Here is a 72,089-nt window from a genome sequence, read left to right on the forward strand (position 1 = left end):
CCATCGGAGAAATCCCGGAACATTTTCCAGTCTGAGCTAGCAAAGCAGTCCTGTAGCTTAGCATCTGCTACATTTGATCACATTTTTATTGATCTAGGCACTGGTGCTTCCTTCTTAAAAAAAATCTTATTAGCAGGAATCAAGAGAAAATAATTTTGGTCAGATTTGCCAAATGGAGGGCGAGGGAGAGCTTTGTACGTGTCTCTGTGTGAGGAGTAAAGGTGGTCCAGGGTTTTTTCCCCTCTGGTTGCACATATAACATGCTGATAGAAATTTGGTAAAACTAATTTAAGTTTCCCTGCATTAAAGTCCCCGGCTACTAGGAGCGCCACCTCTGGGTGAGTGTTTTCTTGTTTGCTTATGGCGGAACACAGCTGATTCAATGCTGTATTAGTACCAGCCTCTGACTGTGGTGGTATGTCAACAGCTACAAAAAATACAGATGAAAACTCTCTAGGTAGATAGTGTGGTCTACAGCTTATCATAAGATACTCTACCTCAGGCGAGCAATAGCTCGAGACTTCCTTAAATATCGTGCACCAGCTGTTATTTACCAAAATACAGTCCGCCACCCCTTGTTTTACCAGATACCACTGTTCTGTCCTGCCGGTACAGGATATAACCCGCAAGCTGGATGTTAAATTGTCATCATTCAGCCATAACTCTAAGATAAGTATAAGATATTACAGTTTTGAATGTCCCGTTGCTAGTTTAATCTTCCGCGTAGGCCATCGATGTTATTTTCTAAAGATTGCACATTTGCTTGCAGAATGGAAGGAAATTGGGGGTTTATTTGATCGACTACCAATTCTCAGAAGGCAGCCCGCCGTCTGGCCCCTTTTTCTCCGCCTCCTCTTCACGCAAATCACGGGGATCTGGGCCTGTTCCCGAGAAAGCAGTATATTGTTTGCGTCGGGCTCGTCAGACTCATTAAAGGGGGGGAAAAGGATTCTGCCAGTCCGTGGTGAGTAACAGCAGTCCTGATGTCCAGAGGTTATGTCTGGTCGGAAGAGACGGTAGCGGTAACATTATGTACAAAATAAGTAAAAAATAAGTAAAAAATAAGTTTAAAAATAAGTTACAAAAAAAAAAACACAATCGGATGGGGACATGTAAAACATCTGCCTTCTTCTCCGGCACCATCTTTACTGCATAACTAAAGATGATAATAATAATATATAAAAATATAATAATATATGCCATTTAGCAGACGCTTTTATCCAAAGCGACTTACAGTCATGTGTGCATACATTCTACGTATGGGTGGTCCCGGGGATCGAACCCACTACCCTGGCGTTACAAGCACCATGCTCTACCAACTGAGCTACAGAAGGATAATACAGTAAATATAACTAACAGCATGTGCTGTATACAGCCTGTTTTCAGTTTGGTTTTTATCAAGCACATGGCAGACTAGAACCAGGAAGTGGTTTGTATTCCACCCCCATAGGGGACTTCCTGGTCTTAGTTTTACTTTCTCTTCTTCTGCTGACTCGAGGTGAGTCTTCTTTTCTGTTTTCAGGATTTCTTACTATTATTACGTGCTTTGCTAACCTGTGATTTTAAACTGATCTTATGTGATATTTAGTATGCTTGTCTTAAACCAATTATTTAAATGTTTAAAAATATATATAGTTTGATAGAATAACAGCCATAACAATGATTTAATGGACATCCAATGGGAGCATTCTGTAATGCCCTTTGTACTTGTGTGTCGACCATATAAAAGAAAGATACGACATTGATGTAAACCTTACCTCATCAACATTATCTAAAGAGGTGTAGGTTATTATATTTGATTAATACCTGTGTAAAATGCTGAAATATAGTCAACATCTTTCCTTGTTAAGTAATGGAATGTATGTAATTTCCTTATGGATTTGTTTATATTTATTTCTCTCAATTGAATGTACATTTCATGCTAGGTTGATACAGTGTTCCACTATGGAGTGAATGGATGCATTCCTTTTAAGCGGTTGAGGATTTAAACAACATATATCTAAATAAACTATCATTTAACAAGGCAAGTCAGTTAAAGAACAAATTATTAACTACAACGACGGCCTAGGGACAGTGCGTTAACTGCCTTGTTCAGGGACAGAACGACAGATTGTTACCTTGTCAGCTCGGGGATTCGATCTAGCAACATTTACGGGTTACTGGCCCAACGCTCTAACCACCAGGCTACCTGCCGCCTGAAATGACCCTATGTGGAAATAAAATGTGTTTTTATCAAGTGACCAATTCAGAGCGGAGGTAATATTACCACCAACAAACTAAGGCGTTTTCTTTTTGATACGTTGTTTTCACTTAGACATAATGCACAGTTCTCCCCAGGTTAAGAGGGACAGGGGGAGTTAGGCGGGGGGGGCAATGAGGCCTGAGTAAGGAGGAGGAGCAGGGGTTGGGGTCAATGAGGCCTGAGCAAGGAGGAGGAGCAGGGGTTGGGGTCAATGTGGCCTGAGGGAGGAGGAGCAGGGGTTGGGGTCAATGAGGCCTGAGCAAGGAGGAGGAGCAGGGGTTTGGGGTCTTGAGCCTGAGTAAGGAGTAGGTGCAGGAGGTTGGGGTCAATGAGGCCTGAGTAAGGAGGAGGTGCAGGGGTTTGGGGTCAATGAGGCCTGGGTAAGGAGGAGGTGCAGGGGTTTGGGGTCAATGAGGCCTGAGTAAGGAGGAGGAGCAGGGGGTTGGGGTCAATGAGGCCTGAGTAAGGAGGAGGAGCAGGGGGTTGGGGTCAATAAGGCCTGAGTAAGCAGGAGGTGCAGGGGTTTTGGGTCAATGAGGCCTGAGTAAGGAGGAGGTGCAGGGGTTTGGGGTCAATGAGGCCTGAGTAAGGAGGAGGTGCAGGGGGTGTTGGGGTCAATGAGGCCTGAGTAAGCAGCAGAATTACCCTCAAACTTGTCTTTCTGCACAACTAGAGCCACATAGGTTGCGTCACAAATGTCACCCTGTTTTCCTACATAGTGCCCTATGGGCCCTGGTCCAAAGTAGTGAACTATATAAGGAATAGGGTTCTATTGTGGACAGCTCTCAGCCAGGAGGAGCAGGAAATGGGTCACAGCACAACATGGTTCACGTCAGCACTGCAGCAGCAGCCGTTCTGTTCCTACAGGATATCTACAGTACCTCCGGTCTCCTATGGAAGTAAAGGGCAATGATCAAGACTTGAACATAGAGACAGGGACTGACTAAACATGTGGTTCTTTTTCAGTGTTGTTTAAGGTTATGGTGGCCAGCCAGCCACTCACTGCTCTTAAAATGACATTCCTTCAATGGGAATGCAGTAAACTGGGAATCACACTGATGAAACCACACGAGTGTTTCATTTGATAAAAAGTCTAATTAAACCCTTGAATTGATTTTATTTTATTATTTGTATTATTATTTGTTGTTTCCTGATCTTTCCTTCATTGTGTCTATCTTTCCTTCATTGTGTCTATCTTTCCTTCATTGTGTCTATCTTTCCTTCATTGTGTCTATCTTTCCTTCATTGTGTCTATCTTTCCTTCATTGTGTCTATCTTTCCTTCATTGTGTCTATCTTTCCTTCATTGTGTCTATCTTTCCTTCATTGTGTCTATCTTTCCTTCATTGTGTCTATCTTTCCTTCATTGTGTCTATCTTTCCTTCATTGTGTCTATCTTTCCTTCATTGTGTCTATCTTTCCTTCATTGTGTCTATCTTTCCTTCATTGTGTCTATCTTTCCTTCATTGTGTCTATCTTTCCTTCATTGTGTCTATCTTTCCTTCATTGTGTCTATCTTTCCTTCATTGTGTCTATCTTTCCTTCATTGTGTCTATCTTTCCTTCATTGTGTCTATCTTTCCTTCATTGTGCCTATCTTTCCTTCATTGTGCCTATCTTTCCTTCATTGTGTCTATCTTTCCTTCATTGTGTCTATCTTTCCTTCATTGTGTCTATCTTTCCTTCATTGTGTCTATCTTTCCTTCATTGTGTCTATCTTTCCTTCATTGTGTCTATCTTTCCTTCATTGTGTCTATCTTTCCTTCATTGTGTCTATCTTTCCTTCATTGTGTCTATCTTTCCTTCATTGTGTCTATCTTTCCTTCATTGTGCCTATATCTTTCCTTCATTGTGTCTATCTTTCCTTCATTGTGTCTATCTTTCCTTCATTGTGTCTATCTTTCCTTCATTGTGTCTATCTTTCCTTCATTGTGTCTATCTTTCCTTCATTGTGTCTATCTTTCCTTCATTGTGTCTATCTTTCCTTCATTGTGTCTATCTTTCCTTCATTGTGCCTATCTTTCCTTCATTGTGCCTATCTTTCCTTCATTGTGTCTATCTTTCCTTCATTGTGTCTATCTTTCCTTCATTGTGTCTATCTTTCCTTCATTGTGTCTATCTTTCCTTCATTGTGTCTATCTTTCCTTCATTGTGTCTATCTTTCCTTCATTGTGCCTATATCTTTCCTTCATTGTGTCTATCTTTCCTTCATTGTGTCTATCTTTCCTTCATTGTGTCTATCTTTCCTTCATTGTGTCTATCTTTCCTTCATTGTGTCTATCTTTCCTTCATTGTGTCTATCTTTCCTTCATTGTGTCTATCTTTCCTTCATTGTGTCTATCTTTCCTTCATTGTGTCTATCTTTCCTTCATTGTGCCTACCTTTCCTTCATTGTGTCTATCGGTCCTTCATTGTGTCTATCTGTCCTTCATTGTGTCTATCTTTCCTTCATTGTGTCTATCTTTCCTTCATTGTGTCTATCGGTCCTTCATTGTGTCTATCTTTCCTTCATTGTGTCTATCTGTCCTTCATTGTGTCTATCTTTCCTTCATTGTGTCTATCTTTCCTTCATTGTGTCTATCTTTCCTTCATTGTGTCTATCTTTCCTTCATTGTGTCTATCTTTCCTTCATTGTGTCTATCGGTCCTTCATTGTGTCTATCTTTCCTTCATTGTGTCTACCTTTCCTTCATTGTGTCTATCTTTCCTTCATTGTGTCTATCTTTCCTTCATTGTGCCTATCTTTCCTTCATTGTGCCTACCTTTCCTTCATTGTGTCTATCTTTCCTTCATTGTGTCTATCTTTCCTTCATTGTGTCTATCTTTCCTTCATTGTGTCTATCTTTCCTTCATTGTGCCTATCTTTCCTTCATTGTGCCTACCTTTCCTTCATTGTGCCTACCTTTCCTTCATTGTGTCTATCTTTCCTTCATTGTGTCTATCTTTCCTTCATTGTGCCTATCTTTCCTTCATTGTGCCTATCTTTCCTTCATTGTGCCTACCTTTCCTTCATTGTGCCTACCTTTCCTTCATTGTGTCTATCTTTCCTTCATTGTGTCTACCTTTCCTTCATTGTGTCTATCTTTCCTTCATTGTGTCTATCTTTCCTTCATTGTGCCTATCTTTCCTTCATTGTGCCTACCTTTCCTTCATTGTGTCTATCTTTCCTTCATTGTGCCTATCTTTCCTTCATTGTGCCTACCTTTCCTTCATTGTGTCTATCTTTCCTTCATTGTGTCTATCTTTCCTTCATTGTGTCTATCTTTCCTTCATTGTGTCTACCTTTCCTTCATTGTGTCTATCTTTCCTTCATTGTGCCTACCTTTCCTTCATTGTGCCTACCTTTCCTTCATTGTGTCTATCTTTCCTTCATTGTGCCTACCTTTCCTTCATTGTGTCTATCTTTCCTTCATTGTGTCTATCTTTCCTTCATTGTGCCTACCTTTCCTTCATTGTGTCTATCTTTCCTTCATTGTGCCTACCTTTCCTTCATTGTGTCTATCTTTCCTTCATTGTGTCTATCTTTCCTTCATTGTGTCTATCTTTCCTTCATTGTGTCTATCTTTCCTTCATTGTGTCTTTCCTTCATTGTGTCTATCTTTCCTTCATTGTGTCTATCTTTCCTTCATTGTGTCTATCTTTCCTTCATTGTGTCTATCTTTCCTTCATTGTGCCTATCTTTCCTTCATTGTGCCTACCTTTCCTTCATTGTGTCTATCTTTCCTTCATTGTGTCTATCTTTCCTTCATTGTGTCTATCTTTCCTTCATTGTGTCTATCTTTCCTTCATTGTGTCTATCTTTCCTTCATTGTGCCTATCTTTCCTTCATTGTGTCTACCTTTCCTTCATTGTGTCTATCTTTCCTTCATTGTGCCTACCTTTCCTTCATTGTGCCTATCTTTCCTTCATTGTGTCTATCTTTCCTTCATTGTGCCTATCTTTCCTTCATTGTGTCTATCTTTCCTTCATTGTGTCTATCTTTCCTTCATTGTGCCTACTTTCCTTCATTGTGTCTACCTTTCCTTCATTGTGCCTATCTTTCCTTCATTGTGTCTATCTTTCCTTCATTGTGTCTATCTTTCCTTCATTGTGCCTACCTTTCCTTCATTGTGTCTATCTTTCCTTCATTGTGTCTATCTTTCCTTCATTGTGTCTATCTTTCCTTCATTGTGCCTACCTTTCCTTCATTGTGTCTATCTTTCCTTCATTGTGTCTATCTTTCCTTCATTGTGTCTATCTTTCCTTCATTGTGTCTATCTTTCCTTCATTGTGTCTATCTTTCCTTCATTGTGCCTACCTTTCCTTCATTGTGTCTATCTTTCCTTCATTGTGCCTACCTTTCCTTCATTGTGCCTACCTTTCCTTCATTGTGTCTATCTTTCCTTCATTGTGCCTACCTTTCCTTCATTGTGTCTATCTTTCCTTCATTGTGTCTATCTTTCCTTCATTGTGCCTATCTTTCCTTCATTGTGCCTATCTTTCCTTCATTGTGTCTATCTTTCCTTCATTGTGCCTACCTTTCCTTCATTGTGTCTATCTTTCCTTCATTGTGCCTACCTTTCCTTCATTGTGCCTACCTTTCCTTCATTGTGCCTACCTTTCCTTCATTGTGCCTACCTTTCCTTCATTGTGTCTATCTTTCCTTCATTGTGCCTACCTTTCCTTCATTGTGTCTATCTTTCCTTCATTGTGTCTATCTTTCCTTCATTGTGTCTATCTTTCCTTCATTGTGTCTATCTTTCCTTCATTGTGCCTATCTTTCCTTCATTGTGCCTACCTTTCCTTCATTGTGTCTATCTTTCCTTCATTGTGTCTATCTTTCCTTCATTGTGTCTATCTTTCCTTCATTGTGCCTATCTTTCCTTCATTGTGCCTATCTTTCCTTCATTGTGCCTACCTTTCCTTCATTGTGTCTATCTTTCCTTCATTGTGTCTATCTTTCCTTCATTGTGTCTACCTTTCCTTCATTGTGTCTATCTTTCCTTCATTGTGCCTACCTTTCCTTCATTGTGCCTACCTTTCCTTCATTGTGTCTATCTTTCCTTCATTGTGCCTACCTTTCCTTCATTGTGTCTATCTTTCCTTCATTGTGTCTATCTTTCCTTCATTGTGCCTACCTTTCCTTCATTGTGTCTATCTTTCCTTCATTGTGCCTACCTTTCCTTCATTGTGTCTATCTTTCCTTCATTGTGCCTACCTTTCCTTCATTGTGTCTATCTTTCCTTCATTGTGTCTATCTTTCCTTCATTGTGTCTATCTTTCCTTCATTGTGCCTACCTTTCCTTCATTGTGTCTATCTTTCCTTCATTGTGTCTATCTTTCCTTCATTGTGTCTATCTTTCCTTCATTGTGCCTACCTTTCCTTCATTGTGCCTATCTTTCCTTCATTGTGTCTATCTTTCCTTCATTGTGTCTACCTTTCCTTCATTGTGCCTACCTTTCCTTCATTGTGTCTATCTTTCCTTCATTGTGTCTATCTTTCCTTCATTGTGTCTATCTTTCCTTCATTGTGCCTACCTTTCCTTCATTGTGCCTATCTTTCCTTCATTGTGTCTATCTTTCCTTCATTGTGTCTACCTTTCCTTCATTGTGTCTATCTTTCCTTCATTGTGCCTACCTTTCCTTCATTGTGCCTACCTTTCCTTCATTGTGTCTATCTTTCCTTCATTGTGTCTATCTTTCCTTCATTGTGCCTACCTTTCCTTCATTGTGTCTATCTTTCCTTCATTGTGTCTATCTTTCCTTCATTGTGCCTATCTTTCCTTCATTGTGTCTATCTTTCCTTCATTGTGTGTCTATCTTTCCTTCATTGTGTCTATCTTTCCTTCATTGTGTCTATCTTTCCTTCATTGTGCCTATCTTTCCTTCATTGTGTCTATCTTTCCTTCATTGTGTCTATCTTTCCTTCATTGTGTCTATCTTTCCTTCATTGTGCCTACCTTTCCTTCATTGTGTCTATCTTTCCTTCATTGTGTCTATCTTTCCTTCATTGTGTCTATCTTTCCTTCATTGTGTCTATCTTTCCTTCATTGTGTCTATCTTTCCTTCATTGTGTCTATCTTTCCTTCATTGTGTCTATCTTTCCTTCATTGTGCCTATCGCTCCTTCATTGTGCCTATCTTTCCTTCATTGTGTCTATCTTTCCTTCATTGTGCCTACCTCCTTCATTGTGTCTTTTCCTTCATTGTGTCTATCTTTCCTTCATTGTGCTATCTTTCCTTCATTGTGCCTATCTTTCCTTCATTGTGCCTATCTTTCCTTCATTGTGCCTATCTTTCCTTCATTGTGTCTATCTTTCCTTCATTGTGCCTACCTTTCCTTCATTGTGCCTATCTTTCCTTCATTGTGCCTACCTTTCCTTCATTGTGCCTACCTTTCCTTCATTGTGTCTATCTTTCCTTCATTGTGCCTACCTTTCCTTCATTGTGTCTATCTTTCCTTCATTGTGCCTATCTTTCCTTCATTGTGTCTATCTTTCCTTCATTGTGTCTATCTTTCCTTCATTGTGCCTATCTTTCCTTCATTGTGCCTACCTTTCCTTCATTGTGTCTATCTTTCCTTCATTGTGCCTTTCCTTCCTTCATTGTGCCTATCTTTCCTTCATTGTGCCTATCTTTCCTTCATTGTGCCTTTTCCTTCATTGTGTCTATCTTTCCTTCATTGTGCTATCTTTCCTTCATTGTGTCTACCTTTCCTTCATTGTGTCTATCTTTCCTTCATTGTGCCTACCTTTCCTTCATTGTGCCTACCTTTCCTTCATTGTGTCTATCTTTCCTTCATTGTGCCTACCTTTCCTTCATTGTGCCTATCTTTCCTTCATTGTGTCTATCTTTCCTTCATTGTGCCTACCTTTCCTTCATTGTGTCTATCTTTCCTTCATTGTGCCTACCTTTCCTTCATTGTGTCTATCTTTCCTTCATTGTTACCCTTCATTGTGCCTATCTTTCCTTCATTGTGTCTATCTTTCCTTCATTGTGCCTACCTTTCCTTCATTGTGTCTATCTTTCCTTCATTGTGTCTATCTTTCCTTCATTGTGTCTATCTTTCCTTCATTGTGCCTACCTTTCCTTCATTGTGTCTATCTTTCCTTCATTGTGTCTATCTTTCCTTCATTGTGTCTACCTTTCCTTCATTGTGTCTATCTTTCCTTCATTGTGTCTACCTTTCCTTCATTGTGCCTACCTTTCCTTCATTGTGTCTATCTTTCCTTCATTTCCTTCATTGTGTCTATCTTTCCTTCATTGTGTCTATCTTTCCTTCATTGTGCCTACCTTTCCTTCATTGTGCCTACCTTTCCTTCATTGTGCCTACCTTTCCTTCATTGTGCCTATCTTTCCTTCATTGTGTCTATCTTTCCTTCATTGTGTCTACCTTTCCTTCATTGTGCCTACCTTTCGGTCCTTTCCTTCATTGTGCCTACCTTTCCTTCATTGTGCCTACCTTTCCTTCATTGTGCCTACCTTTCCTTCATTGTGCCTATCGGTCCTTCATTGTGTCTATCTTTCCTTCATTGTGCCTATCTTTCCTTCATTGTGTCTATCTTTCCTTCATTGTGCCTACCTTTCCTTCATTGTGCCTACCTTTCCTTCATTGTGTCTATCTTTCCTTCATTGTGTCATGGGCTTAGTGTTGTCATGTGTTGATTTTTGCAGGATGAGTTCAGGACTGCAAGTATACTCATCTGGAGAGCCTATGACTAAATGACTCAAGTTCTGGCATAACAACTTTACCCATTTATTTTTATGCTTGCAATTATGTGGTGTGTAACAATTTCCTAAACATAAAGGGAGAAGGAGGATCCCTGAAGGATTTTGCATTTGAAGCACGGCACGAAGATTGTTTCACATAGGCCCCAAACCTCAGTTGACTGGCTGTTGGACTACAGTCATAAAAACTCAAGACCTTAGACAAATGAAACTTTAGTAGCTGGTAAATGAGTTGTAGAAGGGATTTTACAGCAGACATAGCCACATATCCTCAGGTTTTAAACAATCCTTGCCATATATTCGCCCTGTCGGTTAATACTTTTACAGGGTCAAAACCTTGGTGACAACAATATTCATCGTCAGCCTCCTTTTACCTGTTTAGTTCCATAGCTATTGGAATGTAAGCCCAAAGTGAGACCATAAACAGCCTATAATAGTGATTGACAGGTCTAGGAGGCATGTGGGCTACACAATGTGAATGAATTGCGCAGGGCTACTTTTAACCTTGGCACCACCAGCTCTTGAGACACCTGCTGTCCAGAAACGACCGAAGGGAAGGGAGAGGGGCAAAAAAAGGATTTGTATCACTGTCTAAGGTCAAAAGAGGGACGAATTTACTACCGCAGACAAGGGAATGATATGATGATATGGAGGCAATGAGGTCTTGGAGCTGGCAGTGGCTAGTTATGATGAGATGTTATACAGTAGAGTATATGGGAGTAGAGAGTGCACCATATAGGGAATATGGTGCCATTTGGAACACATAAAGAGTCTACTGTCCCTCCTATGGGCAGTCCCTCTCCTTGAGATGGCTTTAGAGCACAGCTGGGTTTGTCTCCTCTCTACAATCATAATGATGATATCCTGTAGGTCTGTGGTGGACAGACAGATGGTAATTTAGATCATATCCTGTAGGTCTGTGGTGGACAGACACACTGTTATTTTAATGATATCCTGTAGGTCTGTGGTGGTCAGACAGATGGTAATTTAGATCTAGGTTTCTGAAACTCGGTCCTGGGGCCCACACTTGGTGCACGTTTAGCTTTTTATCCTAGAACTACACAGCTGATTCAAATAACCAACTCATTATCAATCTTAGATTATTTGAATCAGCTGTGTAGTGGATTTGCCCCAGCCAAGTAAAAAACAATTGTGCCTTAATTTTCCTTCATCTGAATGGAAAATATCTGTTTTCTCATGTAACACATCTCAGTTTGTACTGAATTGGCTGACTCCTCCTTGGCTATGGATGCAGATTGGCACGGTATAATATCCCATTGAAAACAAAGATGAAAAAACGCTTTGGGGGGGGGGACCATGTCCAACGAGCCAACAGTGAAATGACTCCAGATTCCCACAATGCATTCTCTCTGTAAATGGATAATGACTATACAAATCTTTTGCATTGGCTAATATAATCCCCTACATGAGTTTAAATACATACACATACCATTTAAACCCACACATGGGATATTATAGACTGCTAATTAGGCTATAAGAGCCTAAAATGTCAAAGGAACAAATATATTTTTCTGACTCAAGACGTTTTGCAATCACTGGATGCTCTGCCTCATAGGAGAAGACATCGAATGAATTTACTCTCCAGTCCCAGCCTAAACTAGTCCCGAGGCTCAATTTCTACCGCATTTAAAGAGAGAACCAGCTGGTGGAGGAGATGAATCCCAGCCTTACATCACAACAACAATATAATGTAAAGACTGTAGTTAAAAGATTTTGGTAAATTATACAGGCATGCACGGTGTCTCTTGTCTAACACCAAATGGTGTCAGGGAGCAGAATTACCCAACAGGTTGCCCGGAGGCTTTGTCTTCTCTTCCACCCCACACACAAATTGGGTTGAGGGGTATTATGTCAGCTGCTCTGACTAAAATAGTGTGTTGCTACGTGCAAGTTATTTAAAGTTATGTACCGGACACAAATCAAGTTAAGCTTCCTGTTGGCCTCATCGATGTGCAGTACGTTTTCAGTCTAGTTTTCGGGTTTACAGAACATTTCTCCAGTCCTCACAGTGGTATGTGAAGTTGTTCCATTTGTTCAGATTGGATGGGAGCTATTGTGTGACACTGACAAACTAAAGAACCTATTGAATAACCAGTAATAGAAAAGTTATAAATGTTTTGGAAGAGAACCGGTTATTGTTTCTAGTTGGCTAATTGGATGGTATCTATTGCCTACCCACTTATCCTGAAAACTTGCCAACTTTTTATTTATTTATGGAACCATACTAAGTGATGACAGGTTCAAGGGCATTGGAATGTGTGAATGGAATGTGGATGTCCATGTTTGTCTTGTTGGAATGTTTACATCCTCAGCTGGAAATCTGACCCCCTTTAGTAGGCTTGTTGTTGGGTTGATAGAGTAAATATATTAAGTGATTTGCACGAGCAAACAAATAAAATTAAACCAAATGGTATTTATATATATATATATATAGGGCATGGTATGTAATATTGATTTAATATTTATGACTGTTACCACTGTTATTTAACAATATGTAAATTAGAGGATGGTCAATTAAGTCATGCTTTATTTTTCTTTAGGGACAGATCATTCGGACAGGTAATGTTAGCTAGCTAACTGATTGCAACATGTTCAAGTAGGAAGCAGAAGGGGGTTGGACGCATGTTCATTCAGATTACTGGTAAAGTGAACAGTGCAGACTGACTGTAGGCTATTTCGCGCCCAAGAAACTGCTTCCTACCAGGTAAGAACATGCCATAACAGCTTTTCAGTTAGTATATTTCACAGGTGTAGCCTACAATAGTTCCTGTCTGATTAGTAGCGTGCTTTTAACTAATACTATGCCCTTTTAAATCAATTGAGGTGGGCGCAATCCTCAAGATTGGACAAATCCAGGAAGGAAATTTGACCTCGATAGCCACTGCTGCGTAGTAAAGGCGACCAAAATGTGGCTCACATTTGGCAGCTAACGTTAGTGGTGGATATCGTTTTTACATTACGATATCTCAAATGTATTTTACATCAAATAAAAGACATGTCGTCGTGTAGTTTAGGTAAAATATGCGGTGTCCTTGTCCTTAGCAACTCGCTATTCGGTGTTTTTTCGGGGGGTTGGTTTGGCTAGCAGAGCAAGCCAGTCAGCTTGCTAACTGTTGTTAGCTTTGTTTGTTGTTGTTGCAAACATTACTTGGTTAGATTTATAAATAAACTAGCTAGTTTCGTGTCAAACAAGTCTGAGCTAAGTGAAAATGCTTTTTTGCTTTTACAAACCAATATTTTTGCTATTGCCGTTTTTTAATGGTCAGTCAAGGAAGCTAACTAATGTTACCCAGTTACCCTCACCCTGCTCCACTGATAAAATACCAAAATATGACTTCTTGTCTGTCTACTCTCATTATAGAGCTCAGTGTTGGGCCAGAACTGTTTTGTTAGAGAAATAGGCAGGCATTAGGCCCAGTGCAACATTTACTGTGAGATCCAAGTGAATCCTGTTTAGTAAGTTGGTTTGCAGCGCAACATAATTGTTGTTCCTTGGACAGGAAATACCACTTTTATAACTGAACAGACCATGAGACTACCTACATTAGGCTACATTCCTATTTCATAAAGGTGCTTCTCTCTGTGCTATGAACAAGTACAAAGATTGATTAATGCCCCTTGACATAGTCCACATTTTGTTTGTAGATTATTTAATACATTTTTGTACTCTGGCTGTATTCAAAATGTGTTAAATATTCTACACACAATACCCCATGATGACAAAGTGAAAACATGTCTAAAAAAAACATTTTTGCTCATTTCTTAAATGAAATACAGAAATGTCTCATTTACATAAGTATTCACACCCCTGAGTCAATACTTTGTAGAAGCAAGCACCTTTGGCGTCGATTACAGCTGAGTCTTTTTGGGTAAGTCTCTAAGAGCTTTACACATCTGGATTGTACGTTATTTGCATTATTCTTTAAAAAAAAATATTCAAGCTCTCTCAAATTGATTTGTTGATCACTGCTAGACAGCCATTTTCAAATATTGCCATAGATTCCCAAGCTGATTTTTAAATCAAAACTGTAACTAGGACACTCCTGAACATTCAATGTCGTCTTGGCTTGGTAAGCAGCTCCAGTGTTGAGTTGGCCTTGTATTTTAGGTTATAGTCCTGCTAAAGGTGAATTCGTCTCCCAGTGTCTGTTGGAAACCTGGTTCAGTCGGCTTTTTATCAAGGGTTTTTCCTGTAGCTGTATTCCATGGAATTTTATCCTAAAAAACTCCATAATCCTTACCGATGACAAGCATACTTATAACATGATGCGGCCCACACAAATCGCCCACTTATCAGGAGAACATCCCTGGTCATCCTGATCTGGCGGACTCACTAAACACAAATGTTTTGCTTAGAAAGGATGTGTTGGAGTGTGACCCTGGCTATCCGTAAAAATAAATAAATAATTGTGCCGTCTGGAATTTTTTATCATTCATACTTTTGATACTAAAGTACATTTAAAACCAAATACTTTTACTTTTTTACTGGGTGACTTTTACTCAAGTATGAAAATGTAGTAGTTTTTCCACCACTGGCCACCAACATACTTGTGTTGGATTTGACCAAAACATAACTCTTTGTATGTCTTTGCCACATTGTTTGCAGTATTAAAAGTGCAATATATGTAGAAATCTCTCCGCCATTTCCTAGTTGCTACATTTCTAACAGTAAAGTTTGACAAACACTACACAATGATTGCTGGTTATCATTGTAACATCAGAACTGTGGATTTTTCTCTTTTTTTTTTTTTGCCGTTTGAAGCTAGTGTACAAAACAGAAAGTAAAAGATGCAATAACAAATCTTAAGCACAGGAAGCATAGAAATAGTGTATATAGAACAGATCTACCGCTTCCTAGACTTGCTTTTTAATGAGAGTGACAGGTGTACAACTCAAATTTCTATGTGAATTTGGTTGGGTCACCCAAAAAGTTAAATATTGTAGCTTTAAGTGCTTTGTTGCAAACAGGATGCATGTTTTGGAATATTTTTATTCTGTACAGACTTCTTTCTTTTCACTCGGTCATTTAGGTTAGTATTGTGGCATAATTGCAATGTTGTTTATCCATCCTAAGTTTTCTCATATCAGAACCATTAAACTGTTTTAAAATGACTGAGTAGTTTCCTTCCTCTCTGGCAACTGAGTTGGAAAGGACTACTGTATCTTTGTAGGATTTGGGTGTATTGATACACCTTGCAAAGACTAATAACTTTACCATGCTCAAAGGAATATTCAGCATCAAGCTTTTTATTTTATTTACACATCTACCAATAGATGCCTTTCTTTGCGAGGCACTGGAAAACCTCCCTAGTCTGTGGTTGAGTCTGTGCTTGAAATATGCTACTCTATTGAGAGACCTTACAATTATCTGTATTTGTGGGGTACAGAGATGGGGTAGTTATTCAAATATCATGTAAACTTCTATTGTTGTCTATACAACTTATAATGTGATTTGTTAAACACATTTTTACTCTTGAACTTATTTAGGCTTGCCATAACAAAGGGGTTGACTACTTATTGACTCAAGAAATTTCAGCTTTACATTTAAAAAAATAATTTTCTACAAGTGAAATTCCGCTTTGACATTATGGGATATTGTCTGTAGATCAGTGACACAGAATCTCAATTTAATAATCAGGCTGTAACCCAAGTAAATGTGGAAAGTAAAGGGGTGTGAATACGTTCTGAAGACACTACTACCTTACAGTTAACCCCTCTCAAATATTTGAAAGGATCTTGTTTTCTTAGCAATAAAATAGAAAACGCAGAGCACTTGACCCCTGACCCCTGACACTCTCTCTTGGACCCATTTGGGCATAGCGGTCTCTACTGGTAATGGATACATTTTGCTAAGTCTTTGGAAACCAGTGCTAGCAATGCTGGTGTTATTGGAAAAAAATATTGTATTTCTTCATTCAACATTTTGTTTTGAGTGGTCCGGAGTTTTAGATGAGTTGCTTTAGAGTTTAAGAAATGCACTTAAAAAAAATATATATATATATATGATCTGCAGAGAATGCGAGAAACTCCCCAAATACAGGTGTGCCAAGCTTGTAGCATCATACCCAAGAAGGCTCTAGGCTGTAATCGCTGCCAAAGGTGCTTCAACAAAGTACTGAGTAAAGGGTCTGAATACTTATGTAAATGTGATATTTCATGTTTTATATATATATATCCATTTCTAAACCTGTTTTTGCCATGCCATTATGGGGTATTGTGTGTGTGTAGATGGATGAGAAGGATAAAAAAATATTTAATCCATTTTAGATTAAGGATTCAACGTAACAATGTGGAAAAGGTTAAGGGGTCTGAAGCAGAGCCAGACATTACCCCCCCCCATGGAGTTTCCACAGGCTGTGTGTCTTGGTTCTATAGTCTCTCTTCACTCCCCACCCACACTACCATGCATTATGGTTATGGCTGCAAAATATAGACAAGCTGTTGCTAAAAGGCATTCTAAGCCATTCTCTCAACTGTCTTGTTATAGATTCTGACATTGTGTAGCTTCTATTTTTTTAGCCATGTTTTGACTTTTTTTCTCCACAGGCACTGTGAAGGTCATTTGGTGGGGGGGGGGGCTTTTGGGGATACTGGCGACTGCCAGGGGGTCAAGCAGGCGAGGGCAGTGGGTCTTGTTGACAGGGGACAAGTTGTCAAGTCACTGTTCCAGACCTGAGGTCTCAACCGTTCTAGAAATAGCCTGTGTCCCAAACGGAACCCATTTCTCTATATAGTGCACTACTTTAGGCCAGGGCCCATAGGACATAGGTTGAGAATAGGGTGCCATTTGGGATATAGTCAGTCAGTGATGATGAGGTCTCCAGAGGACAAGCCAACAGAGCAGCAGGACCTTCTGGCTTCTGGTTGCTGATAGGCTCCAATAAATCTCTGGGGGCCACGATTGTGACTGTGTAGAGATGATTTTTCCTCATTGTGTCGGACATTTTGTCGTGAGGTTTTTTTATTTGACAGTGTGAAATTGTGTTGTAATGCATTTGTTTATTTGCTAAATAACTTTTTCTCACCAGCTAGTTTTATTGTAGATTTGTGTGTAGGCTAATAACTTCCTCATTCTAGGCTCGTCTACTTTTATCTGCATGCATGAATTTGGAGCACTATATAAAACACAAACGTTTATACTTAAATCACCCCATCCCTCCTGTTGTTGGACAGGTACATCTAGTTGTATATTTAGTTGTCTTTATTTCAAGGATGTCCACTTCCTTGTTCTACCTCACATCATACCCAAACCGAACGCGCGTAATTTGATATGTCCCCCCCCCCCCCCCACACACACACCAAATGCGATCACGACACGCCGGTTGAAATATCAAAACAAACTCTGAACCAATTATATTAATTTGGGGACAGGTCGAAAAGCATTAAACATTTATGGCAATTTAGCTAGCTAGCTTGCAGTTGCAAGCTAATTTGTCCTGTGATATAAACATTGAGTTGTTATTTTACCTGAAATGCACAAGGTCCTCTACTCCGAAAATTAATCTACATATAAAAGCTCAACTGACTCGTTTCTAGTCATCTCACCTCCTTTTTTTCTTTGGATTGGCATCTAACTTACATAGTATTACCACGACGACGAGCGACCTCCATCTTTCAATCACCCGTGTGGGTATACCCACGTGCCATCTCATTGATTATCTGCTTCAATAAACCAATGAGGAGATGGGAGAGGCAGGACTTGCACCGCGTTCAGCGTCACAAATAGAACTGACTTCTATTTTTGCGCTTGGCAACGCAGACGCTCGTTGGCGCGCGCAATGATTGAATAACATGTATGTGTAAATGTATTTTGCAACACGCACATGACGCGAGAGGTGTGGTCAGCATGTCAGGACCTTATATGGTGTCTGGTTCTACTTCTTGGTTCTACCTAAGAGTAGTCTGGGTAGCTGCTAATGGGCTCATGACTAAGGAGATGATTGTGGACTACAGGAAAAAGAGGACCGAGCACGCCCCCATTCTCATCGACGGGGCTGCATTAGAGCAGGTTGAGAGCTTCAAGTTCATTGACATCCACATCACCAACAAACTAACATGGTCCAATCACACCATGACAGTCTCGAAGCAGGCATGACAAAACCTGTTCCCCCTCAGGAGACTGAAAAGATTTGGCATGAGTCCTCAGATTCTCAAAAGGTTCTACAGCTGCACCATCGAAAGCATCCTGACTGGTTGCATCGCTGCCTGGTATGGCAGCTGCTCGGCCTCCAACCGCAAGGCATTACAGAGGGTAGTGCGTACTGCCCAGTACATCACCGGGGCCAAGCTTCCTGCCACCCAGGATCTATATACCAGGCGGTGTCAGAGGAAGGCCCTGAAAATTGTCAAAGACTCCAGCCACCCTAGTCATAGACTGTTCTCTCTGCTACCACACGGCAAGTGGTACCAGAGTGTCAAGTCTAGGTCCAAGAGACTTCGAAACAGTTTCTACCCCCAAGTCATAAGACTCCTGAACATCTAGTCAAATGGCTACCCAGACTATTCACATTGCCCCCTCCCCTCTACACCACTGTCACTAGGATCTGTAACAGTGGACTGTGTTTTGTAGACATTACCCTTTGCCAAAGTTTCAAAAAGTGCAAGGGCAATTTTGAGTTATTGCACACATGCACTTCAGAGTAGGCGTTCCCTAACGGAAATCTGCAAATTAATGCTTGAACGGGCCAATAGGATCTCACTAGCTCGTGCTTGGCTCTGCCCACTAATTAATTTGCTCCCATTGGAAATGACTCTGGTCTATCTTGTTTTTTAAATTTTTTAATAACTATCTTTGCTTATGGTATCTGTGCTTAGTTTGGTCAACAAACAGGTTGGGTACTGTTACTGTATAAAACACCCAAGTGTATTACCAGTGCATACCAACATCACTCATCCATCTCGTTGTTGGACAGGTAAACCTCTAGACAGGCCTGACAGTGGAGATGTCTAAAGCGCCAGATGGCCCCGCACGGACCCGCTCCAGGTCAAAGTCCAGGTCCAGGTCTTGCACACGGTCTCGTTCCAGAAGCCGCTCCCGTTCCAGGTCCAGGAAGCACCGCTACAGGTGAACTTTATAATCACTTCCTTCCTCTAGTGTATGGTGACGTGTCATCAAACCCTGTTTTCCATACATTCCTGGGACATATGAGAATGAGACACATTTTTGCATTGTAATTTCAGAATGTCCATAATATATCTGGTGCTAATAGTGGAATGATAGTTTCACATTTATGAATTACTCGCCAGTGCTGTGATTGGCTGTGATATTTGATTTTCCCGTGCTGGATTGACATCTGTTGTCAAATGAGGGAAAGCTGTTCTGACTGGGTGTAGTGGAAATCGCACATTTCCTGGTTGCTGAAATTCTACATTGTTCACTTGGTTCTTTTTTTCACAAAGTCAATTAATCTAAATCGCTGTGAAATATATTTTCAGTAAATAACAAACATTGTTTTTACAACTGTTTGTAGCTGGCGGAACAAAAGCAACTTTGGTTTTGGTCCACCAACTTTAAACCGCTGTAAAAGCAATATTATGTGTTATTTACTGAAAATATATTTCACAGCGACTTTGTTATTGAAAAAATATTTCTCATTGGGTTTAGATAGTACAATTTCCTACAAACTTCAGTGCTTGTTTTCTCACTGAACGATTTATGCTAGATAACACCGCTACAAAGTCTGAACAGCTTTCCCAGTTTGATAACTGAAGCAGCTCTGGCTGGAGAAATCAATAGGCCAATATCATAGCCAATCACAATACTGACAGGCAAGTACTAAAAAAATTATCTCTCTAATTTTGTCAAACTTATGGACGATTCACTATATATATATGTATACGTGTGTGTATGTATGTATATACATACACACACACACACACACACACACACACACACACACACACACACACACACACACACACAGTGGGGAGAACAAGTATGATACACTGCTGATTTTGCAGGTTTTCCTACTTACAAAGCATGCAGAGGTCTTGTCATTTTTATCATAGGTACACCAACTGAGAGAGACGGAATATAAAACAAAAATCCAGAAAATCACATTGTATGATTTTTAAGTCATTAATTTGCATTTTATTGCATGACATAAGTATTGGATAAATCAGAAAATCAGAACTTAATATTTGTTACAGAAACCTAACAGAGATTCCTGTAGTTCTTGAACAGGTTTGTACACACTGCAGCAGGGATTTTTGGCCCACTCTTCTATACAGACCTTCTCCAGATCCTTCACGTTTCGGGGCTGTCGCTGAGCAATACAGACTTTCAGCTCCCTCAAGATTTTCTATTGGATTCAGGTCTGGAGACTGGCTAGGTCACTCCAGGACCTTGAGATGCTTCTTACGGAGCCACTCCTTAGTTGCCCTTGCTGTGTGTTTCGGGTCATTGTCATGCTGGAAGACCCAGCCACAACCCATCTTCAATGTTCTTACTAAGGGAAAGAGGTTGGTGGCCAAGATCTTTCGATACATGGCCCCATCCATCCTCCCCTCAATACGGTGCAGTTGTCCTGTCCCCTTTGCAGAAAAGCATCCCCAAAGAATGATGTTTCCACCTCCTTGCTTCATGGTTGGGATGGTGTTCTTGGGGTAGTACTCATCCTTCTTCTTCCTCCAAACACGGTGAGTGGAGTTTTGACCAAAGCTCTATTTTTGTCTCGTCAGACCAGTTGACCTTCTCCCATTCCTCCTCTGGATCATCCAGATGGTCATTGGCAAACTTCAGACGGGCCTGGACATGCGCTGGCTTGAGCAGGGGGACCTTGCGTGCGCTGCAGGATTTTAATCCATGACGGCATAGTGCGTTACTAATTTTTTTCTTTGAGACTGTGGTCCCAGCTCTCTTCAGGTCATTGACCAGGTCCTGCCGTGTAGTTATCGGCTCATCCCTCACCTTCCTCATGATCATTGATGACCCACAAGGTGAGATCTTGCATGGAGCCCCAGATCGAGGGTGATTGACCGTCATCTTGAACTTCTTCCATTTTCTAATAATAGCGCCAACAGTTGTTGCCTTCTCACCAAGCTGCTTGCCTATTGTCCTGTAGCCCATCCCAGCCTTGTGCAGGTCTGTAATTTTATCCCTGATGACCTTACACCCTCTCTGGTCTTGGCCATTGTGGAGCGGTTGGAGTCTGTTTGATTAAGTGTGTGGACAGGTGTCTTTTATACAGGTAACGAGTTGAAACAGGTGAGTGGAGAACAGGAGGGCTTCTTAGAGAAAAACTAACAGGTCTGTGAGAGCTGGAATTCTCACTGGTTGGTAGGTGATCAAATACTTATGTCATGCAATAAAATGCAAATTAATTACTTAATCATACAATGTGATTTTCTGGATTTTTGTTTTAGATTCTGTCTCTCACAGTTTGAGTGTACATATGTTAAAAATGACAGACCTCTACATGCTTTGTAAGTAGGAAACATTGATTTTGCAGGATATCAAATACATGTTCTCCTCACTGTATATACTACCTTTCAAAAGTTTAGGGTCACTTATAACACTTTTTTTCTCCATTTAAAATAACATTAAATTGTTCAGAAATACAGTGTAGACATTGTTAATGTTGTAAATGACTATTGTTGCTGGAAACGGCTGATTTTTAAAGTAATATCTGCATAGGTGTGCAGAGGCCCATTATCAGCAACCATCACTCCTCTGTTCCAATGGGACCTTGTGTTAGCCAATCCAAGTTTAACATTTTAAAAGGATAATTGATCGTTAAAAATTATGCAATTATGTTAGATAAACTGTTGATATGATTAAAGAGGCAATAAAACTGGCCTTCTTTAGACTAGTTGAGTATCTGGCGCATCAGCATTTGTGGGTTTGATTACAGGCTCAAAATGGCCAGAAACAAAGACATTTCTTCTGAACCTAGTCAGTCTATTCTTGTTCAGAGAAATGAAGGCTATTCCATGTGAGAAATTGCCAAGAAACCGAAGATTTCGTACAACGCGGTGTAGTACTCCCTTCACAGAACAGCTCAAACTGGCGCTAACCAGAATAGAAAGAGGAGTGGGAGGCCCCGGTGCACAGCTGAGCAAGAGGACAAGTACATTAGTGTCTAGTTTGAGAAACAGACGCCTCTCAAATCAAATGTATTTATATAGTCCTTCGTACATCAGCTGATATCTCAAAGTGCTGTACAGAAACCCAGCCTAAAACCCCAAACAGCAAACAATGCAGGTGTAAAAGCACGGTGGCTAGGAAACATTCCCTAGAATGGCCAAAACCTAGGAAGAAACCTAGAGAGGAACCAGGCTATGAGGGGTGGCCAGTCTTCTTCTGGCTGTGCCGTCTGGAGATTATAACATAACATGGCCAAGATGTTTAAATGTTCATAAATGACCAGAATGGTCAAATAATAATAATCAGTCGTTGTCGAGTCAGCACCTCAGGAGTAAATGTCAGTTGGCTTTTCATAGCCGATCATTGAGAGTATCTCTACTGCTCTTGCTGTCTCTAGAGAGTTGAAAACAGCCGGTCTGGGACAGGTAGCACGTCCCGTGAACAGGTCAGGGTTCCATAGCCGCAGGCAGAACAGTTGAAACTGTAGTAGCAGCACGGCCAGGTGGACTGGGGACAGCAAGGAGTCATCATGCCAGGTAGTCCTGAGGCATGGTCCTAGGGCTCAGGTCCTCAGAGAGAAAGAAAGGGAGAATTCGAGAGAGCATACTTAAATTCACACGGACACCGGATAAGACAGGAGAAGTACTCCAGATATTCCACACTGACCCTAGCCCCCCGACACACAAACTACTGCAGCATAAATACTAGAGGCTGAGACAGGAGGGGTCAGGAGACACTGTTGCCCCATCCGATGATACCCCCGGGCAGGGCCAAACAGGAAGGATATAACCCCACCCACTTTGCCAAAGCACAGCCCCCACACCACGAGAGGGATATCTTCAAACCACCAACCTACTACCCTGAGACAAGGCCGAGTATAGCCCACAAAGATCTCCGCCACGGCACAACCCAAGGGGGGCGCCAACCCAGACAGGAAGATCACATCAGTGACTCAACCCACTCAAGTGACGCACCCCTCCTAGAGACGGCATGAAAGAGCACCAGTTTTAACCCCTGTAATAGGGTTAGAGGCAGAGAATCCCAGTGGAAAGAGGGTAACCGGTCAGGCAGAGACAGCAAGGGCAGTTCGTTGCTCCAGAGCCTTTCCGTTCACCTTCACACTCCTGGGCCAGACTACACTCAATCATATGACCCACTGAAGAGATGAGTCTTCAGTAAAGACTTAAAGGTTGAGACCGAGTTTGCGTCTCTCACATGGGTTGGCAGACCATGGAGCGCTATAGGAGAAAGCCCTGCCTCCAGCTGTTTGCTTAGAAATTCTAGGGACAAGTCCTCAACTGGCAGCTCAATGTCAACAGTGAAGATGCTGGCCTTCTAGAAAGAGTTGCAAAGAAAAAGCCATATCTCAGACTGGCCAATAAAAATAAAAGATTGCGGTTGGCAAAAGAACAGACACTGGACAGAGGAACTCTGCCTAGAAGGCCATTATCCTGGAGTCGCCTCTTCACTGTTGACGTTGCGACTGGTGTTTTGCGGGTACTATTCAATGAAGCTGCCAGTCATTTTGTTACAAATTTATCCAGAACTTTGCATAATGAACATTCACAAATAATGGCTAACTTCTTGTAGCAGGCATTATAGAAAATGAACAGGGGTCTCATTTAAACAATCTCTCAAGCTCAAGTCCACGTTGCTAGTGAGTAGCCAGCTAATCTTAATATTTCAAGTTTAGCCAACTTGCATCTATTTACTCGGTAACAAGGTAAAACAGTTGAATTGTTAAGAACACACCCCTCTGTCTGTCTCCAGCTGTTTGAACAGCATGCTAGCCCGTGGGCTTTTAACATGTTGAAAGCGAGTGGCCTACCTTATTTCTCAGAATGAGAACGAGTTGCCAATTCCTTATTGAAATGCCTTTTTTTTTTCATGCTTATTGCACGTTTTAGACAGCTATTATAATAGTATTTGGTCAAAATGCTGATAGTGGTACCGCAGTGCCATGTGTGACAAACTGAGCATTAATTTTCCAAAATCATCATACTCTTGTGGTAGTAGTGTCTGCTCTGTGCGCAATTTGAGGAGTTGAGACATGAAAGCGTGTCGGTAGAAAGCTTAACTTCTTTCTCCATTACAGTATAATAATGTTTCTATATGTTATACTGTTAATATGAACCATTTTGTTGGACCAAACCTCAAATGCCAATAGCGATTTGAAGCAGCTTGTCAGAGGAAGATGTGATCTCTCACCTTTGTTGTGGGGGGTTGAGCGTGAGCAGAGAGAGGAAGTGGCGACGTGACATGTTTCACCCTCGCAAAAATAAACCCTATGCATTTCTGTGTGCTTATTTTGGACAGAAGCTTGTTGCCTGCGGAGACATGAGCATCTAATATAATTATTTGTGTGTCCATTTTCGGGAAGTTTTGTCTTTCATAATCAACAAACATAAGCACTGCATCCCCAATGGGTGCATAAATACATACATAAATCACAAGCAATAAATCACAAGCAATAACTACAGCAGACAACACATGGATACAGTCCATAATTCCGTGTGGGAATGAAGGATTTCTGGCCTCTGTATCGGCGGCCTGGCGGTAGGAGCTGGTCCTGGTTCAGTGGATGCAATAACTACAGCAGACAACACATGGATACAGTCCATAATTCCGTGTGGGAATGAAGGATTTCTGGCCTCTGTATCGGCGGCCTGGCGGTAGGAGCTGGTCCTGGTTCAGTGGATGCAATAACTACAGCAGACAACACATGGATACAGTCCATAATTCCGTGTGGGAATGAAGGATTTCTGGCCTCTGTATCGGCGGCCTGGCGGTAGGAGCTGGTCCTGGTTCAGTGGATGCTCCGTCATTCTATTCATATATCTGGTGTAAATTGGAAGGTCCACACAGCAGAGGGAGCAAAACTGACGAGACCAAAAAGATAACATGAGAACAACGGACATAAATGCTCATAAAAACAACAACCAGGATTCATGCAATATAACAGTTAGGCATTTCGATCAACATCATACATTCAAATTAATACGATATATCGCCCAGCCCTAAGTAATACTGTGAAATAATTTTAGCGCTATATACATAACATATTTATAATGTATATTTTTTTAAATGATAAGTAAATAAAATCCTGTCTTGCACCTTTTTTAAGATATACTATTGGTACACTGTTGAGTAAAAGGTTAATTTTTATCCTTTTTCTTTGCTAGGATAAACATTTTTACTTCGTATTTATGATGGGGTTAAAATGGCCGCCTCTTAACCAGAAAACACATTTTATATTATACAATCTATTTCTCATCAGTCTTCTGTTTTGAACTGAGACCGAATGAACTAATGCACCTACATAACATGCAGTCACTGACCCATAAGTTTTATTCATTATTGAATCGTTCTTTTGTTACATAATTTTAAGATGAGTGAGTCATCATTTGGGTCAGTTCTTTGCCCTGGAGAAGGGAGGTCAAACAGCATTCAGCACTTTGTGAGTCTGTAATGACTTCCATGAGGAATTATGGGCCCAGTGTTGGTTACATCTCAACTTAGTTATATGACTGAGCATGTTTTTATTGGCTATTGTTAAAGTTGGATTCCCCCACAGGCCACTGTGTGTGTTTGCCATACAGTGACTTGATAACAGGATGCTCGGGACCTCTTTCGGTGAAATTCTTTTATGTAAAAAAAGTGTACCTTTTTTTTATTTAACTAGGCAAGTCAGTTAAAAACAAATTCTTATTTTCAATGACTGCCTAGGAACAGTGGGTTAACTGCCTGTTCAGGGGCAGAACGACAGATTTTTACCTTGTCAGCTCGGGGATTTGATCTTGCAACCTTCCAGTCCAACGCTCTAACCACTAGGCTACCTGCCGCCCCAATGCACAAGACAAGCGCTGTCCATAATAAATGCCTTGTCCAAAAGGATGGCAGGAAGTGCTTTCACAAAGAGAGAGACGTGTCGGAAGGAGAGGAAGTGTTGCCTAGCCAGGTCAAACGCCCTCTTCCCACTCCCTCCTCCTACAGGGATTAGAGTAGAAATGCTTTCCCATGTTGGCCCAACTCTTTCCACTGCTCTAGTCCCTTCACTCACACACTCGTCAGATAAAGGGAGTCCCTCACTAACTACTGTGAGTACGCTATGTGGCTCACTGCTCCCAGACTCTTTCAATGAAAAATCTCGAGAGGTAAGTGGATGGGGGATTTTATACACTGGATTTGGCAGTTTTTTTCCCCACTGCGGTACATGGGTAGAAACCAATATCCTGTTCGCTTGCTGTCTGGGTTGTCGTTCTACTTCACATTCTTTCTTTATTTACAGTCCTTCTAAAATGTGCCTGCTACTTTGCATTTTCCTGGATTTGTAGGAGTAGTGTGCCGATGTACTATGGGGACGCTACTTTCACTGTTAGTTATTTTTCTGCTTCACATTATTTCCATGGATTTAAGCACCGAATCCTTTATATGTGGTGGAGGTAATAGTCTTCATGTCTAAAACCTCCAGCATTTAACCAAATACGTTGGCTACGTCTTCGTTTGTTGGTTGAGAATGTCACAGGGTAAGCAGTATGAACATGTTGTATTCCATATGGTGCCTGATTGGGGATTTCTCCTTCACTGTCCATCACGTTACTCAAAGGGCACCTTGAAGTGAAGTTGTTTGAACGTTGAGTGTCTTCAGAGGGAAAAGGTTGGAGGAGGATCCTGGCTGCGTTGGTCCCTGGCTGTTTTTTAATAGGCGCTAGTGTGTGGTTTAGTAGCTCCTCCAAGTGGACAGAATACTGTAACGCAGTCCCACCACTGCCAGTTAACAAACCGACGGTGTAGGTTATTTAGCCTGACCGTCTGTTCTCTCTGAGTGAATTGTCTGGAGAATGAAAAAGGGGCACACCTGAGTTGGCGAGGTGCAGGCTGCCGAAACAAAACCATTTTATTATTTTACTCTGACTGTATACTCCTCAGTCCAACTTAACCAGACAGGGTTGTGTCAAGGTGTACATATGTTTACTGTTTTTGTCATGTTTAGGCAACCTTCTGAACAGTGTACCAACATTGACTTGGCTACACAGTATCTTTAACAGACTTCTCTCCTAGTTCTAGGTCACGTTCCCGCTCCAGATCTCACTCTCCGTCCCACGGCAGGAACTATCCCACCAGAGACTACCAGAACAACCGGGGTTACCAGAGGGGCTACAACCGTGGCTTCCGCAGACCCTTTTACTTCCGCGGTAGAACCCGGGGCTTCTACCCTCGCCAGGGTTACCAGAGAGGAGGTAACAGCTACGGCTACAGAGCCAACAACTGGCAGGGGGGAGGCTACCGGGATGGGCCGCCCCACGACCAGGACCACCACGGTCCTCACAGCCCCAGGAGGGGGAGATCTCGGTCCCGCACGCCCCGGAAACGCTCAGGCAGCCGCAGCCACTCCCGGTCTCGATACTCTGACCGTTCGTCCTCCAGGGGTTCCCGACGGTCCCGGCGGCACCACAGCTCCTCTTCCCGCTCCTCTTCCCCGCGGAATCGCCGCAGCAGCCCCGGCTCAGGGAAGCCTGGCTCTAAAGATGTAAAGGACAAGACTACACCAGCAGAGGCCAAGGAGGAGAGGGGAGGGGCTGGGGAGCAGGTAGGAGGACCAGGGGGAGAAGGCAGCAGTCATGATAAGGCCTCTGCTGGGAAATGGCAGGGTCTGAGTGACTATAACAACAGCCCCAAATGCAGCAGTCCGGCTGTTGGTGCCAAACAGGGGAAGTCTGACCCCAAAGGGTCATTGTGGAGAACCATGGGCAGCACTGGCGGTGTTCCCTCTACCAAGAGCCCACCGGGCTCCACCAGTGGGTTTGGTTTTTTTGGCAAGGAGGATCCCACCAGAGCAGACGATAAGACTGCTATTTCCTCTGCTTTCAAGAAGTATGTTACCCTTTTACCCACTTTTTCTTTCCAGTTTGTGATTTGTAATGATTTATTTTAAGATTGTTCAGTCTGCACAGCTACAATAGAGTTAAAAGAATGGATGCCATTGCCACTTCTCAATTTAAATGCATATAACAAAATTGGAAAAGTCACTGCTGTAGTCCTCTGCATTTTTTAAATTATACCCTTATTTTACTGGGTAAGTTGACAGAGAACACATTTACAGCAACAACATGGGGAATAGTTACAGGGGAGAGGGGGGTAGAATGACTCAATTGGAAGCGGAGGATGATTAGGGGGGGGGGGGCACCAGAAGAAAGAGTGCCTCCTACTGGCCCTCCAGCACCCCTTCCAGCAGCATGATATCCCTCTAATTTAAGAGGTGATGGTTATGTAAGTATCATTATTAAAACATGAGTCTTGGTCAGTCTATTCTAAGTATTCAATGTCATTCCCTGGTATTGTCAGTCTTCTGTGGTTGTGTAGTCGTGTTTCATTAGATCATCCAACATTCTACCACGTGATGAAGTGTCTTTCATTTTCACATCAACGCCCTGTTAGAACACCTGGATTCTGTAACGATAATAGATTTGAATCAACATTCTCCTTTGTATAACACAATGTAAAGGTCCATATGCTTCTCTGTCTGATTGCCCAGGTTCTTGGCAGAAAACAAGAACAAAAAGCAGCAGCAGGCGGCGGCAGAGTGGGAGAATGGCCAGGACGGAGACAGCAGAGAGAAAGGGAACAGCAAGATTGGAGGAGGCCTTTTCAACATAACAGCAGCCTCCTTCAGCTCCAAGGCCGATAAGTCTCTGCCCTTCCTGGAAAGAGCCGAAGAGGCCTTCCTCAAGTCTCAGGCTGCTGAAAGAGAGGAGGAGGAGGAGGTGGTCAAGCCCAAAGGAGCCACCCTGACAACACGGGATGTGTTTGGGAAGTGGGAAGACGAGCCCCATTACTACCCCCCGGGGAAGGATGAGGAGAGACGGAGAGACACGGCCGAAGACGTGGATGAAGACCTGGAACACATGGAAGAGGAGCTTTACCGCAGCCGCAAGCAGGCCTCCAAGAAAGAAGAGAAGTCCAAGAGGAAGGAGAAGAAGAAGGAGAAGAGCAACAGGAGGAGTCCATCTCCCGTCAGTGCAGCAGTGCCCCCTAGGGGTTCAGGCAGCGGGGAGAAGGACAGGCCCCTAGCCCTGTTCCCCATCAATAGGTTGGAGTCACACCTACCCCGGTCCTCTGGGAAGAGGGAGGGTTTGGAGCACAGTATCAACACATTTGATGAAATGCCCAGGTAAGCAGCATCACCAATGTCCATCAACAGACTGATTGGATGGTTAATAGTTTCTGAAACTGGCCTAGTTCTTAACTTCTTGGCGCACCCATCCCATTAGCGAGATCATTTTTGTCAACATCCACTGAATTGCAGAGTGCCAAATTCAAATTGAATTACTGAAAATATTTAATTTTCATGAAATCACAAGTGGAATATACCAAAACACAGCTTATCTTGTTGTTAACTTCTTGCGTCGAGCCATCCGGGATAATGACTACAGCCTCCAGTCCATTACCATAACGCAACGTTAACTATTCATGAAAAACGCAAATGTAATGAAATAAATCTGCTAGCTCTCAAGCTTAGCCTTTTGTTAACAACACTATCATCTCAGATTTTCAAAATATGCTTCTCAACCATAGCAAAACAAGTATTTGTGTAACAGTATTGATAGCTAGCGTAGCATTTAGCGTTAGCATTCAGCAGGCAACATTTTCACAAAAACAAGAAAAGCATTCAAATAAAATAATTTACCTTTGAAGATCTTCGGATGTTTTCAATGAGGAGTCTCTCAGTTAGATAGCAAATGTTCAGTTTGTCCAAAAATATTCTTTATAGGAGAAATCGCTCCGTTTGGTACATCACGTTTGGCTACCAAAAAAAACAGAAAATTCAGTCATCAAAACGCCGAACTTTTTTCCAAATTAACTCCATAATATCGACTGAAACATGGCAAACGTTGTTTAGAATCAATCCTCAAGGTGTTTTTCACATATCTCTTCGATGATATATCGTTCGTGGAAGTGTGCTTTCTCCTCTGACTCCCATGGGAAAATGCCTGCAGTTGAAGATTACGCACCGATTTAGACAAAGGACACCGGGAGGACACCTGGTAAATGTAGTCTCTTATGGCCACTCTTCCCATGATATGCCTACAAATACTTCACAATGCTGCAGACACCTTGGGCAAACGGCAGAAAGCGTAGGCTCGTTCAGGGCACATTCACAGCCATATAAGGAGACAATGGAAAACAGAGCCTCAAATTCTGCTCATTTCCTGTTTGAAGTTTCATCTTGAATACGCCTGTAGCATCAGTTCTGTGGCACTCACAGACAATATCTTTGCAGTTTTGGAAACGGCAGAGTTTTCTTTCCAAAGCTGTCAATTATATGCATAGTCGAGCATCTTTTTGTGACAAAATATTGCGCTTAAAACGGGCACCTTTTTTTTTTATCCAATAATGAAATGGCGCCCCCATAGGTTCAAGAGATTAATCCACCTAGCGTGTCAGATTTCAAAAAAGCTTTACAGAGAAAGCAAACCAAGCGTTTATGTGACGACATTTCTCTCAGCAGACAAAACATTACAAACAGCTAGCAGCAAAGTAGATTGGTCACGAAAGTCAGAAAAGCAATAAAATGAGTCGCTTGCCTTTGATGCTCTTTGAATGTTTGCACTCACTAGACTCCCAGTTACACAAATGTTCCTTTTGTTCAATAAATTATTTAAAATCCAAAAACCTCCATTTGGTTGGCGCGTTTTGTTTAGTAATCCACAGGCTCGTGCAGGTCACGACAGGCATACGAAAATTCCAAATAGTATCCGTAAAGTTCGTAGAAACATGTCAAACGTTTTTTTAAATAATCTATCCTCAGGTTGTTTTTACAATAAATAATCGATATTTCAACCGGACGGTAGCTTTTTCAATAGGAGAGGAATAGAAAAGGTCTGCTCCATGCTGCTCGCGCATGCAAAACTCTGGGGACACTCAGCTATACACTGACACGATGTGATCATTCTCACTCATTTGAAACTTTCTAAAGACTGTTCACACCTTGTGGAAGCTATATTGAAAGGAATCTGGTTGATATCCCTTTAAATGGAGGATAGGCATGCAACAGAGGTTTCAAAATAAGAGGCACTTCCTGGTTGGATTTTCCTCAGGTTTTCGCCTGCAATTTTGGAAACTTTAGTGTTTTCTATACTATATCTATATCTGCCAATTATATGCATATTCTAGCTTCTGGGCCTTCACTTGGGCATGTTTTTCATCCAAACATCAAAATACTACCGCCCTAGTCTCAAAAAGTTAACTCTGCGTATAGTTTTGGATATGATCGAGGGGTTAACATTTTTATGGAACTCTGTCACGGTCTTGAACACAATAGTTTCAGCTTGTCTTTCTCTTCTCAGCTCCTCTGGAAGTCTGACTAAGGAGCGTGGTTTGTCCAGGGATCTGGTGCATCCCAGTAAGAAAGATCCCGGACAGTTCCGCTCCATTTTCCAACACATACAGGCTGCTCAACTCCAACGCAGCCCCTCTGAGCTGTTTGCGCAGCATATTGTCACCATTGTGCACTACATCAAAGGTAAGCGCTGCTTATGGTTGACCGTATTACCAGTCATGACTGAAGTCAGATTCCACGGGATCGTTTAGTCACGGTAATTAGGCCTCTCCAAGCTCTGATACTGCTGATGGTCAATAGTAGCCTACCAAATTTTGCTAATGTCATCAAACACCGCATGAGCTCATGTTGTGCAACATTTCTATAGCCTATGCAATTGCTTAAGAAAACAGAGTGATGGCCTGAATTGTTCCATCAGCTTTCTATAGACTTTGCCTACTATATTTTTCTCAAGTTTCCTAATATTAACCTCATTGCTTATATTTACAACAGGAGGCTTGTATATATTTACAACCTGGCTGGCTTGAAAATGAACCACAGAAAAGAACCCTCCATTTGCTATGCATAGTGGTCAAAAATAGGAAAGATAAAGAAAAACCCTGGAATGAGTAGGTGTCTACACTTTTGACTGGTACTGTATTTTAATTAACACTCAATTACCGTGAGACCAGCAGTTATATACTTGACAGTCACCGGCTGACAAAATGTTATGACTGCCACAGCCCTACTCTGACCCACAACAACACCTAAACAGTAACCACTCGGTGAAGGAAGTCGGTGATAGCAGATCTATGGGTTGATTATTAAAACGGGCTGCATCCCAAATGGCACATTATTCCCTTTTACAGTGCACTATAATGGGGTATAGTGTTCCATTTGTGACTCAGTGTTCCATTTGTGACTCGCGCAGGGTATTTATTGGTTACCATGACGTTGTCTGTGGCTTCGGATACTGAGGAGGACACAGCCGTGGGGCTTGGATTCGGAATGCTCAGTAGTTCCATGGAGTGTTGACTCACTAGTCCTTTTGTAGGGTTTGACGTAATTCCGGCATTGTGAGAACATTTTCAGGTATAAAAAAGATGAGCTGACGCACCTCCAATGTTTGTAGAGGTGCTGACTAACGGAGGAGGGTAAACTGCATACAAATGAAGGGAAGTCACGCTGTGCTCTCAACAGTTTAATGGATACACCTAACCAATGTTTCAGCACACTCAGTGTGCGACATTCTTTAAGTCCTTTTGAATTTAAACAATTGTCTGAGTTGGAGACGTCCACGGACTAAGAAAGGTTGTCTGTGCCTTCAGATTGGTATTCAAGCCCCTTGATTTATACCACATGCTGTTACAGCCTGAATTCAAAATGGATTAAATATACATTTTTAAATCTCACTCATCTATACACTATAACCCCGTAATGGCAAAGTGTAGATGTGTTAGGAATTTATTAAAAATTCAATACAGAAATGTCTAATTTGCATAAGCATTCACACCCATGAGTCATTACTTTGTAGAAGCACCTTTTGGCAGCGATTACAGCTTTGACTATGTCTGTATCCGCGTTGTTCATCTATATTTGGGGGTTTTCTTCCTGGATTTTCTCATGCTCTGTTAAGGTAGCTGGGGAGAGGCGGTGAACAACGCAAGTATTTCCACAGACTTCCAGTGGGATTCAAGTCTGTGCTTTGGCTGGGCCACTCGGACTTTCACATTCTTGTTGTGAAGCCATTCCAGCATTGCTTTGGCTGTATGCTTGAGGTCCATGTGTGGATGGAACGTACATCTTCGCTCCCCAATCTAATGTTTGCTCTCTGAAGCAGGTTCTCATCAAGGATTCGTCTGTATTTGGCTCCATTCATTGTTCCCTCTATCCTTAGCAGTCTCCCAGTCCCTGCCTCTCTAAAGCACCTCCATAGTATGATGCTGCCACCACCATGCTTCATTTTTAGGAATGGTGCTAGACGGGTGATGAGCTGTGCCTGGTTTTCTCCAGACATGGAAGCTTTACATTCAGGATATTTTGCCTTTATGCTCTTGAGTCTTTCACATGCCTTTTTCTCAGGAGTGTCTTCCATCAGGCTACTCTCCCATAAATCCCAGATTGTTGTCCTTCTGGCAGCTTCTCCCATCTCACATCCCCGACCAAGGTCACCTCCCAGTTGCTCAGTTAGGTCGGACGGCCAGCTCAAGGCAGAGTCTGGGTAGTTCCGTATTGTTTCAGTTTCCCCTATGATGGAGGACCACTGTGCTCTTGGAAACATTCACTGTAGACATTGTTTTATAGTCTACAGACAGTTCCTTGGACTTCATGGTATAGTTTTGGCTCCGACATGCACTGTCAACAGTGGGACTAAATACATGTTTCTTTCTAAATCGCGTCCAAACAATTAAAATGGCCACAGGTGTACTTCAATCAAGTTGTAGTGACGATCGAAGGAAATTGCATGCACCGGAGTGTCATGGCAAAGGGGGTGTGAATACTTATGTCAATGTATGTAAATGATGTCAATTCGATGCATGTGTTTTGATTTTCAATCTATTTGCAAAAATGTCAACATGTTTTCACTTTGTCATTAATGGGGTATTGTGTCTAGATCAATTTAACTCCATTTTGAATTCAGGCTGCGACACAACAAAAATGTGGAATGAGTCGAGGAGTATGAATACTTTCTGAAGGCCACTGTATGTAAGTATTGTCTGCGTTAGTGGTGTCCAAATATAAACATTGTATCTGTCCTCCAGCACAACATTTCCACTCTTCAGGCATGACTTTAAGTGAGCGATTTGCCATGTACCAAAGAAAAGCAGCTGAGATGGAATTGATTAAACAAAGGAAGAGTCCAGAAATCCACAGGTAAGTCATTCTCAACCAACATTGTAGAAAATACAGATAACTGCCAAAATAAAGGAAACCCTTGAGGAAATGAGGGATACAAAGTATATTGAAAGCAGGTGCTTCCACACAGCTCTGGTTCCTGAGTTAATTAAGCAATTAACATCCCATCATGCTTAGTGTCATGAATAAAAATGGCTATGCCTTCATAGGATGACAATGCACCCAGCCGCAGGGCACGAGTGGTCACCTGAATGTTTTGATGAGCATGAAAACGATTTGAACAATATGACATGGTCGTCTCAGTCATCAGATTTCAACCCAATTAAACACTTACGGGACGTTCTGGTCCACAACCATCAACAAAACACCAAATGATGCAATTTCTCATGTATCATCCCTCCAATATCAAATGTATTTATATAGCCCTTCTTACATCAGCTGATATCTTAAAGTGCTGTACAGAAACAAAGCCTAAAACCCCAAACAATACAGGTGTAGAAGCACGGTGGCTAGGAAAACTCCCTAGAAAGGAAGAAACCTAGAGGGGAACCAGGCTATGAGGGGTGGCCAGTCCTCTTCTGGCTGTGCCGGGTGGAGATTATAACAGAATATGGCCAAGATGTTCAAATGTTCATAAATGACCAGCATGGTCAAATAATAATAATCACAGTAGTTGTCGAGGGTGCAACAAGTCAGCACCTCAGGAGTAAATGTCAGTTGGCTTTTCATAGCCGATCATTGAGAGTATCTCTACCACTCCTGCTGTCTCTAGAGAGTTGAAAACAGCAGGTCTGGGACAGGTCAGGGTTCCATAGCCGCAGGCAGAACAGTTTGAAACTGGAGCAGCAGCACGGCCAGGTAGACTGGGGACAGCGAGGAGTTGTCACGCCAGGTAGTCCTGAGGCATGGTCCGAGGGCTCAGGTCCTCCGAGAGAATTAGAGAGCATACTTAAATTTACACAGGACACCGGATAAGACAAGAGAAGTACTCCAGATATAACAAACTGACCCTAGCCCCCCGACACAAGCTACTGCAGCATAAATACTGGAGGCTGGAGACAGGAGGGGTCAGGAGACACTGTGGCCCCATCCAATGATACCCCAGGACAAGGCCAAACAGGCAGGATATAACTCCACCCACTTTGACAAAGAACAGCCCCCACACCACGAGAGGGATATCTTCAACCACTAACTTACCATCCTGAGACGAGACAGAGTATTGCCCACAAAGATCTCCACCATGGCACAACCCAAGGGGGGGGTGCCAACCCAGACAGGAAGATCACATCAGTGACTCAACCCACTCAAGTGATGCACCTCTCCTAGGGACGGCATGGAAGAGCACCAGTAAGCCAGTGACTCAGCCTCTGTAATAGAGTTAGAGGCAGAGAATCCCAGTGGAGAGAAGGGAACCGGCCAGGCAGAGACAGCAATGGTGGCTCCAGAGCCTTTCCGTTCACCTTCACACTCCTGGGCCAGACTACACTCAACTATAGGACCTACTGAAGAGATGAGTTTTCAATAAAGACTTAAATGTTGTGATCGAGTCTGCATCTCTCACATGGGTAGGCAGACCATTCCATAAAAACGGAGCGCTATAGGAGAAAGCCCTCCATCCAGCTGTTTGCTTAGAAGTTTTAGGAACAATAAGGAGGCCTGTGTCTTGTGACCGTAGCGTACGTGTAGGTATGTACGGCAGAACCAAATCGGAAAGATGGGTAGGAGCAAACCCATGTAATGCTTTGTAGGTCAGCAGTAAAAAGCAATTCTGTTTTGTGACCCAATTCCATATTAAGACACTTTGTTGGTGTTTTCTTATTTTGACAGTTACCTTTAAGTCTGCCTTTTGACTGACATTATGAGATTTATTTAACACAAATCAAACATTCTTCGTGGATTTATAAAGGTGTGTGTGTCGCTGTTACTCCAAAATAGTTTTGAAAAATATTGAATATTCTTTTGAGACCGTTGTGTGACCAGTACGTACACACGTTTAGTGTAGCTGTATCCAACCGTCCTTCTGTTTTGTGTGTCCCCCTCCCAGGAGAATCGATGTCTCCCCCAGTGCTTTTACCAGACACTCTCACCTGCTTGAGGAGCTGGAGGACTGCAGCTACAAGGTGAACGGCCTCTTTTGGCATTTGAAGTAAAACGGGGATTTGAGACGATCCAAACTGAGCAGCAGTGTTCAGCTTTGTGCTTTTCTTTTAAAGGAGATAAGAGTCTAAATCAAAAGAGCCCAGTTGTGTATTGTAATGCCAAGCGAGCCCCCCGAGCCTAAGAGATCATATGGTTATTGAGCTGTTATGTACGTACATACGTACCCACCCAAGCAAAGGCTAACAGGAAGTGACTTAAGATGCTGTGTCCAAGCATCTCAAGGGACCCTAAGCAATGCCGTTGTAAGTATTTTTCTCAAAACAAACAAGCAAAATGTATTCAAGTTCAGTACAAATGATTGTGTTTTTGAAAATCTTATCTTAAAAACTGCTGTTTAACTATGAGGTGTGTAGCTGTCTAAATGTGTGTCTGTTACTTGGCCAAGTTACTCAGTTTAAATAGAAGCCTTAGAAGGTTAACTTAGTTTCCATTAACACACATTATACTTGAGTACATACAAAATACTTTGATATTAAACATTATAGTTATTTGAAAGAAAAGCTGTTAACATCAAGTTGGCCTTATATCTCAGGAGGGCTGCATTTTGTGTCATCAGATGGGGTCCAAAACTAAAACTGTTTAACAAGTTCTGTCTTTTTTTTAAAAACTTTTGAATGTGAAAAGACATCATTACTTCATTATATTTTGTCCATTGATAAAGTTATTAAGTGGTAGGATGGTAAATTAGAAGTTGTGTTGTCCGAAGCGAAAGCGATCACTAACATAGACAACACTTCTATATCTACACAGGATCGGGGTAGAACAGCCAAAACGGACCCAATGGACCTGCGTCTGGATATAGAGCGCCGTAAAAGGTTTTCTGGGAAGGAGCAACGGGACGGGGGCAAGGGCTCCCAAGGACCCAGCCAAGAGAGGTCCTCAGAGAAATCTTCCAAACGCCACAAGAAATCAAAGTAGGCTTATTATATCTTAATGTAAAATCACCTCCCTATAGTCTCTTCCCATTGTCTTACGTCAGACAGCCTGATGAGCCGGTAGCGTTGGAATGAAGCAATCATCCTTTTTAAATTGTATCTTTGATTAAAGCTATATGTGACACATTTTCACCCTTATCCATGATTTCCTGTTTTGCACTCCCAACTATAGAGGCAGTCAAAATGGAGACTAATTCAGATTGCCTCTTTACCCTTCACTCTCAGAAAAAACAAGAAGAATCGTAATCGCTCTCCATCCTCCTCCTCCTCTTCCTCCTCCTCTCCATCTCCCTTCAGAGAAGGGTTCAGAGGTAAAAACCACATGATGGGGGAGGAAATGGAGCATATGGACCAGGGCTACAGTAAGCCTCGCTTCGGGTCCCGTGACTATGAGGGCCCCATGGATAGATGTCCCCCCCGTGACTATGAGGGCCACATGGATAGGGGTCCCCCCCGCGACTATGAGGGCCCCATGGATAGGGGCCGAGGACGTGGAGGATTTGTAAGTTCTGCTCTCCGTGTGGTGTATTCTACTGTTACTGCCTAACTGCACAATTGGAATGATGTGATTGATTGTCTTGTAATATACATCAGTGACATTTACAAACACAACACTCTGACAATAGGCCTGATTCCTCTTTTCTCCACAGCCAACTGAGAGCCCCTAGTGTTCTCTCTCGTTCCCTCCCTCTCTCCCCCTCCTGCTTTCTCTCCCCCCCTGTACTTGTCTTTTTCTCTCTCCCACAGCAAAACTGACCCAAGATTGGTGTCTGGGGCTGTAGAGTGAAGTTGCCCATAGTCTGACCAAGTTTGTTCTGGTGGTTTCAGCTTCCCAGAGTAAGAGGAGGAGGAAGGGGCTGGAATAGGGGCAATTACCAAGGTAACACAAGCAGCAATGGCAACCCCCCTCCTAATATGAACGCCGCCCCCCCAGAGCGCCCCCCCAGATGAGGACTGGGACCCAGAGTACACCCCCAAGAGCAGGAAATACTACTTTGTGAGTTTCACCACTTCCTGTTTTAGCACATGTTATTTCTTTGTCTGAAATGGCACCCTTTTCCTTTTTTTATAGTACACTACATGTGACCAGTGATGCTCTTGATTTGAATATGGAAACCTGTTCTTAATTGTGTTTCAGTATTGTGATCGTTGATCTTCTTAGCACTCAGGGACATTTAATAGAACATGAATACGTTAAAACATGTTCCTCTACTGATGCTGGTGCAGTGGTTGTTTTCACTGACCTCTCTCTGGCCCATCCACCTTACAGCATGATGACCGTGAGGACGAGAAGACATGGCTGGAGAGCTGTGGCCGAGGGGTCTTTCCCCACAGCAGGGGTCGCTTCATCTACCGCAAGGGGGGCAGAAGCCCCAACAAGTGGACTCATGACATGTTCCAGACTGGCGAGGAAGGGGGTGGGAACAAGGAGGAGGAGCACCACAAAGAGTTGGACCAGAAAGACGACAACCAGGCCGCCGTAGACCCCGCAGCTTCCTCCAAACTGTAGTAGAGGACTAGGCCCTGTTACTTCTCTTGCTCCTCCTCATCCTCATCCTCTTGCTCCTCCTCCATCCTCTTGCTCCTCCTTCATCCTCTTGTTCCTCCTCACCCATCTTCTACCACCAGAGCTTTCTGTCCATTTGTGAGAGGTCATGTGATCCTCTGAGATCATCTCTGTGTAGGCTATAGGAGCCTGCACACAGTCACATCAGACTGTACATGATACACTGGTCTTTGTATTGTTGAGGCAGTGCCACTTTCAGTAAGTTGTGAAAGATGTTGAATTGAACTTGAGTTAAGAGCAATAGTTTTTTATTTTAATTACTTCTAGTAATTTGTTTCTCTTTCTGAGTGTTTAATTACTACCAGTAATTTGTCTTTGTTTATCTGTCTGTATTTGTTTTGTGAACAGCTGACTGGTTTTCAGTTGTTTTCTGGGTCTGCAATGGTGATGGTATTGCAGCTACATTGATTTAAAACTTCAAGGACAAATTATTTTCCCTGTTAAGACATTGAAATGACATGCATTTGTGCCTTAAAGTTTATATTCATACATGGTGATATATGTGCATTGCTCTAATTCTGTGCAAATGTTCTGCTGTACTAGCTAATGCAAGCCTTTAGCTAAACATGTGTTTTGGGCAATGATACGTTTCTGAGGGTATTTGCATAACCATTTGGACTCTTAACTCTCCACCCCATTGGACCAACCTACTGTGGGTACTGAACTCCCCACCCCATTGGACCAACCTACTGTGGGTACTGAGAACTCCCCACCCCATTGGACCAACCTACTGTGGGTACTGAGAACTCCCCACCCCATTGGACCAACCTACTGTGGGTACTGAGAACTCCACATTAGAGTTTCTCAGATTGTCCCATTTGAGAATTCTTCATCATATCCTAAGCATTTTCATTACTGCCAATACTTCTGCTCTCCTACTTTTTGGGGGGTTGAGGTTTTGTGTGGTGCCCCCCCTCCTGTTGATACTGGATGTTTTTCTGTTTTTAAAGCAAGGATTTTCACTGTGTAAAATGAAAGGACTGTGACAAAAAATAGTTTGTTTCCGAGTAAATTAAAAAAAGTTTAAAAAATAATATTGTTATTGAGGCATTTATCTTGGGAGATAAGTGTTTATATAGGATACTGTATGTTTTAATAACATTTTTGAAAATGGATCAGTTTATGGGCTTGTCGGAGTCCTTCAGTAATGTTCTTTATCCATAGGTAAACTTGGACTGTTGAGGTTTATGTCATAAGATGTAGAGAACATTTCCCTATATGTGGCAAGTACTGTCAAAGTATAATTGTTGGGTGGTTAAACAGGTGAGTAGGGTTTAGTGAGGTACTGGGCTGCTTTGTTTGGCCTATCCAGACTGTCCTGTACTGTAGGACTGTGATTTAAATTTTTGTTTTTTTATGCTACATTTGAAACTGACGCTAACATATTTTCTGTTACTTCAGAGCTTTGAACTACTCTTAAATGTTCAATAAATACGTTCTCCGGTTCGCTGGAATTGTTTTGTCAATTATTGCGTTTTCCTTCAGTACTTCTCATTTAAAGTTTTGTTAGTTTTCCACATTCTTAAGCTTGACCTGTGAAATCAAACCCCTGATGAAAAGTCATTAGATCTAGTATTAAAGTTTGGGATTTGGGTATTTAAGCCCTTTATCAGATGAACTTGTGGTTATCATGTTTATGTCTCTGTCCAGTTTAAAGGAAGTTGGTGGCAGTTTCACAAGCTAATGCTAACAGCGTTCTCTGTTCCAACACACTTAGTACTTATTGTAAAATGACCTATTTGAAATTTGTGACAGGCACACAGGATGATTGTGTATTAAATTATTTCCACACTGCATTTTGTGGGTATTACACAATTTCCTTAACACAGTATATATTAAATTAATTCCAATTTGTTGTGGCTAATGTTAAGGTTAGGTAACATGCTAACTAAGCAGTTAAAGGGTTAGCTAAAAAGTAGTAAGTTGTTCAAATTGAAGTTGTCCGTGTTGAGATTCGAACACACAACCTTTTGGGTCGCTAGATTTTTTAATATATTTTTTTACTTTCTACACCCATCCACCCCCCCACCCACCCTAAATATTCTACTGTTTTTATCTGTGATTGAACTGCACATGAAAAAAATCAATCCAATAAGCAATTTGTTTATTTCACAATCTGTTATACTGATTTACATCGACTTCCAGTCATTGCACTAACACTGGTTAGCAACTTCACACTGTATGCAGAGACATAAACATGGTATTGACAAATTCATCTGACTCTGGGGAAGGACATAAAGGCGGAAGGGGGATATTAAAGGGCTTCATTGCCAAAATGCTGAACTAACCCTTTAAGTTGTATACATTCAAAGCTGTAGTATCTGAAGTTCTTTGGACTCAACAGGATATTTTTGCATCATTCCTAACCAAAGGCCAAAGAAAAGTCTGCTTAGGACTGTAGGAATTTAGCAGTGGACTGAAATGTTCTTTATCGGGGCCAATTTCAAATAAAGCATTTGGCAATGATCACGTGCTCAATATATGCAACTTTGTGCAGACTGAAGTTACATAACCTCTCAAGTCAAAGACTAGAGTCACTCACTGAAGCGCTATTAAAGGGATGAGTCCCAAATGGTGCTTTAATCCATATATAGTAGTCAGTGGAGGCTGGTGAGGGGAGGACATCTCATAATGACTCATGGAATAGCATCAAACACATAGGAACCATGTGTTTGATCTCATTCCACCGATTCCACTCCAGCCATCACCACGAGCCCTTGTCCTCCCAAATTATGGTGCCACCAACCTCCTGTGATAGAGGTGAGGAATGGGGTTCCATTTGGAATACAGAACAGGTATATGTATATATATATATATATCCTTCCTGTTTGGCCCTGTCCGGGGGTGTCCTCGGATGGGGCCATAGTGTCTCCTGACCCCTCCTGTCTCAGCCTCCAGTATTTATGCTGCAGTAGTTTGTGTCGTGGGGCTGGGGTCAGTTTGTTATATCTGAAGTACTTCTCCTGTCCTATTCGGTGTCCTGTGTGAATCTCAGTGTGCGTTCTCTAATTCTCTCCTTCTCTCTTTCTTTCTCTCTCTCGGAGGACCTGAGCCCTAGGACCATGCCCCAGGACTACCTGACATGATGACTCCTTGCTGTCCCCAGTCCACCTGGCCGTGCTGCTGCTCCAGTTTCAACTGTTCTGCCTTATTATTATTCGACCATGCTGGTCATTTATGAACATTTGAACATCTTGGTCATGTTCTGTTATAATTTCCACCCGGCACAGCCAGAAGAGGACTGGCCACCCCACATAGCCTGGTTCCTCTCTAGGTTTCTTCCTAGGTTTTGGCCTTTCTAGGGAGTTTTTCCTAGCCACCGTGCTTCTACACCTGCATTGCTTGCTGTTTGGGGCTTTAGGCTGGGTTTCTGTACAGCACTTTGAAATATCAGCTGATGTACGAAGGGCTATATAAATAAATTTGATTTGATTTGAATTATGTGGTCTTTTCATAAGTCCTCAACAATCTTCCCTTGAGGGGAGTGTTGCTGCTGCTGTAACACAGGAAGCGATGGGGTCAAAGGTGGTGGCTAAACGCTGGGTTAAAGGCTGGGAGGATTCTGTGGGAAGACTTCCAGCCGGCTAAGATTAGCCTGGAGGGTTGGAGCTTGGAACTGACTCTGTGTGGGAGCAGCGTTACAACCATAGAAGAGTCCATAAGCAAATGTTGACATTATACACAAAGAGGCAGCAATGTTGGTGGTTGGTTCTTCAAGCTGTCTGCATTGTAAAACATTGTGGGGTATTTTTCATGTTACTTATTATGTGTGTCGATTGGGAGCAGTGGTTATGTCATTCTATTTATCTCAATACTAACTGAATAATTACATGTTAAATCGTACGTTGTATTGTGCAACACACTTTTGTCATAGGCCAGTACATGAATGATAATGAAATGAGTTTGTATAAAAAAAATAATCATTGAATGAAAAGATGAAGGTGAATCTATGCCAGCCTAATACAGTCAGCTACAATGTCTGTCTGGAGTAGATCAACCCTAATTAGTTCAGGGTTCAGACCATGTGTTTCAGGTCCTTAAGTCACTTTAGTCCATTAGTAGTAGTGTATCTGTCCGATGGTCCCTGTTCCAGTGGTCAGTATATCTGGCTGTCCGTTCCTCCAGATCTCCCTGACGATGCGTTCCCTGTCCTCCAGTCGTCTCGCCCTCTCCAGCTCCTCCGCCGACGCAAACACGTTCACGCTCCTCAAAGTACCGTTCAATTGGCTGTTGCGGTCGCTCATGGGCGCAACCGTCACTTTAGGGATCTCTGCCTCCTCCCCTTCTTCCACATCCACACTCTCCTCATCCTCCTCTTCTTCACTGGACTCCTTCAGTTGTCTCCTCTCTGGGGACGGGGGAGGCTTATTGGTACGGCGGGTCCTACAGGTGATGCCGGTGACCAGGAGGCACAGGGCCAGGAGCAGGCCAAAACACACACCCATCATGAAGTACAGAGCAAAGCTCTCTGGGTTAGCTGGATGGGAAAACAGATTGTTAGATCACTCACCTACAAAAGCCTCGTAAATCCACACTGACTGTGAGCTTGTGAGATCAGGCAGGTTTAGAGGCTATCACCTACATTGACAGGGGTTCAATAGGGCCATTCGTATTCTCATTTAAACTAAATACAACAACAGCATGGGAATTGTCCTTGCTTTGAGAATGCCTGGAGGGGTATCCTGTCAAATATCTTCACAATGAGTACGAGGCCCCTGTCTGTTCTGACCGTACAAGCCACTTTCCTTTAGCAGTAATAAAAGTGCAGGAAACGATATTTGAGAGGGTGAGCATGCAGATACTTTCACAGTACAGGGGTGTCACGCCAAAGCAGACAGTACACATAAGTCCCTACAACGGATTGTGGCTGTTGAAGCTACTCTCAAAGCATCAGAATGAATAAAACATTTTTTTAAATGAACAAAGGGTCTCTTTATCCTAGAACTATAAGCAGAAATAACAAGGGGGTCTTACCTTTGATGTGAGCATAGGTAGCCATGCTGTTACTTAGCAGCTCCATGTCTTTCCTAATTGGTTCCATTTTGACCTCTCTGCTTGTTTGTTGACAACCATTCACCAGCCTGTCTCCAATACGAGGACCTGTGGTTCAAAAATAATTGACGTGTTAGAACTGCCCCCCACAGACAGGAAGTAATCACCATGTTATCTTCTACTATGACACTTGGCGTCATCTCCAATGGGAGGAACTGTGTCATTTTCTGACGGCCAGCTCTGTGTCTCACTGTTCTGAGTTCTCTCTTCCACTGAGTCTCAGAAGGCTTAGAGATGATAATGTAACAGAATGCCTCCACGCATTCCCCATCCCCACCCAGCAATCACCACTACGGGCCAATGAAGTGTCAAGGGTCATTGTGATGGGGACATTGTGTTCCTGGTAGGTTTCTTCACTCGGGCCCCACTGAGGACACAATACCCAGACAACACACATATATCTTGCCGAAGTCGGCATCACAGAGTCAGCATCAGCATCACAGAGTCAGCATCAGCATCAGCATCACAGAGTCAGCATCAGCATCACAGAGTCAGCATCAGCATCACAGAGTCAGCATCAGCATCACAGAGTCAGCATCAGCATCAGCATCACAGAGTCAGCATCACAGAGTCAGCCGTAGATCGTGTCGACATTGAAATTGGGACGAGTGTCACAATGCTTGAATTAGCTGCCTTCTATCGATGCATTATAATTCCTCACCTGCACCGGGGGGGGGGGCATGTTTCACATCTTTTAGGCATAGCCTACCTATGGACAGTCAAACATTTTCGGTTCATGGTTGGCAATACTTTTATCAGAAAATATGTCTAAAACCTATAGGCTTAAATAAATAAAAACACATTTTCTGATTACATTACTTGTCTCAATCATTATTTTCACCATTATTATCAAATGTAACGTTTTTTTGTTGTAAATATATTCATCACATATTCACTGCTCTAAGCCTGTAATAAAACCTTTGTTTTTATCAAACTAACTGCACACCCTCTGCATAAAGCAATCTTTCTGTTAAATGTGCTCTTTTCTCTTTTCTCTTTTCTCTTTTTCTGTTTTCTGTTTTCTGTTTTCTGTTTTCTGTTTTCTGTTTTCTGTTCTCTGTGATGGTATAGCAATAGCCTCCTAAACTTGACATTAGCTTCAATCTTCTCTCTTCATTTTACCCATAAACAAAATCACCTATATTCTAGTAAAGCATATTGGTTGTATTATTGCCAGTATAATTGATCTAATAATCTTTCTAATCAAATTCGATGTTTACACTCATTTGGTAAGGGTAATTCAAACCATGTAGTGAAACATTTGCTGTTGGCTCCGACCTCAAATAAAGGTATTTTTTAATGTCTGTATTAGAGCGACTAGGCAGCATGCAGCTTTAACGTGCATCGTCCAAACAGCGGCTGAGGGGCGAATGCGATCTAATGCCGACGTCTCTGCGACTTGTTGCCAATTTGCAAACGCTCTCCATACTACATCGGCCTGATGTATCATGTAGACGTCGGGCCGACTACGGCAAGACATGTGTGTGTGTTACCTGGGATAGTTTTTTATTTGATTTTATTTTACCTTTATTTAACCAGGCAAGTCAGTTAAGAACAAATTCTTATTTTCAATGACGGCCTAGGAACAGTGGGTTAACTGCCTGTTCAGAACAACAGATTTGTACCTTGTCAGCTCGGGGATTCGAACTTGCAACCTTTCGTTTACTAGTCCAACGCTCTAACCACTAGGCTACCCTGCCACCCCACACCATAGTCCCCAGTAAGGACACCATAGTCCCCACTGAGGACACCATAGTCCCCACTGAGGACACCATAGTCCCCACTGAGGACACCATAGTCCCCACTGAGGACACCATAGTCCCCACTGAGGACACCATAGTCCCCACTGAGGACACCATAGTCCCCACTGAGGACACCATAGTCCCCACTGAGGACACCATAGTCCCCACTGAGGACACCATAGTCCCCACTGAGGACACCATAGACCCCACTGAGGACACCATAGACCCTACTGAGGACACCATAGTCCCCACTAAGGACACCATATGCCCCACTAAGGACACCATATGCCCCACTAAGGACACCATATGCCCCACTAAGGACACCATATGCCCCACTAAGGACACCATATGCCCCACTAAGGACACCATATGCCCCAGGACACCAAGGATGCACCATATGCCCCACTAAGGACACCATATGCCCCACTAAGGACACCATATGCCCCACTAAGGACACCATATGCCCCACTAAGGACACCATATGCCCCACTAAGGACACTATATGCCCCACTAAGGACACTATATGCCCCACTGAGGACACTATATGCCCCACTAAGGACACTATATGCCCCACTAAGGACACCATATGCCCCACTGAGGACACCATATGCCCCACTAAGGACACCATATGCCCCACTGAGGACACCATATGCCCCACTAAGGACACTATATGCCCCACTAAGGACACCATATGCCCCACTAAGGACACTATATGCCCCACTGAGGACACTATATGCCCCACTGAGGACACCATAGTCCCCACTGAGGACAACATATGCCCCACTAAGGACACCATAGTCCCCACTAAGGACACCATAGTCCCCACTGAGGACACCATATGCCCCACTGAGGACACCATATGCCCCACTGAGGACACCATATGCCCCACTGAGGACACTATAAGCCCCACTGAGGACACCATATGCCCCACTAAGGACACCATATGCCCCACTAAGGACACTATATGCCCCACTAAGGACACTATATGCCCCACTGAGGACACTATATGCCCCACTAAGGACACTATATGCCCCACTAAGGACACCATAGTCCCCACTGAGGACAACATATGCCCCACTAAGGACACCATAGTCCCCACTGAGGACACCATATGCCCCACTAAGGACACCATATGCCCCACTGAGGACACTATAAGCCCCACTGAGGACACCATATGCCCCACTAAGGACACCATATGCCACACTAAGGACACTATATGCCCCACTAAGGACACCATATGCCCCACTAAGGACACCATATGCCCCACTAAGGACACCATATGCCCCACTAAGGACACCATATGCCCCACTAAGGACACCATATGTCCCACTGAGGAAACAATAGTCCCCACTGAGGACACCATAGTCCCCACTGAGGACACAATAGTCCCCACTGAGGACACAATAGTCCCCACTGAGGACACAATAGTCCCCACTGAGGACACCATAGTCAGTCAGCTTGCTTTCCTAACCGAGTTCTGTGTGCAGTTATCTGTTAATATGTTTGTATTTATGGTATTTCTGTAGCAGTGACCTGGCTGACCCTTTCTTGTGTGTTCAGAGCGGGGGGTTCACTTTTCCCACAGAAACACACATGAATGCTAAGTAGAACCGTGTGGGGTTTCCTCTGGGAAAACGGAGAGACGTCGTACTCCAGAGAGGAGAGCCGAAGAGAGAGGGAGGAGAGATCTTAAAGACAAACAAACATAGGCTTCAGACAGAGATTGAGGGTGAACCTGGGGACCTGGGACCTGGGGAGGAATAGAATGAAATCCCAAGCGCTGATGAAATCCCATGGTTTCAATCATAAATCAATCACAAATCTACTTAAGTAAAAATACTATAAAGTACTACTTGAGGAAAAATACTATAAAGTACTACTTGAGGAAAAATACTATAAAGTACTACTTAAGTCGTTTTTTTTAACTTTTGTTATTTATATTTTTGACAACTTATACTTTTACTTCACTACATTCCTAAAATAAATAATGTTATTTTTACTCCATACATTTCACGTGTTACAATTGAAATGCTTAACAGGACAGGAAAATGGTCCAATTCACACACTTATCAAGAGAACATTCCTGGTCATCCCTACTTTCTCTGATCTGGAGGACTCACTAAACACAAATGCTTTGTTTGTAAATGATGTCTGATTGTGGAGTGTGTCCCTGGCTGACTGTAAATGATGTCTGATTGTTGGAGTGTGTCCCTGGCTGACTGTAAAGGATGTCTGAGTGTTGGAGTGTGTCCCTGGCTGACTGTAAATGATGTCTGATTGTTGGAGTGTGTCCCTGGCTGACTGTAAATGATGTCTGATTGTGGAGTGTGTCCCTGGCTGACTGTAAATGATGTCTGAGTGTTGTAGTGTGTCCCTGGCTGACTGTAAATGATGTCTGATTGTGGAGTGTGTCCCTGGCTGACTGTAAATGATGTCTGAGTGTTGTAGTGTGTCCCTGGCTGACTGTAAATGATGTCTGATTGTTGGAGTGTGTCCCTGGCTGACTGTAAATGATGTCTAATTGTTAGAGTGCGCCCGCTGGCTGACTGTAAATGATGTCTAATTGTTGGAGTGCGCCCCCTGGCTGACTGTAAATTATGTCTAATTGTTAGAGTGCGCCCCCTGGCTGACTGTAAATGATGTCTAATTGTTGGAGTGCGCCCCCTGGCTGACTGTAAATGATGTCTAATTGTTGGAGTGCGCCCGCTGGCTATACGTAAATGAAAATAACAAGAAGATCGTGCCGTCTGGTTTGCTTAATAAAATAAATGTCAAATGGTTTATACTTTTCCTTTTGGTTTTGATACTTAAGTATATTTTAGCAATTACGTTTACTTTGATACTTAAGTATATTTAAAACCAAATACTTTTAGACTTTCACTGAAGTAGGTCTTTAACCGGGCGACTTTCACTTTTACTTCAGTTATTTTCTATTAAAGGTATATTTACTTTTACTCAAGTATGACAATTGGGGACTTTTTCCACCACTGTAACTGATGACTGACTTCCTCCCTCATAACAATCAGTCCATTGCATGCAATTAAACAACAGTGAGTGCAATGGCAGAATGTTGTTCTTTCTCTGCCTCTTTCCTCAGTTTAAAATCATGCCCATCAGGACCCTGCGTGTTCCCACCCTGATCTTTATCCCACCGACTCTTGGCAGCAGACCCTGACCCTGTTAACTCTCAAAGGCACATTTTACCAATTAAATGGTGGTCGCCATGGCAGCGTGGCTGCTTTGTTGGCCCACAGACTCATGGGAGATGATGGGTCTTGCTGCTTTGCCCGAGTCATGGGCCGTGTTCGAGAGTATCAAATTCATGATGCATTGTGGGTAAATGATGACTGACCTACAAAATAATAATGAGTAGTTATTTATTATGCAAGGTGATTTGTAGATCAGTCAGTCGGCAGTCGCCTGCACTGTCGGCTACAATGTTGAACAAGCCCGTAGTTAACTGCATACGTGGAATATGTCTGCAACTGGGCATTGTGAAACAAGTGGGAGGATCAAGACCAGTGAATATATCGAAACCTAACAGCTAATTGGGTAGATTGGTTGCCAATCAAGACCATTTTGTGTGGCTGCTTCCTTGTAGCGTTTTAGTTAAACCCAACCCTAACTGGGTTAGGGGCCTAATTGGGGCAGCAGGTAGCCTAGTGGTTAGAGCGTTGGACTTGTAACCAAAAGGTTGCAGATTGAATTCCTGAGCTGAAAAGGTTAAAATCTGTTGTTCTGCCCCTGACTTGCCTAGTTAAATAAAGGTTTAAAAAAAAAACTATTCCCCTAACCTCCTCGGTAAATTATCCAAACCTGCCATGTTAATGATCCTAACCTGCTACATTAGTTCTCATAAACTACCACGTTAATGATCCTAACCTGCCACGTTAATAAGCCTAACCTGCCACGTTAATGAGCCTAACCTGCCACGTTAATGAGCCTAACCTGCCACGTTAATGAGCCTAACCTGCCACGTTAATGAGCCTAACCTGCCACGTTAATGAGCCTAACCTGCCACGTTAATGAGCCTAACCTGCCACGTTAATGAGCCTAACCTGCCACGCCTAACCTGCCAGCCTAACCTGCCACGTTAATAAGCCTAACCTGCCACGTTAATAAGCCTAACCTGCCACGTTAATGAGCCTAACCTGCCAGCCTAACCTGCCACGTTAATAAGCCTAACCTGCCACGTTAATAAGCCTAACCTGCCACGTTAACCTAAGCCTAACCTGCCACGTTAATGAGCCTAACCTGCCACGTTAACCTGCCACGTTAAGCCTAACCTGCCACGCCACGTTAATGAGCCTAACCTAAGCCTAACCTGCCACGTTAATAAGCCTAACCTGCCACGTTAATGAGCCTAACCTGCCTAACCTGCCACGTTAATGCCAGCCTAACCTGCCACGTTAATGAGCCTAACCTGCCACGTTAATATAACCTGCCACGTTAATAAGCCTAACCTGCCACGTTAATAAGCCTAACCTGCCACGTTAATAAGCCTAACCTGCCACGTTAAAAAGCCTAACCTGCCACGTAAAAGCCTAACCTGCCACGTTAAAAACCTGCCTAACCTAACCTGCCACGTAACCTGCCACGCGTTAATGAGCCTAAGCCTAACCTGCCACGTTAATAAGCCTAACCTGCCACGTTAACCTGCCACGTTAATGAGCCTAACCTGCCACGTTAACCTAAACCTGCCTAACCTGCCACGTTAATAAGCCTAACCTGCCACGTTAATAAGCCTAACCTGCCACGTTAATGAGCCTAACCTGCCACGCCTAACCTGCCACGTTAATAAGCCTAACCTGCCACGTTAATGAGCCTAACCTGCCACGTTAATAAGCCTAACCTGCCACGTTAATGAGCCTAACCTGCCACGTTAATAAGCCTAACCTGCCACGCCACGTTAATGAGCCTAACCTGCCACGTTAATAAGCCTAACCTGCCACGTTAATAAGCCTAACCTGCCACGTTAACCTGCCAAGCCTAACCTGCCACGTTAATAAACCTGCCTAACCTAACCTGCCACGTTAATAAGCCTAACCTGCCACGTTAATAAGCCTAACCTGCCACGTTAATAAGCCTAACCTGCCACGTTAATAAGCCTAACCTGCCACCTAACCTGCCACGTAATAAGCCTAACCTGCCACGTTAATGAGCCTAACCTGCCACGTAACCTAACCTGCCAATAAGCCTAACCTGCCACGTTAATAAGCCTAACCTGCCACGCCACGTTAATAAGCCTAACCTGCCACGTTAATAAGCCTAACCTGCCACGTTAATAAGCCTAACCTGCCACGTTAATAACCTGCCTAACCTGCCACGTTAATAAGCCTAACCTGCCACGTTAATAAACCTGCCTAACCTGCCACGTTAATAAGCCTAACCTGCCACGCCACGTTAATAAACCTGCCTAACCTGCCACGTTAATAAACCTGCCAACCTAACCTGCCACGTTAATAAGCCTAACCTGCCACGCCACGTTAATAAGCCTAACCTGCCACGTTAATAAGCCTAACCTGCCACGTTAATAAACCTGCCTAACCTAACCTGCCACGTTAATAAACCTGCCTAACCTGCCACGTTAATGACGTTAATGAGCCTAACCTGCCACGTTAATGAGCCTAACCTGCCACGTTAATAGCCTAACCTGCCTAACCTAACCTGCCACGTTAATGAGCCTAACCTAAGCCTAACCTGCCACGTTAATAAGCCTAACCTGCCACGTTAATAAGCCTAACCTGCCACGTTAATAGCCTAACCTGCCACGTAACCTAACCTGCCACGTTAATAAGCCTAACCTGCCACGTTAATAAGCCTAACCTGCCACGTTAATAAGCCTAACCTGCCCTAACCTGCCACGTTAATAAGCCTAACCTGCCACGTTAATAGCCTAACCTGCCACCTAACCTGCCACGTTAATAAGCCTAACCTGCCACGTTAATAAGCCTAACCTGCCACGTTAATAAGCCTAACCTGCCACGTTAATAAGCCTAACCTGCCACGTTAATAAGCCTAACCTGCCACGTTAATAAGCCTAACCTGCCACGTTAATAAGCCTAACCTGCCAACCTGCCACGTTAATAAGCCTAACCTGCCACGTTAATAAGCCTAACCTGCCACGTTAATAAGCCTAACCTTAATAAGCCTAACCTGCCACGTTAATAAGCCTAACCTGCCAACCTGCCACGTTAATAAGCCTAACCTGCCAAATAAGCCTAACCTGCCACGTTAATAAGCCTAACCTGCCACGTTAATAAACCTGCCTAACCTGCCACGTTAATAAGCCTAACCTGCCACGTTAATAAGCCTAACCTGCCACGTTAATAAGCCTAACCTGCCACGTTAATAAGCCTAACCTGCCACGTTAATAAGCCTAACCTGCCACGTTAATAAGCCTAACCTGCCACGTTAATAAGCCTAACCTAACCTGCCACGTTAATAAGCCTAACCTGCCACGTTAATAAGCCTAACCTGCCACGTTAACCTGCCACGTTAATAAGCCTAACCTGCCACGTTAATAAGCCTAACCTGCCACGTTAATAAGCCTAACCTGCCACGCCTAACCTGCCAGCCTAAGCCTAACCTGCCACGTTAATAAGCCTAACCTGCCACGTTAATAAGCCTAACCTGCCACGTTAATAAACCTGCCTAACCTAACCTGCCACGTTAATAAGCCTAACCTGCCACGTTAATAAACCTAACCCTAACCTGCCACGTTAATAAGCCTAACCTGCCACGTTAATAAGCCTAACCTGCCACGTTAATAAGCCTAACCTGCCACGTTAATAAGCCTAACCTGCCACGCCTAACCTAACCTGCCACGTTAATAAGCCTAACCTGCCACGTTAATAACCTGCCACGTTAACCTAACCTGCCACGTTAACCTGCCAAGCCCTAACCTGCCACGTTAATAAGCCTAACCTGCCACGTTAATAAGCCTAACCTGCCACGTTAATAAGCCTACCTGCCACGTTAATAAGCCTAACCTGCCACGTTAATAAGCCTAACCTGCCACGTTAATAAGCCTAACCTGCCACGTTAATAAGCCTAACCTGCCACGTTAATAAGCCTAACCTGCCACGTTAATAAGCCTAACCTGCCACGTTAATAAGCCTAACCTGCCAATAAGCCTAACCTGCCACGTTAATAAGCCTAACCTGCCACGTTAATAAGCCTAACCTGCCACGTTAATAAGCCTAACCTGCCACGTTAATAAGCCTTAACCTGCCACGTTAATAAGCCTAACCTGCCACGTTAATAAGCCTAACCTGCCACGTTAATAAGCCTAACCTGCCACGTTAATAAGCCTAACCTGCCACGTTAATAAGCCTAACCTGCCACGTTAATAAGCCTAACCTGCCACGTTAATAAGCCTAACCTGCCAATAAGCCTAACCTGCCACGTTAATAAGCCTAACCTGCCAATAAGCCTAACCTGCCACGTTAATAAGCCTAACCTGCCACGTTAATAAGCCTAACCTGCCACGTTAATAAGCCTAACCTGCCACGTTAATAAGCCTAACCTGCCACGTTAATAAGCCTAACCTGCCACGTTAATAAGCCTAACCTGCCACGTTAATAAGCCTAACCTGCCACGTTAATAAGCCTAACCTGCCACGTTAATAAGCCTAACCTGCCACGTTAATAAGCCTAACCTGCCACGTTAATAAGCCTAACCTGCCACGTTAATAAGCCTAACCTGCCACGTTAATAAACCTGCCTAACCTGCCACGTTAATAAGCCTAACCTGCCACGTTAATAAGCCTAACCTGCCACGTTAATAAGCCTAACCTGCCACGTTAATAAGCCTAACCTGCCACGTTAATAAGCCTAACCTGCCACGTTAATAAGCCTAACCTGCCTAACCGGTTTAGTTAAAATGCTACAAGGAAAAGCCTTGAGTGGCAACCAATCTGCCAAATTAGCTGTTAGGTTGACACACTCACTGGTGTTGATCCTCCCATTTGATTTGCAAAACCCACTTTCAGACACATATGCAGTTACCCATACTTGCCTTACCCTATCAGAGCACTGAGTAATCTACTGAGTAATCTACTGAGTAATCTACTGAGTAATCTACTGAGTAATCTACTGAGTAATCTACTGAGTAATCTACTGAGTAATCTACTGAGTAATCGACTGAGTAATCTACTGAGTAATCTACTGAGTAATCTACTGAGTAATCTACTGAGTAATCGACTGAGTAATCGACTGAGTAATCTACTGAGTAATCTACTGAGTAATCTACTGAGTAATCTACTGAGTAATCTATTGAGTAATCTATTGAGTAATCTACTGAGTAATCTACTGAGTAATCTACTGAGTAATCTACTGAGTAATCTATTGAGTAATCTACTGAGTAATCTACTGAGTAATCTACTGAGTAATCTATTGAGTAATCTACTGAGTAATCTATTGAGTAATCTACTGAGTAATCTACTGAGTAAGTAATCTACTGAGTAAGTAATCTATTGAGTAAGTAATCTATTGAGTAATCTACTGAGTAACTAATCTACTGAGTAAATAATCTATTGAGTAATCTACTGAGTAAGTAATCTACTGAGTAATTTAGGCTGGATAACTGATTTGACTTTTGAAATATCTCACCAACTCCATCCTTGTTTTTTTCCCAGGGTTTAATGACATAAGTGCTGTGAGTAATGTTGTTTTGAGTTCAGTTCATTCAAAGACAAACAATGTTTTCATTTAATTAGGCCTTGCATGGCCTCAGTTTTCATTTCCCAAATCCTACAAATGACCACGGTAGTGTTTCTTTGCTATGAGTCCGGCAGATTGAACAAGGTCCACGTTTGGAAGGGTCGATGGCTTCCTTTTTACATGAGTTTTTTCATATTTTAGGAACATTTCTGTACTTGTGGGCATTGGGTTGGCATCTTGAAATGTAATCCCTTATAAACACATTCTACTCCCTGTGGATTCCCCTTCCTGTCCCTCTTTTTCTTCCCACCAAGGCACATTCTCCAGACAGTTTTATCACAAACAACCATAAAACTTTGTCACAGCCAACAAGAAACAGTACCGTGATAAAAGTTTCTCTCAAAGTCTCAAAATATCTGGAGGCAACATATCAGTGGTAACTGGTGATAGAAGACACATGTCTCTTCACTCACACAGTTCTTTAACACCTCCCAATAACTTGCACAGGGTCAACAGCTGTGATTGTTTATATACCTCATAAACCGCTCTTGCCTTCCACCCGACACATTTCCTGCTTAGATAATCCAATTGGATTCAAACAATGAAATTCTAAACCTTTGCATTTATAGGTATTATTCTTATCATTGGTGCCTTGAAACAGATAGCAACTTACAACACAGTAACTTGGAGGGACGAGGTGATTCTGTTGTCATAATACAACAAACATAATGACAACAAAAATAGCCAAAAGCGCTGGTGTTGTTTAACAACATACATGTGTGTCAAGCCGGGAGACGGACGGCTCTCATCCGGTTGCTGTGTTAAGTGTGTAGAGGATGTGGAGGCGCTATGTCTCTCTGGCTCTCTGCCATACCTGCTACTGAGCCTATAAAGTGTTTTTATAGTCTGTCATTATAAAGCACAGACATTAATATGAGGAACAGTCTACTAATAAACCTCCATGCCATCGTGCTACTTCCAGTGTACAGGATCACTTTATTAGGTAAGCTAATAAAGTTATTTCCGAAATGGTTAGGAAACCAATATTTTCCATAGAAAACATCAAATGTAAAAAGGCAAGACAAATAAAGCCTCATCATCATCATCATCATCATGAGGACATCAACAGTAGGACCTACAGACGGAACTGAAGTGACAAGTGAACGCAAAACTAATCTCACACACTCACCTTAATCCTGATAAAGATACAACAATGATTCTAGAAGGAGCAGCTGTCCATCGATCTACGGGTAAAGCAAATATCGCAACAGACTGTAATAAAGTGGAGGAGAAACCTGAGGATCCCTGAGGTGTAGAGGAGAAGGAGTCCGATCTGACTGTCGAACTGCAGATCCAAGGCTGTAGAGCTGGAAACAGAATCACATAGAGAAAAGTGCTGCTGCCTCTCTCCTCGACATAAGGGCCAGCTGTACACCACAACCAGAAAGAGGACCAGCCAAACCCGGGACCGAGAGAGGCTGTCAATAGGGAGGTGTTTCCAGAGAGAGGGGGTGAGAGGGAGAGAGCGAGAGAGAGAGAGAGAGAGAGAGACAGAGAGGGGGAGCGAGAGAGAGAGGGAGAGAGAGAGGGAGAGAGAGAGGGAGAGAGAGAGGGAGAGAGAGAGGGAGCGAGAGAGGGAGCGAGAGAGGGAGCGAGAGAGGGAGCGAGAGAGGGAGCAGAGAGAGAGAGAGGGAGCAAGAGAGAGAGGGAGCAAGAGAGAGAGGGAGCAAGAGAGAGAGGGAGCGAGAGAGTGAGGGAGGGTGGGGCCTGATTAGTATTTAGCAACTATATAACATTAAACAAACACACAACAAAAACCAAAACACAGTTAAATGGATTACGAGTAAACCCCAAAAGGGATTGTGAGTAAACCCCAAAACACCCAAAAATGGCTTTCCAAAATCCTCATACACTACGTACTCTGAGGTATGCTTGTGCTGTAGTGAGTGTCCCTATTTGTCAGGGTCTCACTGCTCACCAAGACATGGGCCTGTGACTGTACGATGAATTGTGATCTCCGCTGTGGGCCATGCCACAGTGCGGTAGCTCTGTTCAGTGTTTAGCCAGGAGGGTGGAACAGGAAATAGCTAGTAGACTACTGTTGGCACAGGGCTCTGGTGTGCTGCTAATCTGGGAGGGACTGACTGGGGATTAAACAACCTCCGTGTTGTGGTCTCAGGGGCTCCGTCCCAAATGGCACCCTACTCCCTATACAGTCCACTACTTCTGACCAGAATAGGGAATAGGGTGCCATTTGGAACAGACAAAGGGTTTTGGGGATACAACAATATGTCTCTGGCAAGGTCTATATAAACCGTTTCACACCAGCAGGTGAAGTCTGAGACAGAAAATATAAAAGCAGGTTGTCAGTGTAAATCATAAAAGTTGTTTATGCGGTTATATTGTGTAAACCATAGACGTACATCACATTATGAAATCAGTGAATACACATTCTTTCTTATTATTCCGAAGGGGCTTTTACAACCAAAAAACTGAATTTTGAATTCCTCTAAAGAGCTATTCTGAGCTAAACAGTGTTGATGTGGCAGTCAGTCTAATGGCTTCAAAAGCAGTTATTATGTGGTTGATGTCACTGTGAGGTTTCTCAAGGCTGGTCTTAGAGAAAACATTTGTGTTTAAAAAGAAGTCTCAAACCCAAATCACACCACAGGTCCCTGACTAACAATGATGGAACTGCACAGGGGAATTCCTGAGAGCCAGTGGTGTAACTATACACTTTATTTACCACATTCCATAGGGAAAAATTGACCCCGGCTGTATTCAACTAGGCTTTGTACTACACTCTATACACGTACCAGACTGGTCACGGTGCTTGGGACAGTCCATCTTCTTCTCCTGCTGCCACCGCCTGTGTTTTGTCAGGCCTGTCCTCTTCTTGACACTGCTAAGCAATAACATACCCCTTCTGAAATTCCTCAAATTCCCAAACCCTCTCTACTGCCGTAGAATTATTCCGTCCTCTTGCTGCTCAATGCCATTGGCCACAAGACGTTCCATCCTGGTTCCGTGACCACCAGTTCACCAATCGGCAGGGTAGCCTAGCGGTTAGAGCGTTGGTAACCGAAAGGTTGCAAGTTCGAATCCCCGAGCTGACAAGGTACAAATCTGTTGTTCTGAAAAGGCAGTTAACCCACTGTTCCTAGGCCGTCATTGAAAATAAGAATTTGGTCTTAACTGACTTGCCTAGTAAAATCAGTTAAGAATGACCCAAAAGGCTTGCATGAGAGGGCTCTGTTTGTGATAGGGAGAGCTGAGCCCTGTTTGTTTGTCCCTCCTCCAGTCTGGTATTGATCATGAATAATGTTCCATCCTATAGTCTGGTATTGATTATGAATAATGTGTTCCCTCCTCCAGTCTGGTATTGATCATGAATAATGTTCCATCCTATAGTCTGGTATTGATCATGAATAATGTTCCATCCTATAGTCTGGTATTGATCATGAATAATGTTCCATCCTATAGTCTGGTATTGATCATGAATAATGTTCCATCCTATAGTCTGGTATTGATCATGAATAATGTTCCATCCTATAGTCTGGTATTGATCATAAACAATGTGTTCCATCCTACAGTCTGGTATTGATCATGAACAATGTGTTCCATCCTACAGTCTGGTATTGATCATGAATAATGTATTCCATCCTACAGTCTGGTATTGATCATGAATAATGTGTTCCATCCTATAGACTGGTATTGATCATGAATAATGTGTTCCATCCTATAGACTGGTATTGATCATGAATTATGTGTTCCATCCTATAGTCTGGTATTGATCATGAATAATGTGTTCCATCCTATAGTCTGGTATTGATCATGAATAATGTGTTCCATCCTATAGACTGGTATTGATCATGAATAATGTGTTCCCTGGGTGGCCTGGCGGGTGGGAGAGACCAACCCAGTCATGAACCTAGAGATGGTTCCTCACATAGACGGGCATCGTGGTCTCTACCAAGCCAAGGCTGCTGGTCATGATTTCATCCTAAATGGAATGCTATATACTTTTGACCAGGGCCCTTAAAGTGCACTACAAAGGGAATAGGTGGTCTTTTGAGACACAGTACATGTTCATGTCCAGTAGAGAAAACACTCTCACTATGGTGTCGTGCAGGAATATTCAAACTGTGGTGCACGGAAATATTTACAATGAAAATAAGTGCATTTTCCCACCAAAGTATTTTTTTTAAAAGAAATCACTAGTAACAGAATCAATGTATTTTTTTTAAATGACATATTTACAATATTAAATAAAACAATATATTTTTTATATTGATGTCAACAGAATCAAATTAGTCATTTTTTTTCAAATGACATATTTACCGCTAAAGACCATATTAAATAAAACAATATATTTTTTCCCTATATTGATGTCAAAACTTTATTTCTGAATAAAATAAATTGAATACCTAGCAAAAATATTTAGATGCACTATTGTAAAGTGGTTGTTCCACTGGATGTCATTGAATGCTTTGAAAAAGAGCGTCAAATGACTTAAATGTAAAATGTAAATGTGTCTGACATTGGCTTTGAAAAATCACCTGCGAGTACCAGTCACTGCAAGTGCCGCTGACTGCTGGTAAGCTTTGTTGACTTAGCCATACGTTTTTGCCAACACAGGGCTAACCTTTTTAAAACAGCTAAACAGCTGTTTTTAGATAACATATGATGAGGGGTCCCTGGGTCACCGGTTTGCCTTGGCAGGGGTCCCTGGACAGGAAAAGACCTCTGGTGTAGAGTATGAGGGAGTTTTATTCAACTGAACCGCGCCTGGCCCGGGATGTGAACGGGCAAAAGCAGTGAAGGAGGAACGCCCTTTTCAAATGGAACAGTAATCTATGCCGATCTGTCATATCAACACGGCAGCCTAATACATTGTTCAGAAACATACAGCACCAGTCAATAGTTTGGACACACCTACTCATTCAAGGGTTTTTCTTTATTTGTACCATTTTCTACATTGTAGAATAATTGTTGAGTCAAAAACGGAACACTCAAAACATGAGCACAAATGGCAGCTCTTCCTTTGAAGAACTCCAGGCAGATAACCCAAAAACACGGGTGGAACTAAATAAATTGAGCCAGGATTTCTGGAGGGACTACTTTTACATGCGCACCTGGCAGATAAGCATGGGTATAAAATGTTTGGGCTTAGCTTTGCTTGGGTCCTCAACATACAAACAGCTAATTTTTCAACCCTAAAGACACAACTGGTATGTGATGTTTGTAATGATTTATTATGTTGCATCCATGTTTTAACTCTGGTAGGAGTGGTGACTTCTTTTCTGTGGATATTTTCTGACTGCAGAAGTAATTGCTTGAAGTGCTAGATTAAATTGTTTAAACGTTTACTTTATTCAAAGCCATGCATTGTTTGTGTAAAATAATGCATGTTTATTCTCTGTTTTAAGGTTATCAACCTATTCCCTGATCCTTATTCCTCTGTCATTCAACTACTCTATTCAACAAATCAACTGTTTCAACAAATGGCATCAAAACCATAATTAAAACACTAAAAAGGAATTGAGTCTCTTTGCATCCTTCACGTGTTGAGCAAGACGTTTTCAAGTTTGGGCAGAGCTAAAATAATTATAACACCTAGACAACTTGACAATAATAGTGAAGACATCAAAACTATGAAATAACACATGGAATCATGTAGTAACCAAAAAAAAAAATATATATATATATATATATATTTATTTATTTTATAGATTCTTCAAAGGAGCCACCCTTTGCCTTGACAGCTTTGCACACTATTGGTATTCTCTTAACCAGCTTCATGAGGTAGTCACCTGGAATGCATTTCAAAGAACAGGTGTGCCTTGCTAAAAGTTAATTTGTGGAATTTATTTCCTTCCTAATGAGTTTGAGACTATCAGTTGTTGTGACAAGGTAAGGGGGGGGGGGTATACAGAAGATGGCCCTATTTGGTAAAAGACCAAGTCCATATTATGGCAAGAACAGCTCAAATATACAAAGAGAAACAGTCCATTACTTTAAGACATGAAGGTTAGTCAATCTGGAACATTTGAAAGATTCTTCAAGTGCAGTCGTAAAAACCATCAAGGGCTATGATGAAACTGCCTCTCATGAGGACCGCCACAGCAAAGGAAGACCTTACCTCTGCTGCAGAGGATAAGTTCATTAGTTACCAGCCTCAGAAATTGCAGCCTCAAATAAATGCTTCACAGAGTTCAAGTAACAGACTCAATCTCACCGTCAACTGTTAAGAGGAGACTGCATGAATCAGACCTTCATGGTCGAATTGCTGCAAAGAAACCACTACTAAAGGACACCAATAAGAAGAGACTTGATTGGGCCAAGAAACAAGAGCAATGGACTTTAGACCAGTGGAAATCTGTCCTTTGGTCTGATGAGTCCAAATTTGAGATTTTTGGTTCCAACCACTGTGTCTTTGTGAGACGCGGAGTAGGTGAACAGATGTCTGCAGGTGTGGTTCCCAACGTGAAGCATGGAGGAGGTGTGATGGTGTGGAGATGCTTTGCTGGTGACACTGACTGATTTATTTAGAATTCAAGGCAGACAACCAGGATGGCTACTAAAGCATTCTGCAGCGATATGCCACCCCACAACTAATCAACTCATTATCAAGCCTTTGATTGGTTGAATAAGCTGTGTTAGTGCAATAGGGAAAACAATCTATGTGTACCCTTATGGGTTCGAGAAACCCTGAAGTAATACAAAATTAAACTTGGTTTTGCCAACGGACCTCAGAGGTAATGGTGAGTTGTGTGCATCAATTGGTGACCAGCTGCAGTGTAGTGGATAATCACAGTAACATTAGGCCAAAACTACAATACTGATTGTACAGCTCCCATCCAAATATCACCATCGCGGTCCAGGGTCAAGATTCCCCTAGGTGCTGATCGAGAATCAGCTTCCCATTCCTATCCTTAAAAAGTAGTGGGCGAAATGCAAAACTGACCAAAGATCAGCATCAAGGGGAAACTTCACCTTACACCCATCAACACAGTCATAGTTCATCCTTCATGGCAGGCGGCCCTTACTGCTTAGTCCCTCTGGTGATTCAGTCTGTTCAGTGATCCGAGTCAGTTCTGTGTTGAGGAAAACAAAACGCGTCGTTTGAGGCATATATATACACAGGATAATTAAGTACAACTGTTGCTTGACACAGATCTGCTGTTTAGTCTTAAAGGGGAAAGGAAACAATTAGATTCCAGCTAACTGTAAATCCTGAAGTGTTTCCATTCCCCTTTAAGAATACAAACCAATGACACATGGTGGTTGTCTTTCGTTTCTCAGTCAGACATCAGGCTGTGTTTCTCAGTCAGACATCAGGCTGTGTTTCTCAGTCAGACATCAGGCTGTGTTTCTCAGTCAGACATCAGGCTGTGTTTCTCAGTCAGACATCAGGCTGTGTTTCTCAGACATCAGGCTGTGTTTCTCAGTCAGACATCAGGCTGTGTTTCTCAGTCAGACATCAGGCTGTGTTTCTCAGTCAGACATCAGGCTGTGTTTCTCAGTCAGACATCAGGCTGTGTTTCTCAGACAGTCAGACATCAGGCTGTGTTTCTCAGTCAGACATCAGGCTGTGTTTCTCAGTCAGACATCAGGCTGTGTTTCTCAGTCAGACATCAGGCTGTGTTTCTCAGTCAGACATCAGGCTGTGTTTCTCAGTCAGACATCAGGCTGTGTTTCTCAGTCAGACATCAGGCTGTGTGTCAGACATCAGGCTGTGTTTCTCAGTCAGACATCAGGCTGTGTTTCTCAGTCAGACATCAGGCTGTGTTTCTCAGTCAGACATCAGGCTGTGTTTCTCAGTCAGACATCAGGCTGTGTTTCTCAGTCAGACATCAGGCTGTGTTTCTCAGTCAGACATCGGGCTGTGTTTCTCAGTCAGACATCAGGCTGTGTTTCTCAGTCAGACATCAGGCTGTGTTTCTCAGTCAGACATCAGGCTGTGTTTCTCAGTCAGACATCAGGCTGTGTTTCTCAGTCAGACATCAGGCTGTGTTTCTCAGTCAGACATCAGGCTGTGTTTCTCAGTCAGACATCAGGCTGTGTTTCTCAGACATCAGGCTGTGTTTCTCACATCAGGCTGTGTTTCTCAGTCAGACATCAGGCTGTGTTTCTCAGACATCAGGCTGTGTTTCTCAGACATCAGGCTGTGTTTCTCAGACATCAGGCTGTGTTTCTCAGACATCAGGCTGTGTTTCTCAGACATCAGGCTGTGTTTCTCAGACATCAGGCTGTGTTTCTCAGACAGACATCAGGCTGTGTTTCTCAGACAGACATCAGGCTGTGTTTCTCAGACAGACATCAGGCTGTGTTTCTCAGACAGACATCAGGCTGTGTTTCTCAGACAGACATCAGGCTGTGTTTCTCAGTCAGACATCAGGCTGTGTTTCTCAGTCAGACATCAGGCTGTGTTTCTCAGTCAGACATCAGGCTGTGTTTCTCAGTCAGGCTGTGTTTCTCACATCAGGCTGTGTTTCTCAGTCAGACATCAGGCTGTGTTTCTCAGTCAGACATCAGGCTGTGTTTCTCAGTCAGACATCAGGCTGTGTTTCTCAGTCAGACATCAGGCTGTGTTTCTCAGTCAGACATCAGGCTGTGTTTCTCAGTCAGACATCAGGCTGTGTTTCTCAGTCAGACATCAGGCTGTGTTTCTCAGTCAGACATCAGGCTGTGTTTCTCAGACATCAGGCTGTGTTTCTCAGACATCAGGCTGTGTTTCTCAGACATCAGGCTGTGTTTCTCAGTCAGACATCAGGCTGTGTTTCTCAGTCAGACATCAGGCTGTGTTTCTCAGTCAGACATCAGGCTGTGTTTCTCAGTCAGACATCAGGCTGTGTTTCTCAGTCAGACATCAGGCTGTGTTTCTCAGTCAGACATCAGGCTGTGTTTCTCAGTCAGACATCAGGCTGTGTTTCTCAGTCAGACATCAGGCTGTGTTTCTCAGTCAGACATCAGGCTGTGTTTCTCAGTCAGACATCAGGCTGTGTTTCTCAGTCAGACATCAGGCTGTGTTTCTCTGTCAGACATCAGGCTGTGTTTCTCTGTCAGACATCAGGCTGTGTTTCTCTGTCAGACATCAGGCTGTGTTTCTCTGTCAGACATCAGGCTGTGTTTCTCTGTCAGACATCAGGCTGTGTTTCTCTGTCAGACATCAGGCTGTGTTTACATTATTGCTTGGCTAACATGTGCACTATACCCATGTTATAATCACTTAAAGCATTTAAATGACACAATACCACCATAGGTACCCATATTGCTTGAATATGAATCACTTCAAGTGACTCATCTCCACTCCCTCCTGAGTCTTTACAGTTGAAGGAAAAGATCATACCAAATTATAGAGGATCAAGATACTGCAATGTGTATCACAATCACTGTCAAACAAAGAATTAAGGCACCAGTAGTAAGAGACGCACGCCTCGCTCTTCTTCTTCTTGGTCTGTGGTAAAGAGGTTGACCCGGAACTCTGTTTCAGTGTTTGGGTTCTGAATCTCTATTCCACCCATTAGTTGAGCCAGTCCCAAATGTCACCCTGTTCCCTGGGGCGGCAGGGTAGCCTAGTGGTCAGAGCGTTGGACTAGTAACCGGAAGTTTGCAAGTTCAAATCCCCGAGCTGACAAGGTACAAATCTGTCGTTCTGCCCCTGAACAGGCAGTTAACCCACTGTTCCTAGGCCGTCATTGAAAATAAGAATTTGTTCTTATTAACTGACTTGCCAAGTTAAAAAAGGTTAAAAATGTAGTGCACTATTTTTGACCAGGGCTCATAGGGCTCTGGTCAATAGAATAAACTCATGTTGACATTAAAATGCGTTTCTATAGCTTCCAAAATAGTATTTACAAAAGTGGGGGAGTGCCAAGACATAGTGGTTTTAACACATGTATATACACCGTATAAATCATTTTTGGTAATAAAAACAGGCAACATTATAGACCAGCAAAATGTTAATACAGTTACTATTCACAACTGTAGTATATAATATACTAGACACATCAGTGTCTTGAAACACAACAAGAGTAAAATCAGGCTAGATTACAGACCAACAAACTATTACTAGAGTTAATATTACTAATTTTAAAATGCAATTTATGACAGTCAATACAATTCCTCTTGGCGTTTATGATGCATTACTGTATTACCTCTCACTCACCACTCATGGAAAACCAAGAGCGAGTAGATAGAGTTGATCTGCTAACTAGTTGTTCAAACGTGTTTAACACCTCTTCGTGTTACTGACAAGTAGATGAGTACTTGATTAACCCCGGGACTTCTGTCCCATGGGGCACTGGGCCCGTGTTGATTAACGTGCTTTGAAGATGTCGTTCCCATAGCAACGATTAAAACATTCCCAAACCAGAAACCGTGGATTGATGGCAGCATTCGCGTGAAACTGAAAGCGCGAACCACTGCTTTTAATCAGGGCAAGGTGACCGGAAACATGACCTAATACAAACAGTGTAGCTATTCCCACCGCAAGGCAATCAAACAAGCTAAGAGTCAGTATAGAGACAAAGTGGAATCTCAATTCAATGGCTCAGACACAAGAGGCATGTGGCAGGGTCTACAGTCAATCACGGATTACAAAAAGAAAACCAGCCCAGTCACGGACCAGGATGTCTTGCTCCCAGGCAGACTAAATAACTTTTTTGCCCGCTTTGAGGACAATACAGTGCCACTGACACGGCCGCAACCAAAACATGCGGACTCTCCTTCGCTGCAGCCGAGGTGAGTAAAACATTTAAACGTGTTAACCCTCGCAAGGCTGCAGGCCCAGACGGCATCCCCAAATGAGAACTTGTTCTCAACTTGCCTACCTGGTTAAATAAAGGTGAAATAAATAAATAAAAAAAATCCCCAGCCGCGCCCTCAGAGCATGCGCAGACCAGCTGGCTGGTGTATTTACGGACATATTCAATCAATCCTTATCCCAGTCTGCTGTTCCCACATGCTTCAAGAAGGCCACCATAGTTCCTGTTCCCAAGAAAGCTAAGGTAACTGAGCTAAACGACTACCGCCCCGCCTCGTAGCACTCACTTCCGTCATCATGAAGTGCTTTGAGAGACTAGTCAAGGATCATATCACCTCCACCCTACCTGACACCATAGACCCACTCCAATTTGCTTACTGCTCAAATAGGTCCACAGACCACACTGCACACTGCCCTAACCCATCTGGACAAGAGGAATACCTATGTGAGAATGCTGTTCATCGACTACAGTTCGGCATTTAACACCATAGTACCCTCCAAGCTCGTCATCAAGCTCGAGACCCTGGGTCTCGACCCCGCCCTGTGCAACTGGGTACTGGACTTCCTGACGGGCCGCCCCCAGGTGGAGAGGGTAGGCAACAACATCTCCACCCCGCTGATCCTCAACACTGGGGCCCCACAAGGGTGCGTTCTGAGCCCTCTCCTGTACTCCCTGTTCACCCACGACTGCGTGGCCACGCACACCTCCAACTCAATCATCAAGTTTGCGGACGACACAACAGTGGTAGGCTTGATTACCAACAACGACGAGACGGCCTACAGGGAGGAGGTGCATCAGGGAGAAGGCGAGGTCAGTACAGGTGCATCAAAGCTTGGACCGAGAAGCTGTTTTTCAGTCTTTCTCAAGGCCAAACAGCCACCACTAACATTGAGTGGCTGCTGCCAACACACTGACTCAACTCCAGCCACTTTAATAATGGGAATTGATGGGAAATGATGTAAAATATATCACTAGCCACTGGACTTCCGGCGCCGACTGAGATGGCCGCCTCGCTTCGCGTTCCTAGGAAACTATGCAGTTTTTTGTTTTTTTACGTGTTATTTCTTACATTAGTACCCCAGGTCATCTTAGGTTTCATTACATACAGTCGAGAAGAACTACTGAATATAAGATCAGCGTCAACTCACCATCAGTACGACCAAGAATATGTTTTCCGCGACGCGGATCCTGTGTTCTGCCTTACAAACAGGACAACGGAATGGATCGCATGCAGCGACCCAAGGAAACGACTCCGAAAAAGAGGGAAACGCGGCGGTCTTCTGGTCAGACTCCGGAGACGGGCACATCGCGCACCACTTCCCAGCATTCTTCTTGCCAATGTCCAGTCTCTCGACAACAAGGTTGATGAAATCCGAGCAAGGGTGGCATTCCAGAGGGACATCAGAGACTGCAACGTTCTCTGCTTTACGGAAACATGGCTTACTGGGTAGACGCTATCCAGGGTGGTGCAGCCAACGGGTTTCTCCACGCATCGCGCCGACAGAAACATACATCTCTCTGGTAAGAAGAGTGGCGGGGGCGTATGCCTCATGACTAACGGGACGTGGTGTGATGAAGGAAACATACAGGAACTCAAATCCTTCTGTTAACCTGATTTAGAATTCCTCACAATCAAATGTAGACCGCATTATCTTCCAAGAGAATTCTCTTCGATTATAATCACAGCCGTATATATCACCCCCCCAAGCAGACACATCGATGGCTCTGAACAAACTTTATTTAACTCTTTGCAAACTGGAAACCATTTATCCGGAGGCTGCATTCATTGTAGCTGGGGATTTTAACAAAGCTAATCTGAAAACAAGACTCCCTAAATTTTATCAGCATATCGATTGCGCAACCAGGGGTGGTAAAACCTTGGATCATTGTTACTCTAACTTCCGCGACGCATATAAGGCCCTGCCCCGCCCCCCTTTCGGAAAAGCTGACCACGACTCCATTTTGCTGATCCCTGCCTACAGGCAGAAATTAAAACAAGAGGCTCCCACGCTGAGGTCTGTCCAACGCTGGTCAGAACAAGCTGACTCTACACTCCAAGACTGCTTCCGTCACGTGGACTGGGACATGTTTCGTATTGCGTCAGATGGAAATATTGACGAATACGCTGATTCGGTGTGCGAGTTCATTAGAACGTGCGTCGAAGATGTCGTTCCCATAGCAACGATAAAACATTCCCTAACCAGAAACCGTGGATTGATGGCAACATTCGCATGAAACTGAAAGCGCGAACCACTGCTTTTAATCAGGGCAAGGTGTCTGGTAACATGTCTGAATATAAACAATGCAGCTATTCCCTCCGCAAGGCTATTAAACAAGCTAAGCTTCAGTACAGAGACAGTGGAATCTCAATTCAATGGCTCAGACACAAGAGGCATGTGGCAGGGTCTACAGTCAATCACGGACTACAAGAAGGAACCCAGCCCAGTCACGGACCAGGATGTCTTGCTCCCAGGCAGACTAAATAACTTTTTTGCCCGCTTGAGGACAATACAGTGCCCCTGACACGGCCTGCAACGAAAACATGCGGTCTCTCCTTCACTGCAGCCGATCATCAAGTTTGCGGACAACACAACAGTGGTAGGCTTGATTACCAACAACGACGAGACGGCCTACAGGGAGGAGGTGAGGGCCCTCGGAGTGTGGTGTCAGGAAAATAACCTCACACTCAACGTCAACAAAACTAAGGAGATGATTGTGAACTTCAGGAAACAGCAGAGGGAACTCCCCCCTATCCACATCGATGGAACAGTAGTGGAGAGGGTAGCTAGTTTTAAGTTCCTCGGCATACACATCACAGACAAACTGAATTGGTCCACTCACACTGACAGCGTCGTGAAGAAGGCGCAGCAGCGCCTATTCAACCTCAGGAGGCTGAAGAAATTTGGCTTGTCACCAAAAGCACTCACAGACTTCTACAGATGCACAATCAAGAGCATCCTGGCGGGCTGTATCACCGCCTGGTACGGCAACTGCTCCGCCCTCAACCGTAAGGCTCTCCAGAGGGTAGTGAGGTCTGCACAACGCATCACCGGGGGCAAACTACCTGCCCTCCAGGACACCTACACCACCCGATGCTACAGGAAGGCCATAAAGATCATCAAGGACATCAAACACCCGAGCCACTGCCTGTTCACCCCGCTATCATCCAGAAGGCGAGGTCAGTACAGGTGCATCAAAGCTGGGACCGAGAGACTGAAAAACAGCTTCTATCTCAAGGCCATCAGACTGTTAAACAGCCACCACTAACTTTGAGTGGCTGCTGCCAACACACTGTCATTGACACTGACCCAACTCCAGCCACTTTAATGATGGGAATTGATGGGAAATGATGTAAATATATCACTAGCCACTTTAAACAATGCTACCTTATATAATGTACTTACCCTACATTATTCATCTCATATGCATACGTATATACTGTACTCTACATCATCGACTGCATCGTTATGTAATACATGTATCACTAGCCACTTTAACTATGCCACTTTGTCTACATACTCATCTCATATGTATATACTGTACTCGATACCATCTACTGTATGCTGCTCTGTACCATCACTCATTCATATATGTACATATTCTTTATCCCCTTACACTGTGTATAAGACAGTAGTTTTGGAATTGTTAGTTAAGATTACTTGTTGGTTATCACTGCATTGTCGGAACTAGAAGCACAAGCATTTCGCTACACTCGCATTAACATCTGCTAACCATGTGTATGTGACAAATAAAATTGGATTTGATTTGATTTCATTGACATGTTAAATCAGAGGATTAGCTTGCTAGCTAGTTTACTGGCTTGATTGGTATAGTGTCCTGTATTGTGGATGACTTGAGTAACTGACTTTCTCTGTTTATCTTGAGAGTAAATGTATAATGTCAAAAACTAAAATCGATAGCTAAAGTATTCATCATCAAGGCCTAATCCAGCAGGGCTCGGTTGGGCTTCAACCTCCGGTCGGCTTTTCAATCACGTTGTGCAAATGGTGCGCGTGACAGGTGACTTCTTGATTTGCTCAAAATCACGTGTCATCTACAGAACACAACCAATCAGGAAATTGAACCACAACATGGCCCGCCCACAACTCTCCCAGAAGTAATTCAATTCTAGAAAATCCACACCAGTTTACTGCTGGTACCAATGACTGTAGGCGAGTATTTAGCCTATTGATGGAAATGAAGGTTAGAAAATATAAAGCAGTCTAATGCTGCGTTCATAACCACGTGGGAAGGTGGTAATTTCCAGTAGTGTTTTAGGCTGAATAACAACATGAAAAATAGTCACATTAATGAATGGCATTCCAAAGTCAAAATGTCCAACAACTCTCTCATCATCATCATCCTCATCTTTTGGTAAACATTTTTCAAATCTATATGAACTTATCATGGGGTACAGTATCATGGGATGGGATGTATTAGTGTGTGTGGATGTTCATGTGTGACTTAAGGCAGAACAGGGACAGTAAAGGATGCAAATTCCTTCTACTGTAGTATCTTTATGGAAATGTATGAGCCACAAAGACGGTTCCATGAACTTGATCATTTTTAACCTCTCCTACCAACTGGGGGATAAGAATACTACACAACACCTTTACAGGTAAGGAAATATCATCCATTTATTGTTTTATCATGGACAAATTACTGTTGAGAATATTTGAACAACTCTCAGGTCAATTTCAATTCTGATTATTCGGCTTCAGGGGAGGGATGTTTTTCTTTTTTAAAGTAGCTAAAACAATTCTTACAATGTGAGTTTAGCCATTGCATTCCATGGGTTTTAAGTTTAGTATGTAGTCATTGTTTTACAGTAAAGGAGTTTAGTATGTAGTCATTGTTTTACAGTAAAGGAGTGTAGTATGTAGTCATTGTTTTACAGTAAATGAGTTTAGTATGTAGTCATTGTTTTACAGTAAAGGAGTTTAGTATGTAGTCATTGTTATATAGTAAAGGAGTTTTAGTATGTAGTCATTGTTTTACAATAAAATAGATGAGTGTATTTCCATATCCACTCTTTCCTTTCCCCAGACTGGCTTCATTGGGAATACTACAACCATGGGCTTCCCTCTATGCCTATGTCTGCTCTCTTTGTAAGTAAGAGTTATCTGCTTGAAAAGTCTTTTTTTGCCACATGGAGTTCGCCATAAAAAGGAAAATGACATTATCATAATATTAATGTAGGTTGATAGAAGATTGATTTTATGTCTCTTCACTTTCAGGATTTTCACAACTGCTTGTGGTTCAGGTTTTAGTGACGACACGGCGCTTCATGAAAACTCTTATGAGGAAAAGTGGATGGCATCTATACCTGATGACCAACTCCTTTCAGCTGTTACTATTCCCGGAACTCATGAGAGCCTAACTCTGTATGGTGGACCTCTTATACAGTGTCAGTCTTGGACCTTGGAGAACCAGCTGAAAGCAGGATTGCGGTACTTTGATTTACGTATAGAGGCCAGTATTTTCCACAACACCCTTGATGTCATGGATGGGCATATAAAACATACCAAGTTCCATGACGTGCTAAACATTCTGTGGGAGTTCTTGGGCAAACATGACAGTGAGACTGTACTTTTGAGAGTGACACTGCAGGGGATGAGTATCTGGAATGCTGGAGAATCTATCAAGGATTTGATGAAGAAATCCAGAGATGATGTATGGATGAAGACGTTGGTCCCCCACATGCGAGACGCCAGAAGGAAGATCGTCTTTGTGCAGAGTACCAATTTCAATGTCGGAACCCTTAACCATAACACTTTCGTCACTTACGATGGATGGTTCAAAAACATTGAAAACAAGATGAAAACGATCACAAAACATCTGAAAGAAGCTCAAAATAATTGTGCTCATACAATTTCCTTGACTGACACCTCCACCACAGGCTTTTTCAAAGGCCCTAAAACTGTGGCCAGAGTGGTTAATGATCAGCTCAATAAGCTCTTAGGTAAACTAAAGACAGGCTCTGATAAACCAAACTGCTTGGGGGTAATCAGCATGGACTTTCCCAGTCCAGACCTCATCCAGAACATCATTGAGGTCAATAGACAATCAGGAAGCGGTTCATCTGATCACCTAGTAGAGCCTGAACCAGCAGAGCCTGAACCAGCAGAGCCTGAACTAGTAGAACCCGAACCAGGAGAGCCTGAAGCAGCAGAGCCGGAGCCACTAGAGCCTGAACCTGCAGAGCCTGAACCAGCAGCGCCTGAAGAATCTGAACCAGCAGAGCCTGAGCCAGTAGAAGAGTCTGAACCAGTAGAGACCGAACCTTCAGGGGAGACTGAACCAGTACAGACTGAACTAGCAGAGGTTGAACCGATAGAGCCTGAACCAGTAGAGTCTGAACCAGCAACACCGGAAGAACCTGAACCAGCAGAGCCTGAGGCAGTAGCAGACCCTGATACACTAGAGCCAGAACCAGTAGAGTCTGAACGAGCAGAGTCTGGGGAGGCTGAACCATCAGGGAAGACTGAACCAGTAGAGCCTGAACCAGCAAAGGCAGAACAACTAGCAGACCATGAAGAACCTAAACCAGCAGATAGTGGTGTGCCTGAACCAGCAGAGCCTGAGCCAGCAGAGCCTGAGCCAGCAGAGCCTGAGCCAGCAGAGCCTGAGCCCGCAGATTCTGAACCAGCAGATTCTGAAGCAGCAGACCCTGAACCAGCAGAGCCTGAACCAGCAGAACCTGAACCAGTAGAGTCTGAACCAGCAGCACTGGAAGAATCTGATCCAGAAGAGCCTGAGCAAGTAGAAAAGCCTGAGCCAGCAGAACTTCAACCAACAGAGAGAGAACCAGCAGAGCATGAAGAAACAGAACTAGCAGGGCCTGAAGCAGCAGAGCCTGAAGCAACAGAGCCTGAACAACTAGCAGAGCATGAAGAACCTAAACCAGCAGAGCCTGAGCCAGCAGAGCCTGAGCCAGTAGAGCCTGAGCCAGTAGAGCCTGCACCCGCAGATTCT

General features: G+C 43.0%; 1 protein-coding gene and 1 pseudogene across 3 annotated transcripts; one reads left to right on the forward strand and one right to left on the reverse strand.

Moving 5' to 3' along the window:
- The first annotated feature begins 12,525 nt into the window (after nt 1–12,525).
- LOC124012583 lies at nt 12,526–40,334 on the forward strand (annotated as a pseudogene). Its single transcript, XR_006834741.1, has 11 exons — nt 12,526–12,670; nt 18,879–19,030; nt 27,113–27,925; nt 28,587–29,222; nt 31,399–31,574; nt 34,133–34,244; nt 36,271–36,346; nt 37,137–37,300; nt 37,547–37,823; nt 38,150–38,318; nt 38,592–40,334. The product of XR_006834741.1 is annotated as a thyroid hormone receptor-associated protein 3-like (transcript).
- Nucleotides 40,335–42,204: 1,870 nt separating this feature from the next.
- On the reverse strand, nt 42,205–55,904 carry LOC124013435 (protein eva-1 homolog B-like). 2 transcript variants are annotated; one of them, XM_046327781.1, is made up of 3 exons: nt 55,641–55,904; nt 43,863–43,988; nt 42,205–43,365 (listed from the first exon to the last, which is right to left on the reverse strand). In XM_046327781.1, exons 2-3 carry the CDS (start codon nt 43,927–43,929, stop codon nt 42,944–42,946), a joined length of 489 nt encoding a protein of 162 aa, XP_046183737.1. In that variant the 5' UTR covers nt 43,930–43,988; nt 55,641–55,904; the 3' UTR covers nt 42,205–42,943. The 2 variants fall into 2 exon arrangements, with proteins under 2 accessions (XP_046183737.1, XP_046183736.1); XM_046327780.1 differs by having other exon boundaries at nt 55,535–55,784.
- Nucleotides 55,905–72,089: the final 16,185 nt, after the last annotated feature.

The sequence above is a fragment of the Oncorhynchus gorbuscha genome, linkage group LG24, assembly GCF_021184085.1.
Source record: "Oncorhynchus gorbuscha isolate QuinsamMale2020 ecotype Even-year linkage group LG24, OgorEven_v1.0, whole genome shotgun sequence".
Classification (NCBI taxonomy): Eukaryota; Metazoa; Chordata; class Actinopteri; order Salmoniformes; family Salmonidae; genus Oncorhynchus; species Oncorhynchus gorbuscha.

Excerpts from the sequence above, each read along its gene's own strand:
- LOC124013435 (XM_046327781.1), bottom strand. The coding sequence starts at position 43,929 with ATGGAACCAATTAGGAAAGACATGGAGCTGCTAAGTAACAGCATGGCT. Across the intron at positions 43,366-43,862 it reads TACCTATGCTCACATCAAAG|CTAACCCAGAGAGCTTTGCT; the intron begins GTAAGACCCCCT and ends TTTCCCATCCAG.